We start from the raw sequence: 72,089 nt of genomic DNA, 5'->3' as shown, positions 1-72,089 counted from the left end.
AATGAGGCTTCAAAAACAAAAAAATGCATAGTTGGGACATAAAAATGAGACTCAGAGACATGGACAAGAGTGTGGGGGTTACGGGGTGGGGGAGAGGAGAAGGAGGGGGTTGGGGGAAGGGAGGGGCACAAAGAAAACCAGTTAGAAGGTGACAGAAGACAATTGGACTTTGGGTGATGGGAATGCAGCATAATCAAATGTCAAAATAACCTGGAGATGTTTTCTCTGAACATATGTACCCTGATTTATCAATGTCACCTCATTAAAATTAATTAAAAAATAAAATAAAATTCAGTAAAACAAACAAAAAAAATGCCTGGATTTGCTTGATATAAAAGATGGCCTTGGATGGTTTGCTCAGTGGATAGAGTATCAGCATGCGAACATCCCAGGTTCAATTCTTGGTCAGGACACACATGAAAAACAACCATCGGCTTCCCTTCTCCTCTCTCTCCCCCTTCTGCAGCCAGTGGCTCTATTGGTTTGAGCATTGGCCCTAGCACTGAGGATAGCTCATTTGATCTGAACTTCAGCTTCAGGTGCTGAGGATAGCTTGGTTGATTGAGCATCAGGGGTTGCTGGGTAGATCCCAGTCAGGGCGCATGCAGGAACCTGTCTCTCCTCTCACTTAAAAAAAAAAAAAAGACTCATAAAAGTTCACTTTTTAGAGAAGAGGCATGTGAGGGGAGACACAGACCATGCCATAGCTACTTTGTGGCTATGCCAAGAGAAAGTTACACTTGGACCGATTGGTCAAAGTAGAACCACAATGTTAGAGAACTTTGGCTTCAACAGAGTTAGATGAAGTCCAGACCTTGAGATAATCAAGTCCTCCTGCCTATTTTACAGGTAAAGAGACGGAGACCTGGAGAGGAGAAGTCATATATTCAAAGTCAAATAAGTAGTTAGACAGTAAAAATTTTACCTCGTGATACCCAGCCATGCAGGATCCATGCCCTCTTGCTTTCAGTCTCCCTCTGACTCTGCAAACGATCATTAGATCTCTTGTATTCACACTGGCTCCTAGAGAAGCTAATCACAATCAAATTCCTCTAATCCATTTCTATTTTTCTGGAATCAAAGCTTACTCACCTGCCTTCTCGTGCATCTGTACTAGAATAATGAACCGAAGCTGGAAAATTCTTCCCTTTCAATAGTCTCGTCCACCCACACATCCACAGATCGTCCCCCTACTGGGCTCTTCTCTGCCCACATGCTCCTCCTTTCCATGTGCTCATCTCCTCCATCTTCCATCATTCCGCTGCCACCCAATCTGCAGTGTAATCTGGGCTGGGAAGTCCTGCATGGAGCATTCCTGTGTGGATATGTGCTCTCCTACTGGTAATTGCAACGGAAAGAAAGTATAAAGGAAACTATGATACTTTCACCTTTGATATTGAAATTTCAGCCACAGTTATAGCAGGTACCTTAGAAACACATCAAGGAAGAGCTGATTCTAATAACTTCCCTCAGGCCACATTGGCAAGGAATGCAAAATTTATTTTCTATTCACCCAATTCTGTACGTCTCCTGAAAGGTGACTAAATAACAGAGTAACATTGAGGAGGGCGTGGGAGGAGAAATCATGGTATAAGAAGGCACAGAGATTGTAGAGAACAAGATGGATAAAAAAAACAAAACAGTTGTAAGATCCTCAAGCGAACACAGGAAAGCAGAAGTTTAATCGTGAAGTAGAAACATTGAGAAGAGCTGGTGGGGAACTACATGGCCAGAACGACCAGTGATCCAGGAATTAGAATGCCTAGATTCTCATTCCTTTTCGGCCACAATTTTCCAGTGGAAATTTGTACAGCTTGGGTAATCCATACAGCTCTCTGGCCTCTGGGTGCCATTCTATGAACTAAAGGGTAGAAGTGAATGATCTCTATCATTGTATTATTTTAAATGACCTTATGTCTACAGGAGTCATTGGCAACAGGCCTGTACTAACACTAGGATGTCTGGAAGAGACACAGCTCCTGTGGTGGCTAAGAATTTCAGGAAACTGGCCAAAATAAGGAGAGGATCATTAATAACTAATAGCAAGCAGGGCAAGATGTTAGATGACAGGGACAAGAAGAGAACAGGTGTGAAAAGGGTATGTTGGTTGCATATCTCAGCCTCTTTCAGAATTGATCAACATCATTGCCCAAGAAAGTTGAAAAGGTCACCTTGAGCCTGTGTAGCAGGGTGATGAGGCACACAGGGGTAGGATTCACCCAAGAGCTCAATCGCAGTGATTAGGGTCCATCTGAACTAGACCGATGACCTCAGTCTTGAAGATCTGTCATTTCCTATTATTAGCTTTAATAACAGTGATCAGAATTTTCCTTTAGATGGCCCCACTTCTTTTCCTCCTGAAGAATTTTGAGCCCAGTAGTAAATAGAAAAGGAGTATTTACTTGGGAAGTGTTCGAAAGCTACAAGGCCATGGAGTATAGTGGGAAGTGGCAGAGTCAGAAAGGTGCAATACTGATAACAGGAATGCAGACCTCTTATCCCAAACCTGGAGGCCACGTTTAACTCCCGCTTGCTGAGTTGGTTAAAAAACATCAGTGAAATCCACAAAGTATCTGGGAAGTTTTTTCCCCCAATCTAGCTACAGTTATGACTGCATCAGAGCGGAAGAATGAGAGAATCTCTCTCTCTCTCTCTCTCTCTCTCTTTTAACTATAACAGAGAAAATCAAGTCAAGATGCATATTTTTCTTTGAAGCCTTAATATTCATCATGAATTGAGCTTTATGACTGAAGGTCAAGAGTTCCTGAGAATAAAAAAAAAAACAGAAAAACATTCTTCTGAATCTAACTTGTTGAGTGATAAGAAACGATGTCCTAATCCCATTTGTGAATTCAATGGGCTGATTCTTCCCTGTCAGTGGCCAGACCTTAGTGCGTTCTGATGGTTCCAAAGCTGCAATCATTCTGTTACCCTCCTACTTGCTTATTCCTCTTATTTCCTGTCGAACATTTGGTTCAGGAGCTTTGACTCCTGTATTTAGAGAAGAGTGTGTTGTAAGTCTACAAGGCATCCAGCTGTATTTTACGGTTATAACATATTTAATTACTGGGAAAACACCACTCAGAATAAAGGAGGACAGATGGAGTCCTTTGTATCCCACCATCTTCTTGGTCAGAGAGACACCGGTGAGGAGCCCAGAGAAGCTAGTCAGTCTGAGTGGATCTTGGTGCTTTGTCCTGCGATGCTCATCATGCTCCGGAGGCATCAGTGCCTAGTAGCCATCCCCTGGCTGCTATGTTTGACAGTATCTCAGACACACATTCTGAATGTGGGCTCTCCCTGGAGAAGCTTCTGTGCTTCTTCCTGTCACTGTGAAGCATCCATGCACAGCCAGCCTACAGGCAGACCCAGTGTTCTCGGGGAATGGCTGTCAGTCACCAGTAATCCTATAGCCAGCAAGATTAGACAATGAACCAGCATGCAGATGGGCTTGAGCAGAAGTGGGAGAGGACTCCGACTATAAAGAGTGCAGCCAGCGTAGCCCACATGAGATTCTGATGTGTTTTGAGGAGTTTCAGATGGAAATGACTTATAGAATGTTGTCCTTCCAGGATTTTTCTACTTTTCATGCTCTATGTTTTCTGAAACATAACCTGCGAGGGCTGATCAGGCCATCACATTGAGAAAATATCTAGTGGCTCTTAAGGAAGTCAATCATTCATTCATTCACTTATCTCCCACCTAAACTTTAATGAGCTACTGCTACATGCATAGCACAGACTGTAAAGTTGAGTTAGGAACAGTGTCTTCTGAAAGGTCAAATTTAATGTCCTTGACTGCAAAAACAAAGAAAAAAACTAAAACAAAAAAATATTTTAGTAGGTAAGCCTGCTGAAAATAATTATTGTTCAGGGTCAGAGTAGCTGCCCTGAACCCATCACTCTGAATTCTATTTTCCCTACTCCTCCTTTACCTACAAATTCTTATCTCCTTAAACAATGGAAGACCTAGATTAAACAATTATTTCTTAAAATATGCTATTTTCCTGAATGTTCTTCTAACACACTATCTTAAATATCCCAGTGTACCCATGGGTATATGTCATAATATTATTAGCCCCATTTATAGATAATATATCTGAAAGTAACTGAGCTTAAATGATAATAGCAAATCCCCAGCTAAAGCCTTGGGTCTTCCACCTCAGAGTCCAGCCCTGGAGTCCTCTTCCCATACCTCGATGTGACTGTAGATCTTGCCAGCTGTCTCTTTGTCTCTGCTGGATGAGTAGATCATGCACTTGGTTGGCCAAGGGCCCCTAAGAAGCAGCCTGGGCTGATGGCTGTATTCCCTGTCACAGGACTGCATGCGCCATAAGAGGGGAGTTAAAATCTCTTAAGAAAGTTTCTAACATCTTCTAACAGAGAACATGAATCAAACATGGTTGGCAGTTTCTTTGCAGGAATTGTCTTTTGGTAAACTCAGTGTCTTGAACTTATCAGGTGACAATAGGAAGGGACACAAAAGTGTCTCAAACAACTCCTTGTGAAACATGTGTCCTAAAAACTGTCCAGAAGATAAACTCTCTCTTGGTTATCATGTCTGCTTTTCTTGTCTCCGTCACCGTTGATTAGAGATAGAGGGCATTTATGACAGCCTAACCTTTTGGTCTCCTAGGATTTGTGTTTGACATTTGACTGAAGGGTAAAAAAAAAAAAAAAAAAAAAAATGGATTCATATATTTCTACAGCTGTGAACTTTTCACCAGATTTTAGTGGTCCCCGGCAGGATAGCGAAGTAGGTAAGATTTACTTCCTGGTTCTCCATCTGCATTTTGCTGACCTTGCCCCTTCCAGTCTTTCTCCTCTCTTTTGCAACTTCTTTTCTCAGCTCAATGGCAGGAAGCTCACATGTCATCACCCTCCCTCCATCCTCCAGCCCCAATAGATGCATCACTAAGCCTTTATAAGTAAAATACTGTGAAACATAGGAGTGAAGTATTTGTATAGGATATTTTAAAAGGGCTCCCTACCTAAGAATGTATCCATAGAGGTGAGTACTACCTGGATGGAAAGAATAAATCTTGGGGCTAAAGGAGTGCTGGGGCATTTTCTCCTGCCTTCTCCTCCATCTCCCACCTCGTCCTTAAATCTTCCACAGGCTTAAGTATATGGTTGGTCATGCCCTCCAATCCCAAGTGTGATGTGGAAATATCTATAGCTATATATTTCATTATTGCCTCTGGGTTGTCCCATGGTCTGAGGGGAAGGTTCAGCTCGCATAAGACCTCGAAAGAAAGACTTCCTAACCTCATATTGTTGAATTGTTTTTCTGATGCCAAAATTTCTAAAAAAAAAATGGGAAACTTGGAGAAGAAGTAAGAAAATGTTGAAAGGAATGGGGAATAACATTCCCAAGGGAAGATTTAAAAGATCTATTCTAAATAAGGGTTCTCAAAGGGTCCAATAATGTGCTTTAAACACATAAAGGTGTATTATTCAGAGAGCAGTGACCATCTGCCCCAACTTCTCCCTCAGCTAAAATTTTATAGCAGATATTGTCTGTATGTTCTTTCAGCCATTCCTTATACCCTGCTTCATGGCATGTCTTCTCTTGTTGTCGGAAAAGCCATGTAATTTTGTCATGAGCCTCTCTTTCTTCTCCCCAATAAAGACCATCTCTCCTCACAAGCAGAAACCAGTTTCTACTTATCCTTCCATGTCTTTTAGTTCTGAGCACTAGGCTTCACCCATAGTAGAAATTAAAAACAAAACAAAACAATAAATAGGACTTTTTGATTGGTGACTGACACTGAGAGGGGAAAACAATAAATTCTTCTACACTGTATCCAAGTGAGACATAAGAACATGCAATTTTGGCCCTGGTCAGTTGGCTCGGTGGTAGAGCATCAGCCTGGCATGTAGATGTCCTGGGTTCGATTCCCTGTCAGGGCACACAGGAAATGTGACCATCTGCTTCTCTACCTCTTCTCTCTTTCCCTCTTCTCCTCCTGCAGCTATGGCTCAATTGATTTGAGCATGTTGGCCCCAGGCACTGAAGATGTCTCTGTGGAGCCTCTGCTTCAGGTGTTAAAATAGCTCAGTTGTGAGCGTAGCCTCAGATGGGCAGAGAATGAGCCCCATACTGGGGGTTGCTGGGTGGATCCCAGTCAGGGTGCATGTGGGAGTCTGTGTCTCTCTTCTCCTCCCCTCAGCTTGGAAAAGAAGAAAAAAAAAACATACAGTTTTGACTGGGATGAGCTTGGAAAGCAGAATGATTAGAGAGAAAATGGGTACTCTTAAGGAGTGGAATACTTTGGTACTCTATAAACCTAAACACAGGTGAAGTTAGTACTTCCCAGTTTTATTAGCTTAGCTAAATATTTAACTTTTAAACCTCAATTTTATTACCCAGAAAATGGAGATAATATTGCCTACTATAAAAAAATTTTTCAGTCTGACCAGGTAATGGCACAATAGATGGAGCATCGACCTAGGACACTGAGGTCTCAGGTTCAAATCCCCAAGGTTGTTCACTTGTGTATGGGCTCACCAGGTTGAGCACAAGGTCACCGGCTTGAGCATGGGATCATAGACATGTACCCCATGGTTACTGGCTTGAATCCAAATGTTTCTGACTTGAAGCCCAAAATCACTGACTTAAGCCCAATGTTGCTGGCTTGAGCAAGGGACACTAGCTCGGCTGGAGCCCCCCAGTCAAGGCACATATGAGAAAGCAATCAATGAACAACTAAAGTGCTATAAGTATGAGTTGATGCTTCTCATCTTTCTCCCATCCTGTCTGTCACTGTCTCACTTACTAAAAAAAAAAAAAAGAAGAAAAAGAAAAAATTGCTCAGTGATTAATAAGATTAATGTGTGTAAAGGATCAGCCCACACTAGCCACATACACACATTTTTTATGAATTATGAAATCAACAATTTGAATTTCAGTCATGATTCTGTCCCTTACAAATGGTGAGACTTCAAGCATGTTACTTTACTAATTAAGCCTGTTTCCTGATAATAACACCTACTTTATAGAACTATTGCTCATGTTAAATGAGTTGATATATATAGAATGCTTATCCCAGTCTTTGGCAAACATTAGGTATTTAATAAATATGAAATACCATTATTTCTTTTCATAGAAATTTCTCTGGGGCAAGGCTGTAAAAAGAAGAAAACAATTTTGTCTCTCTCTTCATCTCTTTGTATATCTTTCTTACTAAGAACAAGAGAAGAAACGATCCTGCCTTTCAAAGTCCTTTGCAGATTGAAGTGAAGTAAATTCTCAGTTCCCATAAAAGTGCCTTGAAGTAGAAAATCAAAGAGACTTCAGGGAATCCTGATGCACAGGCAGAAGTAGCTAAGAGTAAAATCTAGGTCTGGCTGCTCTAGCATAGACTGTTACAGAAATTACAACCTGGTTAGGGATCATCTGTCATTCCCACTGGGACAGTCTCCACTCTGGGTCATCGTGAGTTTTACATGACATTTTCTGCTTACATTCCAGACTGTGGAATTAAGAGCCTTGGTTTGAGTGTATTTTTCATTGGACTGGCATAATATCTTGAAAAAAAAATAGGTACTAAATTATTATTTCATTAAAGTGTAAGGATGATATGGTCTGTGAGACAAGTTGATCTTCCATCAGAACAGAGGCACAAGGCCAGACAGGAGAGATAAGGCAAGTGTACAGAGAGAAATGTAAAGAGAAAGACAAAAAATAATACAGAAAAAAATAAATAAAATCATAGATAAAGATAGAAGTTGGAATAGGGATTGATAAAGAGAGAGACAAACAGGGAAAGTAGAGAGACAAAAAGGCAAAACTGCTTATATTTGAAGTTACGCGGTCCCTTCTGGAAATTTTATTTGTCTTCTTTTTTAGTTGCTGAAATGTCTTTAAGCAATAGCTTACCTGGGACCTAGTCCCAATATCACCTGTATATACCCTTCTGAGAAAAAAAAAAAAAAAAAAAAAGGAACTCTCTGGTTATTGCAGAGTCTTTGCCTGAAGCCCATTAGAGTTACAATTACACTATAATCTTCTCAAAAGATGCAGCGTGCCATTGTGATAGCCTCCAAGGTCACAGTCCTCATGATAAACAAATCTCTTTATGACAATGGCTGAAATGCAATCTCTCTCTTTCTGTCTCTCTTAAAGGTCCATTGCTTCATTAATGAACCTGTAATTCCATGCACACCTGTTTACCTGAATTATAGTTGTTTATATCTCTTCAGTAGACCTATACATTTCTATGCCAGTCTCAGGAATCTTCTTGCTTGTCTCAGGATAATAAGGTTGAAATGGCCCACCATTATTTTACCATTCCCCCTGCTGAGACCCACAATTCCCTCTCTGGGTCATTAACCACAGGGCTCTGTTGCCTTCAGGATTAAGCAAATGTTTTTGAAACATACAGTCAATCAAGGCAGCCTCCAAGTCCCCAAGAATCAGAGTAGTACTCCCTGAGTAAGGTCACATTGAATCAAGGTTCTGTTTTAACTCTTCAAGCTGCTTTAATTTGAGGTCAGTAAAGATAAAGGGTGTGTTTTGTGATTTGGAGGCCAGATACTGGAGATGGCATTCTTAGAAGATCATGTCCATTATCGCTTAGGGTGGGGGGAGGGGGAACTGACCAGGAAGAGCCCCTCAGGTCACATGAAACTGTGACATAAGCAATAAGCAAATATTTATTTTGTTAAGCCCATATTATTTGGGGGTTTATCTATTGCTGCAGTTAACATGAATTACTCTGATCAATATTCCTATCCATCCTTCAGGATTAAAATCCAGTATAACCTGTCTCAGGAGACCTTTCTCTAAATCTGTAACCATCCAAACATTTATTTTGCATGCATCTAACATTAGAGCTGACTCATTCTACTTTATATCTGACTGTTTGAAGAATGATAATTTAGCTTCATAATTAAATTTTAGCTCCTGGAAAATTTTCTTTAAAAGTCTACATTATCTGAGTCTATTAGGTGGATGACAAAGACAGGAAAGATGGAAGGGAAAAAGGAAGAAAGGGAAGGAAGGAAGGAAGGAAGGAAGGAAGGAAGGAAGGAAGGAAGGAAGGAAGGAAGGAAGGAAGGAATTATTTGACATTGGGCACCAATTCACTGACATTGATTAATTGAGCAGCCCAACATAAATGATTCCTGTTGGCTTAGCAAAATGCATGGAAAATACTAGAAAGCAGAGAAGAAAATACCTAAGCGCAGGCAGTAAAATGGGAAATTTAGAAGAAACAAATTTTGCAATTTGCCAGATATTTTGGTAATCTCTTTTGAGGGAGAATAGGTTGAGTTGATATTTATTGAATGTATACTATGTCAAGTGGTGCAATAGGATCTTTGACAGCATTAATCCTCACAAAAGTACAATAAATTAGGTTTTATTGTACAATTAGCATGGGTGAGAAATGTATGGGTGAGAAAATACAATTGTAATGTTCCAGAGACTTATCCAAAGTCACACAGCTAGTATATGGCAAAACCTGTTTGTGGGACCAAACCTGGTTCTCATTTAATCATTTATTCAGCAAATATTTAGTGGACACCTGCTAGGTGCCAGGCACTCTTTTAGGCACAAAGAACCAAAAAGGCAAAATTCTTGCTCGTATAAAGTTTGCTTCTAGGAAAAAAGAGACATAAAATAAATGAATGCATTTTAAAAATATTGTGACAGATTGATTACTGCTATGATAAAAATAAAGTTTAGCCTGACCAGGCGGTGGCACAGTGGATAGAGAGTCAGACTGGGATGCAGAGGACCCAGGTTCAAGACCCCGAGGTCACCAGCTTGAGCGCGGGCTCATCTGGTGTGAGCAAAGCTCACCAGCTTGGACTCAATGTCACTGGCTTGAGCGAGGGGTTACTTGGTCTGCTGAAGGCCCACGGTCAAGGCACATATGAGAAAGCAATCAATGAACAACTAAGATGTTGCAACGAAAAACTGATGATTGATGCTTCTCATCTCTCTCCGTTCCTGTCTGTCTGTCCCTATCTATCCCTCTCTCTGACTCTCGCTCTGTCTCTGAAAAAAATAAAAATAAATAAAATAAAGTTTAGAAGGGCATAAGGAATGGTGGCTACAATTATAAAAATGTTTGTCAGGGAAGACCTGAGAAAATGAAATGTGAGTAACTTGCTTAAGTAAATGAAGGAATGAATTGTGTAGATACCAGAAAGGACAAAAATGAAGTGAGAGTCTGGTGCAACTTCAGAATAATGAAGAGGTAGGTATTGTTGGAATGAATTGGAAAAGGGAGAGATGAGAGAAAGAGGAGGTGAGGTCATAGAGATAATGTGGGTTTTGACTGTATCAAGCCCTGTAGGATTTTACTGAGTTCTGAAGTCATTAGTGGATCTTAAACAGATAATAGCATGCCTGACTCAAATATTGGGAGAATCACTTAGGCTCTGGTGTTGAGATTAAATTTCACAGAGGAAAGGCCAGAAGCAGAACACCAGTTAGGAGTCTATGATAGTAATCCGGGTAAGAATAATGAGTGCTTGGACAATGCTGGCTGCTGACTTCTGTGCATGGTTTGAGTGATGTTGGAGCTTATAAGATTTGCTGCTGGATTTGTTATAATACATGAAAAAAAAAGTAAGTATACAGATGGCTACAAGATTTTTGAACTGAACGGTTGGAAGGTTGGAGTTTCTATGTATTTGAGATGTAAAGAATGAAGAAAGAGCAGATTTGGGTGAGAAGATTAAGTCTTTGTGTTTGGGTATCAGAGATTTGATATGCCTTTTTGATATCTAAATAGAGCAATTAAGTAGGCAATTGATAAATGATTCTGGATATCAGGGGGAAGTTTAGAATAAAGATATAAATTTGGGCTTTTCAGCAGATATATGGTACTTAAAACCACGAGCCTGATTAAGGATATGGATGTAAACAAAGAGTAGATGTTGAACTTGAATATAGAGAATAATTATGGTGACAAATTAAGCCCTAGGTGCTTCCAACCTTAGAGTTTGTGGAAATAAGGAGGGAGGCTGAGAAGAAGAGATCAAAAAGGTAAAACAATAATCAGAAAATCATACTCTTCCCAAAGCCAAGTGAGGAACGTCTATCAAGGAAAAGAAAATGATCAACTGACCCAAATGCAACTAAGAGTCAAATAAGAGGTGAGAATTAACCATTAGATTTGTAACATGGACGTCATGTTGGCATTTACAAGAGAAGTGTTAATGGAGTGGGGGCAATGGAAGCTTGACTGGCATTGATGTAGGACTAGGATGGCGATCCTTTTTATAAAAACCACCCACTTTTGCAGTGCTGGTCAACCTGGTCCCTCCCGCCCACTAGTGGGCATTCCAGCTTTCATGGTGGGCCAATAGCAGTGCCATTTGGTTGCTCCGCTACGCCCACCATGAAAGCTGGAACACCCACTAGTGGGAGGGAGGGACCAGGTTGACTAGCACTGCAAAAATGGGTAGTTTTTATAAAAAGGATCGCCATCACAGATGTTGGAGATGATATAAGGAGAAAAATCATAGAGTAGGTATAAGTGACTATTTTAAGGAGTTTTACTTCGAAAGGGAGCAAAGAAAAAGGGGAAAATTTAGAGGGGGCATGTGATCTCAAGATGTTATTTTTAAGAGGAGAGAAATACCATGTTTATGTCCTGATGAACTTGATCTAAAAGAGAAGGGTAGAAATTGATTATTAAAGGAAAGAGCAAAGAATTGATTATGTTCTCAAGTAAGTTAGACATGATAGGGTCTCGCACACAACTTAGCCCTTGAGATGGGGCTCCAAACTGCTCATCCAGACTAACAGGGTGTAGACGCAGGAGGAAGATTGTTGTTGTGGTGGGAGCTTGGAAAGTCCTATACTGAGTAATTCAGCTTCTCAAAGAAGTAGGAAGCAAAACAACCAGCTGAGTATGAGGATAGGGTGGATATTGGAGGTCTAAGAAGAGAGAAGGTGGTAAGAAGAAAGCATGTGTACATACACAGATTAGATAAAAATTTGGACATTACTAAGGAAAGGAAATTTGCCGGGCTGGTTCTTCTTTAACAAGTGTGCATTATTTGTGTCATATAAGTTTTAAAAAACAACAATAACAGGTTCTTTTACCCTCAACCCAAGGTACTGTGTCACCCGGAAACTCAGAAATCATATAGTATTGGGAGAAATCCATGGTGACCAGTAGTCCCAGTTTTCCCTTGACTGAAGGCCTCCTGGGATGCCATGAGACTTTCAGTACTAAAGCCAGTCAAACTTAGATGGCAATCACAACAGAAAAAAAAACTTTCTGAAGTTGGAAACAGGGAGGCAGTCAGACAGACTCCCGCATGCGCCTGACCGGGATCCACCTGGCATGCCCACCAGGGGGTGATACTCCACCCATCTGGGGTGCCGCTCTGTTGCAACCAGAGCCATTCTAGCGCCTGAGGCAGAGGCCATAGAGCCATCCTCAGCACCTGGGGCCAACTTTGCTCCAATGAAGCCTTGGCTGTGGGAGGAAAAGAGAGAGACAGAGAAGAAGGAGAGGGGGAGGGGTGGAGAAGCAGATGGATGCCTCTCCTGTGTGCCCTGGCCGGGAATCAAACCTGAGACTCCTGCACCCCAGACCAACGCTCTACCACTGAGCCAACTGGCCAGGGCTCACAACAGAAATTATTTACTCCCTCCTTCCCAATCAGTGGACAAATAACAAAATAGAATGTCTTGGAATCCTGGGAAGAAAGGCATGATAGAAGTAGAAGACATCATTATCATTCAGGAAACATACATTTCTTGCTGCAAAGATCCAGGGATGAAATCAACACATTTGGTTGATAATCCCCTTCACATGTGCCTGCTAGTTTGGCTTTCATTTTCATCTGCAGGGAGTCTTTAGCAGCTGTTGCTGGCATGTCTTTGCACTCTGTTTCCAAATGTGTAAGAACCACACAAGGGCAGAAATATACTGAGAATGAGGTTGAAGGGGCTTAAGTAAAAAGAGCTCACCCACATTGTTGCCTAGAAATTGACACTTTCCCTTCCCCTCTGTCTTAGTCTCTTGCTCTCCTGGTTTCTCTCCCTTGTGTACTAGGCAGAGCTACTGGAATGAGCACTAACTTGCCTGCTTGGTATGCACACCAGGCACCCAGTTAAGACAGGAGCCTCTCACTTCATTGTTCATTAGTGCTCTCTGCTAAATCATTTTTAATGTTATCTATGGAGTTTAATGGCACAGTTACTGGAAATATTACAAAGACAAGAGGGGAAAGAAAGTCATTCCTCTTACGTTCTCTAGACTTGTCATAAGCCCCCTCATCCCAACACCTGAAACCTTTAGCTAGAAAGCCTTGTTCGTTTTAGTTCCATTTACTGTAATTATATATGCTTTACTTCTGTCCTGAAGGAACTGAGTTGCCCATATCGCCATCTGAAGAAGGCTCCCAGCTGCTTCTCAAACATACATATATGGCGCTCCAGCCTTGGCTGAAGAAAGCCTATGGGATGCCTAGATGCTAAACTTTGCCATGTGTAGAAGAAACCAACAGCAAATAAGAAATACTGACGCCAGAGCCCTATCCCAGACTATTTAATAAAAATCTCTGGTGTGGATCCCAGATATTACTGTGTTTATTCCAACAGATGTTTCTAACATGCAGTTGGATCCAGTCTTTTCCCATATCTTAGCATATTACTTAATTCCATTAACTAATTAATTAATTTATAATTAATGCCTTGACTATCCTCTATGAGTCCAGCGTTATGCTATGCCCATGGAGGATAGAAAAGAAGGGGACTATGCAGTTACAACCCCCAGGAGAGATAACCCAGTGAAGGAAACAAGATGAACAAACAGGTAAAGTGAAGTGCCCTACAAAAGATGAAGTTTGGCCCTGGCCGGTTGGCTCAGCGGTAGAGCGTCGGCCTAGCGTGCGGAGGACCCCGGTTCGATTCCTGGCCAGGGCACACAGGAGAAGCACCCATTTGCTTCTCCACCCCTCCACCGCACCTTCCTCTCTGTCTCTCTCTTCCCCTCCCGCAGCCAAGGCTCCATTGGAGCAAAAATGGCCCGGGCGCTGGGGATGGCTCTGTGGCCTCTGCCTCAGGCGCTAGAGTGGCTCTGGTCGCAACATGGCGACGCCCAGGGTGGGCAGAGCATCGCCCCCTGGTGGGCAGAGCGTCGCCCCATGGTGGGTGTGCCGGGTGGATCCCGGTCGGGCGCTTGCGGGAGTCTGTCTGACTGTCTCTCCCTGTTTCCAGCTTCAGAAAAATGCAAAAGAAAATGCAAAAAAAAAAAAAAAAAAAAAAAAAGATGAAATTCGTGTTAGTGAAACCAACCAGGAAATACTTTATGTAAGAGGTTAATGTTTATCAATGTAAAAACTTAAATGTAACAGCCGAGGGACCCCAGATCCTGACTGTACCATACCTAGTTCTGTAAACCTATGCAAGTCATTTTCTTCTTTAAACATTTTCCCCCCCTTACACAATGTTCTCCAAAGTTCATAAAGATCAACTTAGATAATGTACAGGAACAAGTTTTTGTAAACATTTAAGAGTTACCAGATGTTTTCATTGTTAGTGATTGTATAGCTATAACAGGACAATATTTCATATCATCTATCCCCAACTCAGCTTTCCAAACTTATATTCAAGTTTCTGGCTTCAAAACCTAGGCTCTTTCATTTATTTGTGTATTCATCTATAGCTGGACTGCCTAATCTATCCTACGTTCCTAAAACCTGCCATATTGATTCTCATAATCACATCTTTGCTGCTGCTGTTTCTTTCTAAGATTGTCTCTTGCCTCCAATTCTCTAATTCTTACTCTGTGCTCCCAACTCAAGTTACGGATCAGCTTGAGCACCAAGTGGTTTCTAACTATGCTGACTCACACTGCTTTCTCTCTCCTGGAAACTTGCAGCCAAAAGTATATTGTATAATAATACTGCCTCAGTTGTTTCATTTTTCACACATTAGTATTTTATTTTCCAAACTGGTTTGTAAATCCTTGCAGAATAAGTACTGTGGGTTACATTGCTTTGTTTAATTACAGGCTTGTGACAAATTGACTTGTGTCAATACATTTTTTTTACTTTTTTTTTTTATTGAATTTATTAGGGTGACATTGGTTAACAAAATCATATAGGTTTCAGGTGTAGAATTCTAAAGTACATCATCTGTATATTGTTTTGTGTTTTTCCCACCTCAAGTCTCTTTTCATCACCATTTGTACCCTCTTTCCTCTCTTCTATCTCCTCCACCCCCATTTCTCTCTGGTAATCATCATACTGTTGTCTAGGTCTATGAATTTTCTTTTTCTCTCAATCCCTTCACCTTTTTCACCCAACTGTTTAACTCTCTTTCTCTGACAGCTGTCAGTCTGTTTTCTATGAGTTTGTTTCTATTTTGTTTGTTAGTTTATTTTGTTCATTAGATTCCACATATGAGTGAAATCATATGGTACTTGTCTTTCTCTGACTGGCTTATTTCACTTAGCATAATGATCTCCAGGTCCACCCATGCTGTCACAAAAGGTAAGATTTCCTTCTTTTTTTTACTAATGAGTAGTATTCTATTGTATATATGTACCACAGCTTTTTTATCCACGCCCCCACTGATGGACACTTGGGCTGCTTCTGAACCTTGGCTATTGTAAATTCTGCTACATTTAACACAAGGGTACATATATTCATTTGAATTAGTGTTTCAGGTTTCTTCAGATATATTCCCAGCTGTGGAATCTCTAGGTCATAAGGCAGCTGTATTTTTTAATTGGATTTATTGGGTGACATTCATTAATAAAATTATGTTGGTTTCAGGTATACATTGTACCATGTACCCAGTACCCCAAATCAAGTCTTCTCCCATCACCCATTTACCCTCTTCTACCTCCCCCATCCTGCCTTCCTTCTGTAATCACCATATTGTTTCCCATCTTGAGGTTTGGTTCTTTTTCAGAGAAAGACAAATACTGTATGATTTTATTTATATGTGGAATGTAATGAACAAAAAAATACTAACATTTTTAATGTTTTGAGGTAACTCTGTGCTGCTTTCCGCAGTGACCTCACTGGTCTTCATTGCTACCAACAGCGCAGAATGGTTCCCTTTTCTCCACATCAATACCAACACTTGCTGTTTGTTAACTTATTGATGATAACCATTCCAATAGGTGTGGAGTGATAGCTCATTGCATATCTCTTTTGATTAGTGATTGAGCATCTTTTCATATTTCTGTTGGCCATCTGTATTTCTTCTTTTGTAGAAGTGTCTCTTCAGGTCCTCTGCCCATTTCTTAATTGGGTTGTTTGTTTATTTTGGTATTGTCTGAGTTCTTTATTAATTTTGGGTGTTAACCCCTTATCAGATATATCAGTGGCTAATATGTTCTCCCTTTCAGTGGGTTGTCTTTTCATTTTGTTGATGGTTTCCTTTGCTATACAAAACATTTTAGTTTGATGCGGTCCCATTTGTTTATTTTTTTCTTTTGTTTCCCCAGCCAGAGGCGATATATCAGAAAAAGATATTATTACAAAATATGTCTGAGATCTTACCATATATGTTTTCTTCTCGTATTTTTATGGTTTTGACTCTAACATTTACATCTTTAATCCTTTTTGGGTTTATTTCTATGTTTGGTATAAGAAGGTGGTCTAGTTTTATTTTTTGCACATATCTGCCCAATTTTTCCAACACCATTTATTGAGTAGACTATCCTTACCCCATTGTATGTTTTTGCCTCCTTTGTCAAATATTAACTGACTATAAGTGGGTTTATTTCTGGGTTTATTCTCTTTCATTGATCTATATGTTTATTTTTATGCCAGTAACACAGTAGTTTTGATTTTTTTTTTTAATTTTTTTTAATTTTTTATTTATTTATTTATTCATTTTAGGGGGGGGGGAGAAAGATAGAGAAAGAAGGGGGAGGAGCAGGAAGCATCAACTCCCATATGTGCCTTGACCAGGCAAGCCAGGGTCTTGAACCAGCAACCTCAGTGTTTCCAGGTTGACGCTTTATCCACTGCGCCACCAGAGGTCAGGCAACACAGTAGTTTTGATTACTATGAATTTGTACTATAGTTTCATATCATGTAGCTTGATTCCTCCAACTTTGTCCTACTTTGTCAGTATTGCTGTGACTCTACAGGGTCTTCATAGTTTCATATGAAATTCTGAAATATTTGTTCTAGTTTGCTTTAGGTAACATGACATTTTAATAATGTTAATTCATTCTATCCATTAACACAGAATATGCTTCTACTGATTTGTTTCTTCTTTAATTTCTTTCTTCAGTGTCTTATAATTTTTGGAGTTCAGGCCTTTTCAATCCTTGGTTAAATTTATTCTTAAGTATTTTATTTATTTTTTGAAGCAATTATAAATAGGATGGGTTTTATTTATTTTCTCTTTCTGATAGTTCATTATTGATATATAAAAATGCAACTGACTTGTGGTGGTGCAGTGGATAAAGCATTGACCTGGAGTGCGGAGGTTGCCAGTTCAAATGCTGGGCTTGCTCAGTCAAAGGCACATAAAAGAAGCAACTACTATGAAATTATATTTTCTGCTCTTCCCTTCCCCCTTCCTCTCTTTCCCCACACCACCAAAAAAAAAAAAAAAAAAAAAAAAAAGAAAAGAAAAGAAAAAGAAAAAGAAATTCAGCTGACTAAGAAATTCAGCTGACTTCTGGGTATTTATTTTGTATCCTGCTACTTTACTGAATTTATTTATCAGTTTTAGAAGTTCTTTGGTGGAATCATCAGGGTTCTTTATATCCAGTATCATGTCATCTGCAAATAGTGGCTGTTTTACTTCTTTCCAATTTGCATATCTTTGTTTCTTCTTCTTGTGTAATTTCAGAGGCTAAGACTTCCAGTATTATGTTAAATAAGTATGGTAAAAAGCAAACATCCCTATCTTGTTTCCAATCTTAAGAAAAACGCTTGTAGTTTTTGCCCATTGAATATCATGATGGCTGTGGGGTTTTCATATAGAACCTTTATTACATTGAGGTTTGTTCCCTCTGTTCCCACTTTGCTGACCATTTTAATCATAAATGAGTGCTGATTTTATCCAGTGCTTTTTCTGCATCTATTGATATGATCATGTGATTTTTATCTTTTATTTTATTTATGTGGTGTATACATTAATTAACTTGCAAATATTGTACCAACATTGCATCCCCAGAATAAGTCCTACTTGATCATGGTGTATGATCTTTGTAATGTGTCATTGAATTCTTTTTGCTAATATTTTGTGGATGATTTTAGCATCTGTGTTTATCAGGGATATTGGTCTCTAATTTTATTTTTATTTTTTGTATTGTCTTGATCTTGTTTTGAAATTAGAATAATGCTGGTCTCGTGAAATGAGCTTGGAAGTTTTCCCTCCTCTTAAAACTTTTTGTAATAGTTTAAGAAAGATAGATGTTAGTTAGTTCTTCTTCAAATGTTTGATAAAATTCACGTGTGAAGCCATTTGGTCCAGGACTTTTGTTTGTTGGATATTTTTTTATTATTACTTCAATTTAACTAGCTGCAACCTGTCCATACAGATTCTGGAATTCTTTCTGATTTAGTTTTGAAAAAATTGTTTTTTAGAAATTTATCTATTTCTTCAAAATTGTCCAATTTGTTGGCATATCTGTAATATTTTCTTAAAATACTTTGTATTTCTTTGGTGTCAATGATTACTTCTCCTCTTTCATTTCTAAATTATTTGGGTCCTCTCTCTTTTTTTCCTCATGAGTCTGGTTAAAGGTTTGTCTATTTCAGTTATCTTTTCAGAGAACCAGCTTGTGGTTTTATTGATATTTTGTATTATTTTTTTGTTTTGGACTCCTTTATTTATTTCTGCTCTGATCTTTATTATTTCTACTCACTTTGGGGCTTTGCTGTTCTTTCTAGTTCTTTTAAGAATAAGGTTCTGTACACAAATAATGTACAGAAGTACAGTTGCCCTGCATACTGATCAAAATGTATGTTGTTTTTGTTTTTGTTTGTTTGTTTTTCTCAAGGGATATCTAATTGCTTCACCACCACTTTTTGAGAGCATTATCTTTTTCCTATTTGTTATACCCTGAAAACTTACTCAAAATTAAATTGATCAGTTTGTCAGTCTTTTTAACTTTGGTAGATATATATATATATATATTGGTTTAAATTTGTATTTGCCTGATATCAAAGATTTTGAACATTTTCTCATGTACTGATGGCCATTATTAAACTTCCTTTGTGAAGTGTTTGTTCAAATATTTTGCCTGTTTTTAAAACTATGTGTGTGTGTTTTTACTAAGTTGTAAGGGTTTTTTATTTATTCTGCATACAATTCCTTTGTCCAATATATAAGCTATAAATATATTTTCTCATTGTGAGGTTTATATTTTAATTGCATCAATAGTGTCTCCCAAGGTCAGAAGTTTAAAATTTTGATGAAGTCCAAATTATTTTTATGTATGTTTCAAGATTTCTGTGACCAGTCTACAAAGTATGCCTATCTCAAAGTTATATTTTTCTTGCCATTTTTTCTAGAAGTATTATAGTTTTAGTATTTATATTTAAGTTCATTTTGAATTTGTTTTTGAGTATGGTGTGAGGTAAGGGTTGAGATTTTTTGTTTTTGTTTGTTTGTTTTTCTCAAGGGATATCTAATTGCTTCACCACCACTTTCTGAGAGCATTATCCTTTTCCTATTTGTTATACCCTGCAAACTTACTCAAAATTAAATTGATCATTTATCTTTAGAGACTTCATTCCATTTTATTGGTCTGTGTCTCTGTATTTACATTAATATCTCCCTGTCTCAATTACTGCAGATTTACAATGAGTCTTAAAATCACATACTGTCCGTCCTGAAACTATTTTTTTAATGGCTTGAATATTCTCTGGTTTTTAAAAAGCCACATAAATATTCAAGTTAGCTTATAAAATGCTATTTTAAAAGTCTGATGGAAACTTTGAATACAATTGAATTAAATTTATAGATCAATTTGGGGAGAGTTGACATCAGAACGATATTGAGTCTTTTAGTCTATAAATATAGTAAGTTTTTTCATTTATTAGGTCCTTATAAATTTTTTTCAGGGTAGAATTCTTGCACATTTTTATTAAATATATCTTTTATGTCATGTTTTCCTTGCTATTCCAAATATTATAGCTTTTTCAATTTTTTTTCATTGTTCATTGTCAGTATCTAAAATTAATATTGACTTTTTTATATAGACCTGGAATCCTGAAAACTTGGTAAACATGCTTATTAATTCTAATGATGTCTTTATAAATCCTAAGAGTTTTCTATGATCATGTCATTTGTGAATAAAGGCTGCTTCACTTTCTTTTTTCAATAAGTATCTCATTTATTCAAATTTCTTGCTTTATTGCATGAATACTTCCACTACAATGTTGAATAAAAATGGTGAAAGCATTTTTATCTTGCTCCTGATCTTAGGGAGAAAGTATTCAGTCTTACACCATTAAGTATGTTGTGGATTATAGTTTTTATATATATATATATAGATATCTTTATCAGGTTAGGAAAGTTTTCTTCTATATTTGCTGAGAGGCTTTTTAAAAAAATGTGTTATGAATTGGTGTTGATGTCTCTTTCTGAATCTATTGAGGTATGCATATGGGTTTTCTCTTTTATTCTGTTATTTTGGGGAATTACATTGTTTTTCAAATGTTAAACCAAGTTTATATTCCTGGCATAAAACTCATATTATAGATTTTATTCATTTGTGTATGTTGAGGGGTTTGCTGTTATTTTGTTAAGGAAATGTATACCTATGTTTATGAGGGATGTTATTGGTCTGTAGTTTCATCCTGTGATGTATTTGTCTGGCTTTTATGTGAGGATAATGTTAGCCATGTATACAACTCACAAAAATTATGGGATAATTAAAAATGAATATGAAGCAATAAAATATCCCCTAATTTTTGTGAGCAGTGTATTTGAGTTGAGAAATATTTCAAGTTAGTTTGTGTTGGATTGGCATTATTTCTACCTAACATATTTTATTATTTTTTCACTTTTTAATATTTTTTATGGAATTTATTGGGGTGGGAATATATCTGAAGAAACCCAAAACACTGATTTGAAAGAATATATGCACTCTTATGTTCACTGTAGCATAATTTACAACAGCTAAGCCTTGGAAGCAGCCCAAGTGCCCATCAGCAGATGACTGTACATTTACACAACAGAATAATACTTAGCTATGGCACATTTGTACAATGGAATACTACTCAGCGATAAAATAAAGAAAACTTACCATATATTTTGTATATAATTCACTAATTTGGGCCTGGATTGTTCCCTGTAGAAGGGTTAATAACGATCAATTCAATTTCTTTAATAAATATAGGGTTGTTCAGGTGTTTACTTTTTTGTATCAATTATGGAAAAACAAATCTTCAAGAACATTTTCCACTTTATCTAAATTAATGTATAAAGTTTTTCTAATATTTTCTGATTTTTTCCCATGGTGAAGTGTTCAGGATTTATTACTGAACACTTTTTATAATTTTTTTAATGTTTGCTGAATCCACAATAATCTGTTCTTATTTATTTCTAATATTGGAAACCTGCTTTCCTAAAATGTTTTTTATGGTCATTTTAGCAAGACATTTAATAATTTTATTAGTATTTTGAAAGAACCAGCTTTTGGCTTTACTAGTCATTTTTTATTATTTGTTCTCTATTTCATTTCATCTATCATTTTCCCCATTCTTTTACTGACTTTAAGATTAATATTTTATTATTTTTTCATTTCTACAGATTATTGATTTTAGACATTTCTTTTCTAATATAAACATTGAATATCAATATATTTTCCCTCTAAGCACTAATTTTGTTGTTCTCTCAAATTGTTATATAATTTAATTATTTTTAAGTTCAAAATATTTTCTAATTGCCCCTAGGATTTCTTTTTTAATACATGAGATATTTAGCAGCCTGTTGTTTATTTTCCAAATGTTGGAGGATTTTTTCAGAAGTATTTTTTTTTATTTCCAGTTAAATTTATGTGGTCAGAACATATACCGTGAATAATTCCAATCTGTTTAAATTTATAAAAATTGGCCCTGGCCAGCTGGATCAGTGGTAGAATGTTGATGTGTGGAAGTCCAGGGTTCAATTCCTGGTCAGGGCACATAGGAGAAGCAACCATCTGTTTCTTCTCCCCTCCCCCTTCCTCTTTTCCCCTTCTCTCTCCTCTCTCCCTCCCTCTCTCTCTCTCTCTCTCTCTCTCATCCCCCTGCAGCATAGCTCAATTGATTCAAGTGCCTCAGCCCTGGGTGCTGAGGATGGCTCCGTGGAGAATCATCTAAGATGCTAAAAATAACTGAGTTGTAAGCATGACCCCAGATGAGCAGAGCATGGGCCCCAGACAGGGTTGCCTGGCGGATCCATGTCAATAGGCATGCAGAGTCTGTCTTTCTTTCTCCGCTTCTCTCACTTAATTTTTTTTCCTTTTTTTTTTAAAGATCCAAATCTTTTTTTTTTTTTTTGTACTTTTCTGAAGTTGGAAACGGGGAGGCAGTCAGACAGACTTCTGCATGTGTCTGACTGGCATCCACCCGGCATGCCCACCAGGGGGCTATGCTCCGCCCATCTGGGGTGCCATTCTGTTGCAACCAGAGCCATTCTATCACCTGAGGCAGAGGCCATAGAGCCATCTTCAGTGCCCAGGCCAACTTTGCTCCAATGGAGCCCTGGCTGCAGGAGGGGAAGAGAGAGACAGAGAGGAAGGAGACCGGGAGGGGTGGAGAAGCAGATGGGTGTCTCTCCTGTGTGCCTTGGCTGGGAATTGAACCCGGGACTCCTGCACACCAGGCGGACGCTCTACCACTGAGCCAACCGGCCATGGCTTCTCACTTAAATTAAAAAAAAATTTAAGACTGTTATTTTTGTCCCATACATGGATTAGCTTGCTTAATGTTTATGCATACTTTAAAATAATATATATGCTTTCATTTTGTGTTTATAAGTATAAATTAGGTTAATATAGTTGCTAATATGTTCAAATTTTTTCTATCCTTACTGATTTCCTTTTTGATATGGCCTATCAATTACAGAGTACAGAAAATTTTAATTATGATTGTGCATATCAAGTTTTTCAACTATATTTAGAATTATTACTTCCCCTTTATGCCATTGAAAAATATCTCCTTTTGTCTACAATAAAATTTCTTGGCCTCAAATCTGCTTTATCTTTTATTCATATAGCCACTGCAGTTTCTTACTATTCTGGTTTGCATGTCAAATGTTCTTTTTCTGTAATTTCATATTATATTTAAAGGAAGTTTTTGTAGGCAGAATTGAGTGAGGTTTTGCTTTTCTAGCCAATATGAGTATCTCTGTCCTTTACTTGAAGTATTTTATTTAATATACTTACTGCTTTAAGTCTGCCATATTGTAATTTGTTTTCTATATAGTCTTTTTTTCTTTTTTCCTTCTTTCTTGTCTTCTTTAGATTTTTAAAATATAATTTAGTATTCCATTTTATCTCCTTTATTGTTTTTTTTCTTTTAAAAATCAGTGGATGCCGTTGGCTTTACAATATGTATCTTTTTCTTATCACAATCTATGTTTAAACAATATATCACTTTGTGTGTGTGTGTATGTGTGTGTGTGAGAGAGAGAGAGAGAAAGAGAGAAAGAGAAAGAGAGAGAGGGACAGATAGAAAGGGAGAGAGATGAGAAGCATCAACTCATACTTATAGCACCTTAGTTGTTCATTGATTGCTTTTTCATATGTGCCTTGACCGGGGGCTACAGCAGAGCCAGTGACCCCTTGCTCAAGCCAGCGACCTTTGAACTCAAGTCAATGACCTTGAGGTCATGTCTATGTTCCCATGCTCAAGCCAGTGAATGTGCGCTCAAACTGGTGGATGCACACTCAAGCTGGTGAGCCCATGCTCCAACCTGGAACCTCAGGGATTTGAACCTGGGTCTTCAGTGTTCTTGGCTGACACTTTATCCATTGCTCCACCACCTGGTCAGGCAATATAGCACTTCTTGTACAAAATAAGAAATTTATTATAAAGTACCTTGATCTTCCCATCTCTCCTTTGTGCTATTGTTATATGTTTTATTTTTCCATGTTTTATAAGCCCACATGCACAATTATATTTTTAATTTAAAAGCTTTTTAAAACCAAATTTACTCATACATTTACCATTTCAAGTGCTCCTCATTCGTCAGTGTAAATTAAAGTTTTTCTTGTTATTTTTTGAAGACTATGCCCATTGATTTTAAATTTCTAGCTTGAGAAGTTAACTTTTTGAGCTCTTACGTATGTTTATGTTGCTGTTCCTTCAGCACTTTACAGATATTTATTCATCATCTTTTGGTTTATCTTACTTCTGATGGGAAGTGTGCTACTTTTTGTTCATTGTATTTTTCTGTATGTAATGTATCTCTTTTTCCCTTAGATGTGTTTTAGATTTTTCTTTATTTTTGATTTTTGTAATTTAATTATAATGCCCTGTAGGGTAGTTTCTTTGTGTTTATCCTGCTTAGTTTTGTTGGGTTTCTTATGCTTGCAGATCTATAGTTTTCCTCAATTTTGGGAAAAAAATGGGAACTTATCTATTCTAATATACTTCTTTCTTTTGTTTCTTCTGAAATTTCAATGACACGCTTTAGACTAATTTTTTCATAATATTTGCTCTTTATTTCTCATTCATTTTTTGCTTTCTTTAAAAAATTTTTTATATATTGATTTTAGTGGGAGAGAAAAAGAGAGAGAGAGAGAGGAGCATTGATCTGTTACTATATGTGGCCTGACCAGGAATCAAACTGACACTCTTTACACTTCAGGATGATTCTCTAACCAACTGAGCTATCCAGCCAGGGCTCGTTTTTGCTTTCTATGCTTCATTTTGGTCACCATCTATTGTTACATTTTCGAGTTTATTAATTTTTTGCTTTATAATGTATAATCTGCAGTTATTCATATTCAGTATTTTTTTAAATTATAGATACTGTATTATCTATCTCTGGACAATCATTTAATTCAGTTTTATGTCTTCTATTTACCTCCTCATTTTGTTATTATTTCTTTTTAAGTTCTTGAAAATAATTGTAATACCTGTTTGCTCTTTCTGTTATTTTTGGATCTGCTTTCATTGATTAATTTTTCCCTGCACTATAGATCACATTTTTCTGTTCTCTCCCTCTTTTTGTATATTTGGTTATTTTTATTAGCTATTAGGCATTATATATATTACATTTCAAAAAATTTTTTCCATTGATTTGAGAGAGAGAGAGAGAGAGAGAGAGAGAGGAGGGAGAAAGAGAAGCATCAACTTGTTGTTTTACTTAATTGTTCATGTAGTTGTGTATTCATTGATTGTTTCCCTTATGTGCCCTGATCAGGGTTTGAATCCACAACCTCTGCTGAGCCACCTGGCCAGGGCAATATTTCATTTTGAATATTGAATTTTGTTGTCTTCCTTTAAAGAGTTCTGAGCTTTATTAGGCATGCAGCTACATGGAATCCTCTTGGTTCTTTTTAAAGGAAGTCTTTGGGTTTTGTTAAGAAGGGTCTAGGGTAGGGGTAGCTTTAACTATCTAGTTTATTGCCCCTATAAAGTGTGCTCCTTCTGAATTCTAATTTGTCTGACTAGAACTAGAACATATCCTAGAATTCTCTCTGGGATTTATTCAGTTTCTAGCTTATCATTTTTATTTTTTCCATAACATTTATTCTTTGCTGAGCCTTCCAATATTTTACCCATGGCTGGAAATGAGAGTTATTTAACTTGATTTTTTAATTCCTTCACACTTCTGTGATCTGGCTGTGACTATCACTTGTCTTTTGGAAATCTTCTTTGTTACTTCCTCCCCAATTGTGCCAGGAAATGAGACAGGGTACACGGTTTATCAAAAGACAGAGAGAGGGAGGGAGAGAGGGAGACATGGTAAGGGAGAAATGAGACACACTTGACAAGAGTGCTTAATTAATACTTAATTCCAAGAAATAGAAAATAGAAACCCGTGTCTTTTAGGACTCCAGAACAATGTATGAATGTGGGGGCTAGAAGAAGACCAGTCCTAGGTTAAATATCATAAAGTTTGGTAAAAGTTGTCTTAGCGCTGCTGTCAACTCCTGGGCTTTTCTGAACCCAGTTTTCCCACTACTTAGGGACATAGTATTATTTGACTCTGCTCAGCTTTCTAGCTCAAATTCTATTATCTAGTAAATGTGAAGTTTCTTATGAGATGCTAATGACTTATACAACCCAATATGCTATTTTACTAAAATGTTTAGGAAATCTAAAACCTTAATTTGAAAGAACAATTCACTAGTTATAGGAGTTTAGGCTTCATCCAAAGGGATAGAAAACAAATATGGAGGGAGCTGTTCTCTCCCAGCCTTCCTTATATAGACTGTAATATGGGCTACTCTTCCTACATCGAGCTAGAACTGGGAAAGGAGGGACAAAAATAACCATACAGGAAGAACACCCACTATTTCATCTCTTCAGTAACCCCACAGTCATTGCAAAGCATGACCTAGCTTTGCAATATCCTCCACTTCTTTCTCCCCCACCCATTAGCTGGTGTCAGTGAATTATGGAGAAAGGCAGAAGCCCTCCAGCCTCTAGGGAAGAAATGACTTTAATCTCATCAGAGCTCCGGAGAAGGGACTATTAAAAAAAGTTAATGGAACAAACTTCTGAATAGATGGGTCAGATCAGGACAACCCAAAGTCATTTTTTTTATTTAAAAAGGAAAAAAGAAAAAGAAAGCTGGTGATACAGACCCTGTGGCTATGTTGGCCTCCACATCTCCGATCAAATTAATCCAAAATGCAATAGGGTCTTGATAATTTAATGAAGGACTCCAGAGGTGCTGTGGTGAATTTGGTCATAAAGGTGAAATGAAGAAGATGTAGAGTTCACTATAAGGAGAATTCCCCACATTGTTATCTGAATTATAATTGGAGGAAAGCGAGGGATTAATCTATTTTAAAATGTTACAAATGGAATATAGGCTGTTGGAATTTGAAAAGACCCCAGTTAGAAAGTTTTCCTTAATGTGAAAATATACAAAAGAATAAAATTGAACTATGGTTTGACAAATAAAATAACCAGTCTGAGTAAAAAGTGAGAGAGGTATAAAAGATAGATATTCAAGTTCAGTGAGCAATGAAAATATGTCACAAAGTGAATTTACTCCATCATTCCAGAAGAAACAGTAAAATTATCAGACTGTAATAATTTATACTTGCCAAACTCTCTGGAATATTTGTAGATTTCATTTCTATCAGCAGAGATAAAAGAGCATATGAGGTTTTTGTTTGTTTTGGGGGGGGGGTGTTTGTTTTTGGCCATGCTTATTCTGAAAAAGATGCACAATTTGGAGAACAAAAATCTACTATAGAACTAATTTTCTTGTATAATGATACCAAATGTATAGATCTTCAAGTATACCTTGGAAACAGTGATATATATATAGCCACATGTCCCTAGATGTCATCACTAAGATAGTTAATTGGAGAGGACTACTCTATCTTTGCCACCACTATGAGCTCCATCTGTAAAAAATTCCATCTTTAGAAACCCTCAGACCCTTCTTGAAGGATTGGTATCAAAAGCTCTTCTGTGAGTGAATAACATGTTCTCATTTCAAGGACATGAAAGCTACTAAGATATGGGCTTCTTACACTTAGAAATTACTGGGCTAACATCAAATATTACAAAGTATTACCTTGCATCCCAAGTCAGAATTACCTAAATGAGGTAGAAAAAGGAGATGAAATGCCATATACTGAGTACCACCTAGTCAGTATCAGGAACTCTGTGTACTTCGTCTGTCAAAGATATTTTTGTTTTATGGTAACTAGAGTTGATAATACTATAATTGTATAATTGCAATTTGTGAAGAGAATAGAGCTTAAGTGTCCTCACACACACACACAAAATAAGTAAATATGTGATGAATCTGTTAGCTCTATTGGGGATCCTTATGTAATGTGTGTGTGTGTGTGTGTGTGTGTGTGTGTGTGTGTGTGTGTGTGTGTGTATAAATATCCAATCATCATAATATACACTTTAAATGCATTACAATTTTATTTGTCAATTATCCCTCAATAAAGCTGAAAGAAAAGGAAGACATTTTTGTTTGGAATACTTGGCATTAGTTTTCCCTTTCCAATAGTATCAGTTTTTCTTAAGTGGAGTATCTTTTTGTCATTGAAGATTGTTCTGGGAAGAACTGTAATCAGAGATGCTTCTCACTCCTGAAAAAGAAGTGGCCTCATAAGCCCTAGCCTGGTAGCTCAGTTGATTAGGGCATTGTCCTGACCTGCCAAGGTTGCAGGTTTGATCCTCAGTCAGGGCACATACAAGAAGCAATCACAAAATGCACAAATAAGTGGAACAACAAATGGACATATCTCTCTCCCTCTCTCTCTCTTTCTCTTTAAATTAATTTTTTAAAAAGTGGCTCCATGACATAACCTAGGCCGATGTGGTCTTTCTCCTCTGATATTTCATACAAGATCAGAGAATCAAAGACCCTGACAGTGTTGAAGTTACACTTCATTTGATTGAGCCTGATCGGACTAGAGTTTCTTTTGGAAGTTCTTTGTTATCTTTTCTGCTTCTGAACCAAGTTTGCTTTGGTTTAACCCCATTGCCATACCCAATTCATCAGGCTTTCGTGGATATTGTAAAACTTCAATGTCCTTCCAATAAAATACTTTTGCTTAATTTACACCAAATTGACTTTTTTTCCTTAAAATCAAAAAGTTCTTTACAATATACCACCTTACTATAACACACAGTTCTTTTTTTGTTTTGTTTTGTATTTTTTTTTTTGTAACTAACCCTTGCCTATGTACACTGTGTGCTAAGCACTATATGCCAGAGTGACTACCTGCAGCCATTGATTGCACTGAGCAGGCACAGTACAAGGCAGAATTGCAGACCCACTCCCTCCTCTACTTTATGTGACTCTCTAAAAAAACTAGGGAGAAGATGTTATTATAAAAGAGAACTGAGTTTCAGATAGGTTAAAGAGATTTATTCAAGTTGTTCCCAATTAAACCATATTTATTCTTAACCATCTGAGGCTATTTGGGGTGTATATATCTTCTCCCCATTAGATTCAGTTTACATACAATTCTAAAATGTTATGATTATAACCATTTCACAGAGGACAAAACATGGCAAAGAAAGGGTAAGTGCCATGCCCGCAGTCGCACAGCTGATAACGGATAGAGTGAAGACTCAGATCTGACCCTGAGTTTTAAATTTTTCACCTATACCCTACTGATTCCTAGCTGTAAATTTCACAACTATTTTCCAGAGATCATCAATGTTCCAAATGCTGATCCAAGATTTTTCATGGCTGAAATTGAAGAATGGCAGTCTTGCCAATTTAAAGAAAGCAATCACTTAAAGGAGAGTATGTTTTCAATTTTAAATTTTTCTTCCATAAATTTTTCTTACATCTTCAGTGGTTTCTACTGCTTGTCTGTGAGGAAGACAACAAAACAAATGAACAAGCAGCAAATAAACATTAATGGAAAAACTAAGAAATGACAGATTGAGTCTCCTTCAAGAGCTTGGCTTTTGCATGCTCATGTTATGATTTTATATTGCATACCTATAATATAGTCATTTTCGGCCGGTAAAATTGTTCCTAGTTCAAATGCCGGAATTAAACATACCCATATTTCATAGTATTATCAAAGAACACTCTGAGTTTTCTAGCTGTCTGCCAACTCACAAAGTCTAAGAAAAATTGCCCCAAATAAGCCTGAGATCATGGCAGCAAAACACTTTGGGTGGCATTGGTAATATCGCCTTTAGGAAACTCAGCCCTTTATCTACAACCAAAGCCATCAGATTTTGAGGCTAAGGACTTTGGCACTTCCTGGATTCTACAAGAATAATGTCATTTGTCAGCCTAACTGCAAGACCTAGAATCAGTTTAAGGGGCTTGAAATCTCATTTTAACTCTTGGCTTGGACACCAAGTGCAATGCCTTAGGCTTTGAGAAAGGCTAGTGTATGGTGTATTTATTGGCTGTGACTATAAACCTGGTTAATTTGATCGGAATTTACAGAAAAGGGAAAAAGCAAACCCAGATTTTGCTCTTGGCCATAGATGCACCAGGTTAATAAGACACAGGATAGTGGCCTGGCCTTGAGTCTGAAGAGTGGCCCAGACAGACCGTCGAGGGTTTGTGGATTAATATAATGAGTGGAAATTGGATCCCTGAAGCTTCTCCCCAGCTTCTCCTACAGCAAGATCAGCTACTACTTGCCATGTTACTGTTTTCCCTCAAGTTACCTCTCTTCCAACATTTATGCAGCTTCTGAAACTTCCTGTTCTGCATAAATCCAGATCAAATTAAAGTTATTTGCAAGTATTTTGTTATGACCAGCAGTAACAGAAGGGATAAGAGACACACCAGTGACCCAAACATAGGTAATCCTGAACATATTGCAAAAAAAATTCCCCCAAAACAAAAAACTCTTCTCTAAAAGATGAACTATTTACTACCTTCCCATCCTGAATATAAAACATTTGCCATGTTTAGTTGTGCTGGTGTGTTTTTTAGCATCTGGAATGCGTATAATGTAAATATTGTATCAGTCTGTTGATTTCATGTGCTAATTTAATTCAACTTTGCATTGGTATCACCTTTCCAAGGTCTGTACAAGTAATGTCACTAACTGAAGTCTCCCGGAATGTGACAGACTGGATCTTATCAATTTAGGTGAAGTATATGTTTAAATAAATATATGGATAGTGAAAAAAAGCTCCAGGGAGGAGCCAGGTATCATGTGCCTTCTGTGAATCACTCCCTTAAAGAGACAGAGCTGCTTCTTACCTTTCCTGGCATGAAGCTGTATAGACTTCCATCTGGTTTCCAGGCTTATACCACCCACAAAGATTGAAAAAAACTACTTTTGTGACATCTAAGGATGGCAGGGGAGCTCTTCCAGCCCTCATTGCCGATTTTTATTACCTCTTGTCACCCGGTAGTGCATGAGGCTCATTTTGTTTACTTACATCAACCATTTATATTGAGGTATAATCTTGGATCCTAAAAAGAAGATCACTTTATGTCCCAAGTGAGTGATTCACACTCAACACTGTGTTGACACATTCTTTGGAATGTAAAACTTTTAGTTGCGGTGATTTTGGCTCCATCAGCATAATTTTCCTGCACATGGTACAGGTAAATCATGGTTAAGTATTGAATCATTTATCAACCAGTGCTGTGTGAGCCAGATCTCATAAAACCTCAGGAATAGATTGTGCGAACAAAGCAACTAGCAATCAAATATGACTATCAAAAATTTCCTTCCACAATCTGTTCCTCATTTAGAAAGAAAATAAAAAATTATTAAACTCTATGCCCCTTATTCATAACAATGTAAAAAACTATTACAATTTTATTTAGATTAAAAATCTTATTTGAGGGCTTTATAATAAAAGGAGAAGTTTGGAGTATCTGGCTCTTCTAGGAACAGGTTGTAGTCCTCTGTTGAGATCAATGCATTTCAGAAAGTATACACTCATCTTATGTTCGCCATGCTTGAACTTAAATCCACAGGGGTTAGCACATTGAGAAAGTTTATGATTAGATAATGGGGTTTAGTGACAACAAAGGAAGTCAAACTTTAAACATTCTAGTAGGGAAAAATAGGGCCTGGGTAAAGATGTTTCAAAGACAAATTTCTCTGCAATCAAACCTCATTTACTTCTCAAATGGTACTACCAATTGCTTTGCTGGGAAATGATATCAAATCAAGAAAGCATTTTCTAATGGTCTTCAATTCGACTTATTCATTGCTTGGTTCTGTATATTTACAAACAGAGGTACACGGAGAGAGTAGTTCGAGAACAAAAGAGATAACGGATTCCTACCACTAGGAGCCTCTGTCCGTACTTGAATACCACATATTGATTATGAAAAGACCATAAACTTGACTCTACAGAGGTCGTAGAAAACGATGAAGAAAGATGACCTTAGGTGAAAATAAAACAGAGCTTGAATATGTAAATGTTCTGATATGACTTTACAAGATAAGATTAAGAAACTTTTAACACCTGTTACTCTGAACTTTTCTCTTAGATTTGGCAAACTGAATGTCATTGTATCGCCAAAGTAAACAGTTACTCCTTCCATTCAGGATATTGAGGTCACTGTTATTTTTAAAAATGTATTGGGGTGACATTGGCTAATAGGATCATATATGTTTCAAGTATACATTTCTATGATACATGGTCTGTATACTGCATTGTGTGTCCACCACCCCAACTCACCATATATTTGGCTCCCTTTACCCTCTCCTACCCCCAACCCCTTTCCCTCTGGTAACAACCATACTGTTGTCTGTGTCTATGAGTTTTAGTTTAGATTTTGTTTGGTAATGCCTATCAGTAGATGAGTGGATAAAAAAAGCTATGGTACGGCCTGACCTGTAGTGGCACAGTGGATAAAGCGTTGGCCTAGAACGCTGAGGTTGCCAGTTCGAAACCCTGCACTTGTCTGGTCAAAGCACATATGGGAGTTGATGCTTCCTGTTCCTCCCTCTTCTCTCTCTCTCTCTCTCCCTCTCTCTCTCTCTCACTCTCTCTCCTCTCTAAAAAATAAAAAAATAAAATTTTTTTTAAAGCTATGGTACATTTACACAATGAAATACTACACAGACATAAAAAAAAAAGGAAATAGTACCTTTTGCACAGCAAGACCATTATGTCTTCAGATCCAATAAAATAGGCCAGTCAGAGGAAGACAAGTACCATATGATCTCACTTACATGTGGAATCTAATGAACAAAATGAACTAACAAGCAAAATAGAGACAGACAAATACATAGGCTGATGGCTGTTGAGGGAGGGGTTAAGTGAGGGAGGTAGAGGGATAGAGCAAAAAGGACAAAAAAAAAAACCCTTATGGCAATAGTGTAGTGATAGCCATAAGACAGGGAGTTGGTGGAGGAGGACGTGGGGGGGCAGTAAATGGTGATGGTTAAATACTTAATTAACTGGGAGGAGGAACACACAATATGATGTACACAGATAGAGAATTTGGGCACCTGAAATCTGTGTAATTATGTTAACTAGTGTTACCTCAATAAACTTAATTATTAAAAATAGTAAAATAAAATAAAGTGAAAATAAAATAAAAAGAGTGCTTTGGTGTCCTGGCAACAGAAACCCTATTAACAGTGACATAGAGAGTCTATTTTCATCACTGAGAAAATAGTTCAGAGTTGTATGTTCTTCCCATTTAACAGAGGCTTCATGATGTCTGAGCTGTAAACCAGCAACTCTGTGAGGACTTGGACTGTCACAGTCCTTATTTAAGACAGGAGATCAGGGGAGGTGACACTGCAAGCGATATACAAAGCAAAAATATATGCCAGATCCAGTATTGGAAGCTCCATTAAATTTGGATTTCTGATAAATAATGACTAAATTGTTAGGATAAGTATTTCCTAAACAATATTTGAGACATACTTATATTAAAAATTTGCAATTTTTTTTTCTGAAATTTAAACATAACTAGGCATCTTGTATTTTGTCTGTTTAATCTTATGCCAGGAATTCCTAGCCCATTGCTGGTATAACGTCACTGCTAGACTCTGTTATACTGTAACCATTAGTTGCAAAGAAGGCTGGGAAAGTATTTGATTTTTTTCATCATTTGCAGCTGGCAAAAGACAAAGGGAGCAGGGAATAATCCTAGGTTGGTCAATTAACATTCCCTACCTTAGTAGGTGTTCAATACATCTCTATTTCTTCTTCTATTCTCTTCTCAAGGGCTTGATTATATCTTTACATAGAAGAAGGTACATAACCAGCCTCATAACACTAAAGTGTTTTATAACTTCTGTCAGCATATAAAATCCAAATTTTTTTTTTTTTTTTAGTTTTGCAAAAGGGATTTGAAGCTCAATTGGAAAATCCAGGGGTTGACTACATAGAAATAGGGTGATTTTTAGCCATTCAATGATATCTCTGCTAACAGGCTTGCCTGCCCCATAGGAAAAATTTTTCCCCATATTTGAAAGTAGGGTTGGACAAAGATGAAGTGAGGGAGGCATGTAGGCAGCAAATGCTAAGGAGATACTCCAGCTCAGTGGTTCCCAACCCCCAGGCCACGGACCGGTACCAGTCCGTAGGCCATTTGGTACTGGTCCGCAGAGAAAGAATAAATAACTTATATTATTTCCATTTTATTTATATTTAAGTCTGAACAATGTTTTATTTTTTTAAATGACCAAATTCCCTCTGTTACATCCATCTAAGATTCACTCTTGACACTCGTCTCGGTCACGTGATACATTATCCATCCCACCCTAAAGGCCAGTCTGTGAAAATATTTTCTGACATTAAACCGGTCCATGGCCCAAAAAAGGTTGGGGACCACTGCTCTAGCTCACTCATTTTTGTGCAATCTCCCTAAATTATGCACCCTAGTCTTCTCATTTGCCTCACTCTCATTCTAGGCCTATGCAAAATGTAACTATTCCTTTGTTTAAGAAAAAGGATAAACCCCTGATTATTGCTAATTTCTAACTCCCAAATATAGTCACAGAATAAGAGTCATCAACTATGTTGGGTTTTTCTGTAGAGAAAGCTTTGGGTGACTTATGTTACCTAGTTTAGCGTAGTGAAGCTAGGTTTTCTATGTATGCCAAGGGTATTGCTCATCCTATTCTCTTTCCAGCACACAGGGATATATATATGGCTTTTACTACTCAGGAGATAACTCTGTGTAGGACCTATCCAAACACTATGACCTGTTTGCAACACTTCTTCAATTATAGACAGCTCTTTCTACCAGATAAGAGCCTCAAGGTTCTGATATGATTTGACTCTATTTTCTTTATATGCCATAAAGCACTGAAAAATTATTACTTCTTTAAAAGAATTCCATTGTATGTCCTTTCTCTTTTCTCAACTTCACTTTCCTTTTTTATAACTATTACCAGCAAGGTGGTGGCAGGATTAAAAAACAACATATCCGCCCCCCACCCTCACCCTAAATCAGGGAAGATATTTGGAGGTCATAGAACAACTATTTGGGGTAATATCACTCACCATAGGTAATTTAGATCTCAGAGGCACTCTTAGCTAAGGTAGGGACCGTATGAAATGGTAATAAGTCTAAGAAAGAAACAGTATGCTACTTTAGCAAAATACAGATGGTGTTTATTATCTTACAAAGAGCAAAACTATTTTAATAAAAAGAATATATGCATCTAATGCGAGACTAGACTTAGAAGAAATTATAGAAGAAAATTTATATTTATGGTGCTAAGAGTGTCTGCCTTTAAGTTATTCTGGAGACATTTAGCTATTGCTATTTTTGGTGGAAGACCAAATTTAGGTTGAAATAAACACTGTCTTCCTCACTTATCCCATCAGAACAAAACTCACTACTTTTTTTCATATCAGGAAGAGACTCGAATTAAAACAACCCCAGCTCCCACCACTATATAATATATAGATAAGGCTTCCAACCATAGACTATTAGTAAAGCCTTCCAGGAAGGTCTTTTAGAACAAGGCGAGAAGGTGCAGTTGGCAGTTAGAAAAGAAGGTGTATTCACCTGGGACAGTTCCCAAAGACTTGGATTATGTGGTTCCTTATGTGACAGGTGAGAATCTGTTAGCAGAATCTAGTTACAGGTGGCATCTTCTGAGTCAACTTCATTTGAACACTTACTTGAAACTTTCATAAATATATCCGATTAAGTCCTATTGGAGCCCAGCATGAATTTAATTGTTAGATGATATGTAATATGATACGCCCAAAAGGGACAGATTCTGCTAGTCCTGGTCATGATACCCACCCTTCTGACACAATGACAGCCAGACAGCTTCCCAGTGTGATAAACTCTGGACTGCTCTCCTTGCTTCACACCCTGGTTTACACCTTCCCCGAAGAACAAGAGGAAGAAGGGAGGAGGTTGGCTCCATGCATTATCCTGCTAATTGAGTCATGGATGGAAGGAGAGAGACTTTATAGTGATAGTCTTATGGAGAAAATACTCAGAAAGTCATCAGATTCAAAGCAGAAAAAAGAATGTAATGTTAGATGGAAGGTCGACTTTGATTAACAGGCAGCAAACCAAGAGCTGAGGAAAAGCAAACCTACACCCTGTCATTTGAGATAAAATATTTTTGCCTTCTCTATTTTCAACATCTTCTTTTTCTGTATCCTCGGCAAGTAAAATAATGTTTGGATAAGAAATAGATTTACAAACAAACCATCTTCCTATTTGGATACATGGTCACACAAAGGAAAGGTTTTGTTCTTTTACAAAAAATCTTGCACGGAAAATGCATACAAATGATGGCAGCTGTCATGATCACAACTTAGAGAAAATGCAGATGGTATAAAATAATATTCACAAATGGCTAATAGAATTTTAATAGCTACAAGAAAGAAGAGAAAATGAATGCACTGAATCTGCTTCGGATGTGAAGAGAATGAAATGGTCCCAGGAAGAGTCTAAAGGCAGAGCAACTCTTGATTTTCTCTATGTTTAGAAGTGGCATTCCCTGGTGCATTGATTTATGTGAGGATTAGGCAGCAATCATAATCTCTAGACTAGCCTGCAAGGCATGTGCATAAAGTATGATATTTGCAATATGCAAATGTCATGTATGATGAATGAAATGCTCAGTATGTCTCGAGGACATACAGATGCTAACCAGCCACTGCTTCCATGCTGCAAATTGTAAAGGAACTTAGAACAAAGGTATTTTTCTAGAGCTAATTGATTTTTTTTAAATAACATGGTCTTTGAGTCTAAATACCAGTCACTAAAGCATAAGTCAGTCTACCCATGTTAGCTTTGGGGGACTTGCGATATTTCTTAATGATAGTAACTGTTAGAAATGGGTGTTGAACAAAGGAAAGCTAGGTCAGACTACACATACAGCACATATAAGGCAGAGTGACAAGATCAAGTGAAGATTGGGTTAAAAAATTGATACCATAAGTTAAGTGCAACAGTATAAATTAAAAACAACAACAAAACTATTCTACAGGGCAGAGAGTGAACGTGTCACAAGTGTTCAGCCAAAGTCTACAATGACTCCTTTTGGTTCTTAAGGAGGAACAAAGACAGTAGAAGATAGAGGTCCCATAAAGACAACAAGATCAACATCCAGATGGTTAGATGTTAACAAGCACTGAAAGAAGACAGGTTTAAGAGCAACAGTCCATTCTTGAGGCAGAGCTTATATCACCATGGAAAGAAGATGGAATCTAGTCAACACACACCTGGGAATTCAAAGTAAGACCAGGAGCAACACTGGCTCAGGGTGGGACTGAAGGCAGCCTATTGCTCTAGGAATTATGTCTCTTCCTGTGCTAGAAAGGGTCCAGGGCCTTTGGAATCTAAGAGTGGCTGGTTCTAACTCTATAAAATAGACATAGTCTACAGATTTTGATTGATCATTCACATAGCACCTATGCCTAACATCTTATAGAGGCTCAAAATAGTTTGCTGATGCAATCTGAGTCTCCTGTGTGTGAGGGTATCTTTCTTATCATCAGTTGTTGCCTTTACCTTTTCTGTTCCTACTTGGACTAGAACTAGATGTTCAGTTCTGGAAGACTGTCTCAAACTGAATGTGGGAGTCATGGTGAATGGGGAAGGTTCTGAAGCTGCTTGGAGATAACTGGGGGACTTTCTGTAGAGCAACAGGAAAATCCCACAGGGGCTCATGGGCCTGGAGAGCCGGTACGTGTGGCAGCTGTGAGGGGTCTAGAGCTGCACTGTCTGATCCAACAACATGGCTCTTACAATGTGGTGAGTCCAAGTTGAGATGCACTGTAAGTATGCATAAACACCAGATTTCAGAGGCTTAGCATAGATGATGATAATAATAATATATAATACCTTATTATTTTGATTGCATATTAGGATGGTAATATTTTAGAGATATTGGGTTAAATATAGTATTAAAATTAATTTCACTTTTCATTCTTCTTAACACAGTCACTAGAAAAGTTAGAAATACATATGTGGCTGGCATTCCCTTTTTCTTGGGCACTGCAGTTCTAAAGGGACAACCTGGATTCAGCGATCTCTGTTGCTGCTCATCTGAGTGTGTTCTGTGGGCTCACAGCAACCTCAGTCATGACTGGTGTTGAGGAGATAAATGAAGAACTTGAGAGAAAGACTCTAGAAACAGTTATATCAATTTGAAATGGTCATGACATCAAAGTGTCTGATATTTTGTTTTCCATAAGTATCAAATTATGAAAAATTGGGAGAAATTTTTTTTTTTTTTTTACCATAGGTAGTTTGAGGAACCCTGAGGATTTATCATGAGACTGGGGATAGGCATCAGTGGGTTGGCGAAAGCTGTCGGGCCCTTGATCTGAGGGACCTGAGAAGCAGCTGTCAGAGGGTGGCTAGCTATGCTTTAGGGGCTGCTTGCCTCTGAAGCCACACCACAGAGGAAGTAGGTAACAGTCACCCATCATTTTCAGAGATTGCCAGTTCTGAAACCCTGTATGAAGTGCTAAGATTATTGCAGGACAAAGGAAGCTTAGGAGACATGGTTAGTGAGGGTGAGGAGTGTCAAACCTAGGGAATATACAATCCAGATGGCCCTGAATAAGTGAACATGTGCTTTTCAAGGTAGAATCGCAACACTTCACTCTTCACAGGCCTCATGCGAATGTATTTACTTACCCACTCATCTATTCAATAAACACTTATTGAGTAGTTAGTATGTGGCAGGAGATCTTCTAGATGCTGGAACTATAGGAATGAGTAAAAATTTGTGGCTACCCACAAAGTTTACACAATGCAGTATAGCAAAGAAACATACAGCTTGTTCCTGGGCGTCTGGACCCAGAGAAACAACAAGCAGGCTATGGCTACCATTGGCCCAAGGACTAAAGTAATGCTGCTGGATCTCAGGAGAAAGACAGGTAATGCTGCCCTCATAGGTAGCTTCTCTAGAATGGGACAGCTAGAAATTTGAGAAAAGGCCAATGGTTTTAGATTCAGATAGAACTAGGTTTGAATCATTGCTTTTCTGCTTACAGGCCTGTGGCCTTGGACCTCAGTTCCGACCACTCTAAAATGGAACTACATAGACCTACTAAAGAGATATTACACATATGAAATGACAGAACACCAGGCATATTGTAAGTGCTCAGTAATGGTAAGAGAATGTGTAAAGTTTAAATTCAACATCAACTTTACATTCAGTTATTACCTGGGGACAAGCTTTCTCTCAGTTTCTTATAAGGCTGAAAATTTAGGTAGGGTGAAGCAGGCCCTGCTCTAAAGATTGGAGAATCACCAGGTCAGAATGCAAGATAAGCCATTGTCTAGAGAGGGGGCTCACACCACTTTCCGGGAGACTGAACAGAAACCTATCACAGCTGGGTATCAGGTAGATCAAAGGATGAGTTTCAGTTATTCAGGGCACTGAGTTGGGATCTGTGAGAAATTATGAGTATCTAAGGCCTGGTCACTAGCATGCCATAGAACTACATGTGAGTTGAAAAGACTAGTGTGCATTACAAACCACAATAACAGGTAGAAAAGGTGCACATGTGCTCTGAGAACTAAAGAGGTCAGGTCAATATAAGATTTTATTGTTATTAATAAGTTCTATCTATCTAGAAAGGCTTGGGCTGGGAAAAATGGACACCATTCAAATTCAAAGAACTTGTCTCACATAGAGCCAAACAAATGGGAAGTCGCTCCTCTTAGAAGCTGACGTCTGATTAGTTGTGGAAACCTCTGCTCCAGCTCTGGGAGCCAATCCAGGTCCAAGAGCGTGGACAGCTGCCAGCCCTGGCAGAGGGGCCCGCTGACTCAATGCGGCATCAGTCATTCAGGGGCACCGGCAAAAGGCGGGAGTAATGAGTTTCCTTTGCATCAATAGTTCCTGCTTAAACAAAAACAAAATGAAGTGTCTTGGCATTTTTCTTCCAGCACTGTGCAGTTAGCTGGGGGTGGGCACAAGGGGGGACAGTCAATGTCATTGACAATGTCTTTAGAAAGCACACAATCATGGATCACCACATTCTTATGCAAATGTGGTGTCAGTCTTCAGAGGGCTAATTGATGTGTATTCTGTGTTTGTGTGTGTACAATCAGTTGTGCTTGAGGTAGCACTGTAACCAAGAGAGGGTTTTTTTGTTGTTTCTTTAGCACAATTACTGTTATTAACTGGACTCATGGAAATTAAGATGAGGAAACTATATTATAGGACCGCACTCTGAGCCAGAGAGCTAAAATGGCATGCCTCTGCAGCTGCTCGCTAGCATCCTCAGTATTAACTGATACCGCTCTCTTGAATAGCAGTGATACAGACCAAACAAAGGGTTTTTTAAATCCTCCCAAACGGTTCATTTAATCACCACAAATCTGATTAACTTAGTGTTTTTTCTAAGTTAACTGAATTTACGTAACAGTGAGGGAATTGTGTGTGTGTGTGTATGTGTGTATATCTAGATTCCTCCTGGATATTGTGAGTGTGAAAGTGTGTGTAGATATAGATATAGATTATATAGATATATATATAGACATAGATATAGACAGATAGATATAGATGATATAGATATAGATGATATAGATATAGATGTATAGATATAGATATAGATATGTAATAGATATATAGATATGCATGAACTTTGGCAGAAACAAGTTGAGATGCTGCAGACATTGGGCTTTGTTATTTGGATATTGAAAACCACATTCAAGAGAGAAAAGAACAGAGTCTAAATTTTTTTAATGAAAAAGAATCAAATATATGCATGGTTGCAAAAGGTTTTCTGGGAAAACAATATAGAAAGCAGTTTTCTTTTGTAATAAGCTTGGGGTGGCCGATCTGAATATAATGCAGACCACGTGGGACAGGACAACTGTTCACCATGTCAACAGATCTGGGGAAGAAGGGTGATGCTAATCAAGGGCTGAATTTTTAGATTGTATTTTATTTACTTATTTATTTCAGAAGGTCTATTGTGGGATCCACATTTTTAATTAGCTCCTCAGGTGATTCTGATGCACACCAAAGACAGAAAATCTGTCTCTCTCTTCCTCCCTTATCAAACACACACACACACACACACACACACACACACACACACACACACAAATCTATCACTATAAAAAACATAATTGCATTAGAAAATAATTATGAGACAATGATTAACCACAAGTCTACTATCTTAACCCAACTACCTATCGCCTTTTGGGATACTAACTTCCAACATTTTCCTCCCTCTATGTGCAAAGATTGCTGTTATTTTGTGAGCAGAGTTATTAACCATGTGATTACTACTGGCTGGATTTTATGAAGGAGTTCTAGGGACTTGTTTGTGAGGTTCTCCCTTCCTAAATACATCTGCCAATCAGAAGCATTTATTTCCTCCCTTGACACAGCAGCTGAATTACCTTCCTCTGGGATTTAAGCTCGGGTTCCTAACTATCTCTGTATTAATTCAGGCATCCTCCTGGGCAGTGCCATACCTTCGTTGGAAAGGCTTGAACTTAAAGTAGCAACATCGAGGAGCAGGTGAATATCTTAACCTGAATTTATCCATATTTTCCACTGTGATTTCTATGTTTATGTGTACTGGGGGATATCAAAGCCCTGTGTGGAATCCCTCGCCTTCCACAAGTTCATGAATCTCTCCCTTTCACTTACACTGCAGGGATATTAAACACATTATTCTGTTTTGATTGAACGCCAGTAAAATTAAACTCCATCTTTCCATCTGCGGCATCACGCAGGGCCCACTGGCTTGTGGAAAAGGTGGAGCGTGGCAATGGAGGGGGGACCCCTTCAGGATACTGGTGAACATGCCGCTTTTTTCTAGACAAGATGAATTTCTCCCTTCCACACACAAATCTCAACATCTGCTCTGTCTTTACCTCCCAGACACCCTGACAGGTGTAGCCGCCTTTAAAACCTTGCTGGAAAGCAGCATATGGACTGTCAGCAGTGAATAGAGGATAAAAGCATACAGGGTGGGGGAGGGGCTCTGCTTCTGCTCTTTAATTCGGTTTTAATTTTTCCAGGCTTCCTGGGTGTCCCTCTTTCACGGCCCCATTGACATGCACGGCACAGAATTAAGATTTTCACTCTTGCCTCTTCCAGCTGTTTCTCACCAGTTTAGTCCCTCCCCTCCCCCCGGCAGAGAGAAGAAAGTTAAATGATGTTAATCTGCCAAATATTTCTGATCATTAGGAAACCATACAAATTAACATAACCATCCGAGGAAATTAATTGCCAAAGAAGACAAGGTTCGAGCAGCGTGCTGAGGATAAGGGGAGAGGGGTGCAGCAGGCGGGAGCTTTGTACCTCCTGTGTGGTTTTGAGAGTGGGCTTGCAGCTGGAGGTGCCCAGGAAGCTAAGTGCAGGTCTGCTTCCCCACAATAGCAAGTGGCGCCAATGCTCAACATTAGGGAGGGATACCCTTGATTTCTTCTTTTTTCTCCTCCTGTCCCTTTGGGGGATATTTTTGGTTATTTTTTAATTCCAGCTCAAAATAGAGGTTGGAGGGGGGGGCGGGAAGAAGTTTTTGCAAGCCTCCTGCAGGAAATACCATTAATAATTAATAACCAATAATAATCAAATCCATGGGAGACTCGTTACGAGTAGCATCTTGACAGACCTGCCGATGGATGCTGGTAGCTTTACTTCTTCATCAGCTTGCAGGATTGGGTCAGCAGGGATTTAGCACACATTAAACGGTGACAAAAAGAGGATAAATAGCAGGTTTGCTCATGGAAGAGGCTTATTCATCCCTATAGGGTTTTTTTCATTTTAGGTTTATGGCTTGGTGGGGAATTTCCCTTTAATTGGGATTGTAATATAAGGATAGAACCTGTCAGCATGTACAAGAGAGATGGGAGGGTAATTCTTCCTAACGTATTTGTTGTTATTATTGCAACGCTAGTTCCTTTAGGAGGCCCTGCATAAAAAGAAGCTGACAATCAAACTGATCAGAGAGGGAGAGTTTGCCACCCACAGGATCTATCCGGAGTTCATGGCTTCTTGGAAGTCAGACTTCCAGTGTTCAGTCAAGTGTTCACACCTGGTTATTCAGAGCGCTTGGCACATGCATTGTTTTGTTTAATCTTCACAACCACCCTGTAGGATAAGTGTTAATAAGTCCATTGTCTAGATGAGAGAACTGAGGAACAGAGAGGTTAAATAATATCCTCAAGATCTCACAGCTAATAAGCAGCAGTGTTGGGAGTCCATCCCAGGAGGCAGGCTGCAAGGTCCGCTCTGACTGCCTCTCTCCTCTGGCTTCATGTAGATGTGGGAAAGGACCATCTCCACAGCCAGGGAAACACGGGTGCGAGGGATGCCTGGCCTTCCCAGGCAGGAAGTGCCCATCATTCTACCCTGTGTTCTGTAAAATATACAAAAATACCAGGGGTCACTGTTTAACATCCTCACAGAGAATGAAGGTGCGGTCACAGCAGGAAAATAAAATTGTACTCAGATGCCTCAGCCAACGAGAAATTAATGCAGGGACTGTGAGGGCAAAACTAAAGAAGCAAGTCCAGATTCCAGGAACTCAGAAACAAGCAACAGCAACTGTGACCACTAACACCCAATCTGAGGGCAAATCCAGCCCTCAACTCACTGAAAGCCCTAAAACACTTGTTTAACATCTAAGCAGAATTCCACTAAGGCAGTCTGTATAAATATTTAAAGGACCTCTTCAGTTTGGAATGTTGTTATTTTGATTTGGAAAATATTTGGAAGGAACAAAGAATATTAAAAATAATATAACAAGCCCAATAAACCCAACATTCAAATTTATCAAATGTGAATTTATTAACATATTTGCTCCACATCTTTTTTTATTTTCAAAGAAATTTAAAGTCATAATGTAACTAAGGACCTAACTTCATCAGTCTCAGTCACCTTCCCTCGCACCGGGGGCAGTCACTATATTGACATTGGTTGTACATCAATGGCCTGCTTCCCATACTTTTAAAACCTATTGATGTATCTATAAACATGTGTATTATTATGCTGTGCATTTTGAAATGTGTGCAAAGTGTATTTGTATGTACAGTTTGTATATAAACTGTATGTATTTGTAAGCAACTTGCTTTTTTAACTTACCATATTTTAAGTTAACTCATATCATTATGGATACATTGAGTTTATTTTATTATCTGAATGGCATTTCAGTGTATGACTACACTACAGTTTATCCCTCCTTTGTTGATAATATTTAAATTGTTTATAATATTTCTGTGAAAAACCATGCTGCAATAAGCATTCTTGTATCTCTCTGCATGAGCACATTATGCAAGAAATTCTCTAGGAGTAGAGTCACTAGATTATAAAGTATCCTATGTTTGATTTTATTACATTGTGCCAAATTGTCTTCAAAGTGCCAATTTTTATACTTACTAGCACGGAATGATAGTTCCCATTTCCCCACATTATAGTTTTAATTTACACCTTCTGGTTCTAATTTATAATTCTTTTATTACAAATGAGGTTAGACTTCTTTTCATATGTTTACTGGCTATCATGTTTCCACATTTATGAATTTCCGGCTCCAATATATTTTTTCCATTCTCTATTGGGTGATCTTTATCTCACTCTTCAAAGGCTTATTATTTTGTCCACTGATCTTCATGTGTATTACAAATACTTATCTTTTCATTTCCTTTATGATATTTTTAGTTGTAAAGATTTTCATTCTAATGTGGTCAAAGTTGTTCGTCTTTTCCTTTATGGTTTGTTATATGTGTATGTGGGTACCCTGTCTAGGAAGTTCCTTCTCTATTGCAAGTTTGAAAAGATATTTACAATTTTTCTACATTCTTTCCTGAATATAAAGTTTGCTATTTACATTTAGGTTTAAAGTTGATTTTTTAAATCGTGTGTGATAGAAATATGAAATATCTTTTTGTTATATATGTGTGTATATATATATATTCAATGACCATAGCATTGTTTGTTGATTACACTATGCTTTCTCCACTAATTTAAAATGTCACTCTTTAATATGCTTTATTTATATAGGCAAGAGTCTGCTTCTAAGAATATTGTTTCATGGGTCTTTTTTACTATCCCAAATTCAGTACCTTACTGTATTTTTTAATATTTTATTTATTCATTTTCAGAGAGGGGAGAGAAAGAAAGAGAGGGAGAAAAAAAGAGGAAGAGAAAGAGGGGGAGGAACAGAAAGCATCAACTCCCATATGTGCCTTAACCAGGCGAGCCCAGGGTTTCGAACCAGTGACCTCAATGTTCCAGATCGACACTTTATCCACTGCACCATCACAGGTCAGGCTAGTACCTTACTGTCTTAATATATTTTTCAATAAGCACTGATAAATATGTACAGTGATCCCTCATTTAATAATCTTCTTAGATAGTTTGGCCTTTGCTATGCCATATCAGATGTAGAATGTTTATCAACTTTCATAAATACCTATACTATAATATTTGATATAATTGCTTTATTTTTTTTTTAAATAAATTTTTATTAATGGTAATGGGATGACATTAATAAATCAGGGTACATATATTCAAAGAAAACATGTCTAGGTTATTTTGTCATTAAATTATGTTGCATACCCCTCGCCCAAAGTCAGATTGTCCTTCGCCACCCTCTATCTAGTTCTCTGTGCCCCTCCCCCTCCCCCTAACTCTCCCCCTGTCCTCCCTCCCCCCACCCCTGGTAACCACCACACTCTTGTCCATGTCTCTTAGTCTCATTTTTATGTTCCACCAATGTATGGAATCATGTAGTTCTTGTTTTTTTCTGATTTACTTATTTCACTACTTATAATGTTATCAAGATCCCACCATTTTGCTGTAAATGATCTGATGTCATCGTTTCTTATGGCTGAGTAGTATTCCATAGTGTATATGTGCCACATCTTCTTTATCCAGTCTTCTATTGAAGGGCTTTTTGGTTGTTTCCATGTCTTGGCCACTGTGAACAGTGCTGCAATGAACATGGGGCTACATGTGTCTTCACGTATCAATGTTTCTGAGGTTTTGGGGTATATACCCAGTAGAGGGATTGCTGGGTCATAAGGTAGTTCTATTTTCAGTTTTTTGAGGAACCACCATACTTTCCTCCATAATGGTTGTACTACTTTACAGTCCCACCAACAGTGAATGAGGGTTCCTTTTTCTCCACAGCCTCTCCAACATTTGCTATTACCCATCTTGTTGATAATAGCTAATCTAACAGGGGTGAGGTGGTATCTCATTGTAGTTTTGATTTGCATTTCCCTAATAACTAATGAAGCTGAGCATCTTTTCATATATCTGTTGGCCATTTGTATCTCTTCCTGGGAGAAGTGTCTATTCATGTCTTCTTCCCATTTTTTTATTGGATTGTTTGTTTGTTTGTTGTTGAGTTTTATGAGTTCTTTGTAAATTTTGGAAATTAGGCCCTTATCTGAGCTGTTGTTTGAAAATATCATTTCCCATTTAGTTGGCTGTCTGTTTATTTTTATATCAGTTTCTCTTGCTGAGCAAAAACTTTTTATTCTGATGTAGTCCCATTCATTTATCTTTGCCTTCACTTCTCTTGCCATTGGAGTCAAGTTCATAAAATGTTCTTTAAAACCCAGGTCCATGAGTTTAGTACCTATGTCTTCTTCTATGTACTTTATTGTTTCAGGTCTTATATTTAGGTCTTTGATCCATTTTGAATTAATTTTAGTACACGGGGACAGGCTGTAGTCGAGTTTCATTCTTTTGCATGTGGCTTTCTTTTCTCCATTGTGTGTTGTTGGCCCCTTTATCAAAGATTATTTGACCATATATATGTGGTTTTATTTCTGGGCTTTCTATTCTGTTCCATTGGTCTGAGTGTCTATTTTTCTGCCAATACCATGCTGTTTTGATTATCGTGGCCCTATAATATAGTTTAAAGTCAGGTATTGTAATGCCCCCAGCTTCATTCTTTTTCCTTAGGATTGTTTTGGCTATTCGGGGTTTTTTATAGTTCCATATAAATCTGATGATTTTTTGTTCCATTTCTTTAAAAAATCTCATAGGGATTTTGATGGGAATTGCATTAAATTTGTATATTGCTTTGGGTAATATGGCCATTTTGATTATATTTATTCTTCCTATCCAAGAACAAGGAATATTTTTCCATCTCATTGTATCTTTTTCGATTTCCCTTAACAATGCTTTGTAATTTTCATTATATAGGTCCTTTACATTTTTTGTTATGTTTATTCCTAGGTATTTTATTTTTTTTGTTGCAATCGTGAAGGGGATTATTTTTTTGAGTTCGTTTTCTAATATTTCATTGTTGGCATAGAGAAAGGCTATGGACTTCTGTATGTTAATTTTGTATCCTGCGACCTTACTGTATTGGTTTATTGTTTCTAATAATCTTTTTGTGGAGTCCTTCGGGTTTTCGATGTATAGGATCATATCATCAGCAAAAAGTGATACCTTTACTTCTTCTTTTCCGATATGGATGCCTTTTATTTCTTTGTCTTGTCTGATTGCTCTGGCCAGAACTTCTAGCACCACGTTAAATAAGAGTGGAGAGAGTGGACAACCCTGTCTTGTTCCTGATTTAAGGTAGAAAGTCCTCAGTTTTATGCCGTTTAAAATGATGTTGGCTGATGGTTTATCATATATGGCCTTTATCATGTTGAGATATTTTCCTTCTATACCCATTTTGTTGAGAGTCTTAAACATAAAATTGTGTTGTATTTTATCAAAAGCCTTTTCTGCATCTATTGATAAGATCATGTGGTTTTTGTTCTTTGTTTTGTTGATATGGTGTATTACGTTAACCGTTTTGCGTATGTTGAACCATCCTTGAGATTCTGGGATGAATCCCACTTGATCATGATGTATTATTTTTTTAATATGTTGTTGTATTCGGTTTGCCAGTATTTTGTTTAGAATTTTAGCATCTGTATTCATTAGAGATATTGGTCTGTAGTTTTCTTTCTTTGTGCCATCCTTGCCAGGTTTTGGTATGAGGGTTATGTTGGCCTCATAAAATGTGTTTGGAAGTATTGCTTCTTCTTCAATTTTTTGGAAGACTTTGAGTAGAATAGGAACCAAGTCTTCTTTGAATGTTTGATATAATTGCTTTAAATTTTTATTTTTACTTGGAGAAAAATTTTACTTTCATGTAATTGAGTATTTCCATTCACAAATATAGCATATCTCCTAATTTATTTATGTTTATTTTATTCTATTATTAATTTTCTCTGTTATAAGTCTATATTAGCCATATTTTGAAATGTTTATTTTTAGATCACATTGTTTGGCTGTCATCATAAAAAGTCTCTTTTACAATTTTTACTTTCCATTTGTTTTTTTTTTTAATTTATTTTTTAGTTAGTTTACAATATTATATTAGTTTCAGGTGTACAACGTAGTGGTTAGACATTTAATACCTCATGAAGTGACCACCCTGATAAGTCTAGTACTCCTCTGTCATCATACATAGTTATTACAATAATATTTCCTATCCTGTATTTCATATCCCTGTGACTGTTTTTATCATTGGCAATGTGTACTTATTTGCTTCTTGATGATATTTAAGAACACTTTTTTTTCTTCATTTTTTCTAATTAATTGAGATATAATTGACAACAACAAATGTATTCAAGCGTGTAGTTCAGTAAGTTTTGACAAATACTATATATACATACAAAACATGATGGTGTTGAGTACATAAAACATTTTCATCACCCCAGTGGATTCCTTTAGCCTCTTCCTGGTTAATCTCCTCTACTTTGGCCCCAAGAGACCTGTCATTCTTTTACTATAAGGGTTTGTTTTCTTTAGAATGTCATAGGAATAAAATCATATATGTATATCACCCTGTCATATGCAAATCAGCTTTGTACTTTCCATTTCCAATCAGTGGCAAGAGCTGACATTTCTACCTTGTTTCTTAACGTAGGGAAGGAAGCATGCAGTATTTTACCATTAAGTGCCAAATTAGCTCTAAGATTTTAGTAATAACCTTTATTAGTTTATGAAAGTTTCATGTATTCATATTTTGATGTAAATTTTTATAATAAATGCATATTGGATTGTGACAAATTCTTTGTCTGCATCTAGTGAGAGGATCAGATGGTTTTTCTCCTTTATTGTGTTAATAAGACTAATTTCACTTATTGCTTTTTGAATGTTAAAAATCTTAATATTCAAAGGATTAAATTAATTGACAGGAGGCATTATCCTTTATATGTATTGTTGGATTCAATTTGATAAATTTTATTGAGTCTTTTGTATCTATCTTCATCAGAGACATTTGTCTGTAATTTCTTTCACGCAATGTTTTTGTCTGATTTTGTAACAAGGTGGTGTTGGCCTCATAAAAAAATGAGTTGAGATACAATCCTTTCTTCACTTAGAAGAAAAGGTCTACTACTGGTATTGTTTCTTCCTTAAATGCTTGATATAATTTATTACTCATCCATTAGGGTAGTAGTATTTTTGTGAAAGTTGTTAAATTGAAATGTCAATTAAAAAAAAAAACATGTCTATGGTTAATTTGATATTCTATTTTTTCTTGAATCAGTCTTGGTAATTTTCCTCTTCAAGGAATTTGTACTTTTGATCAAGTTTGTTTAATTTATTAGCATAAAGTTGTTCATAATATTTTCTTAATATTTGCAGCATCTGTAATAATAGCTCTTCTTTAGTTCCTGATATTGGTGATTTGTGTAATATTCTTTTTTTAATCAATCGATTAAAAGTTTATTAATTTTATGATTATCAAAAACACTGCATTTGGTTTCATAATTTTTTAATTTTCATTTTATCTTTCACTTCTGCTCTGATCTTTATTATTTAATATATTATATATACTTTGGGTTTAACTCACTATTCCTTATAAGTTTAAGTCATAAATTTCAAGGGTTCTTCTTTATAGTATGCACCTATAAAGCTGTAAATTTCCCTCAAGCTCTACTTTCGCTGTGTTCTACAGGTTTTTAAATGTGTTTTTATTTTCATTTAGTTCAAATTCTTTGACCTATTGGCTATTTAGACCTGTGTTGTTTAATTTGCAAATACTTGAAGATTGTCTTGCTTTTTAAAATTCATAGCTAATTTAATTCTGCTCTGATCAGAGAACAAACTTGGTATATCAACATTTTAAAATTGATTGACACTTCTTGTATGGCTTAGTATATGGTATATCTTGAAGGATGACTAGAAAAAATGTGTACTCTACAGTTGCTAATTGGAGTATTCTATACATGTCAATTAAGTCGATTTGGTTGATAGTATTGTTTGCAACTTCTATATTACATTTGACCTTTTTTTTAAATTACTAGTTTTACCAATTCTTCAACTATAATTATGGGTTTGTTTATCTTTTCTCTCATTTCTGTCCATTTGGTTTCATGTATTTTGAGGTTCTCTCATTCATGCATGCATATTTAGAATTGCTGTATCTTCTGATAAACTAATCTTGTAATCATTAGTTAATGCCCATTTTATTTTTGGTAACATTCCTTATTTCTAAGGTGAACTTGTCTGATATTAATAGTCATTTAAATCTTCTTTAGAAGAATGTCTTCATGGTATACTCTTTCTTTCTGGAACTTTGAGTTTATCTATATATCTGTATTTAAAGTCAATCTTTTACAAGCAGCACATAGTTGTTTCTTGATTTTTTAATCCAATCTAACAATCTCTGCCTTTTATCATGACTTGAGACTATTTACATTTCATGTAAGTATTGATGTGAATGGTCATTATGTCTATTATCTTACTATTTGTTTTCTATTGGATTCATATCTTTTTGTTTATCTTTTTATTGATCATTTTCTTTTAAATGGATACTATTTTAAATTCTATTTGCCTTTATTACTGGTTTATTATCTATAGCTTTTGTTTTGTTTTAGTGGCTATATTTAATGGCTATTAGGGTTATAGTTACTGTCTTTAATATAGCATAGTCTACTTTCAAAAATATTATATCATCTCATATATAATGTATAAATATTACAACTGAATACTTTCATTTCTTCCTTCTATGCTTTGTGGCATTGTCATATATTTTACTAGTGTATATGTTTTAAACTACACAACACATTATTATTGTTTTTGCTTTAAAAAATAAATTGCTTTTTATTCCCGGCCAGGGCACACAGGAGAAGCGCCCATTTGCTTCTCCACCCCTCCGCCAAGCTTTCTTCTCTGTCTCTCTCTTCCCCTCCCGCAGCCAAGGCTCCATTGGAGCAAACATGGCCCGGGCGCTGGGGATGGCTCCTTGGCCTCTGCCCCAAGCGCTAGAGTAGCTCTGGTCGCAACATGGCGACGCCCAGGATGGGCAGAGCATCGCCCCCTGGTGGGCAGAGTGTCTCCCCATGGTGGACGTGCCGGGTGGATCCCGGTCGGGCGCATGCGGGAGTCTGTCTGACTGTCTCTCCATTTCCAGCTTCAGAAAAATAAAAAATAAAAATAAATAAAAATAAAAAAAATAAATTGCTTTTTAAAAAAATTAACCTTTCTAAAAGTTTTGAATACCCTTAGATTTATAGAAAATTTACAATGATAATATAAAGAGAATTCCCATATAACACTTTACCCAATTTCCCTTAACGTTAACTCCTTACAGAATCATTGAAACATTTGTCAAAACAAAGAACTAGCATTACCATTAACAAAATGTAGATGTTATTTGGAACACAGAAATTTTTTACTTTTATATTTTTTAGCTAATATTTTGAAATAATTAAAAATTTATATGCAGTTATAAGATAAGAGAGATCCCATGTACACTTTATCCAGTTTCCCCTAAAGATAATGTCTTGTGAAATTATAATGCAATATTATAGTCAAGATATTGACAATGATCTCTCAAGAAACAGGACATTTCCACTGTTACAAGGATCCTACATATTGCACTTCTATATACATATCACCCTCCCCATCATTAGTATCTCCAGTTTCTTTTTTATTTTTTTAATTTAATTTATTATGTTTACATAGATTCTAGTGTTGCTCCTAACACATCCCCTCGCCCCCATATTCCCCTCAAAATCTCCCTTGTCCCCCTCCCACCAATGGCCTCCCCTCTTCCCTTCAGGTTTATCCCATCCTATCATCCCCTTTCCCTCTGTCTTCTTTTCCTCTGGTCCCTTTGATCTCTCTATCTCAATTCTGTTCCTCAGTTCACATTGTTCCTTACATTCCTCAAATGAGTGAGGTCATATGATATTTAACTTTCTCTGCCTGGCTTATTTTACTTAACATAATAGTTTCCAGGTCCATCCATGTTGTTGCAAAAGGTAATAGTTCCTTCTTTTTCATGGCCCCATAGTATTCCATTGTATATATGTACCTCTGCTTTTTAATCCACTTGTCCACTGACGGACACTTGGGCTGTTTCCAGATCTTCGCTATAGTGAACAATGCTGCCATAAACATGAGGGATGCAATTTTTTTTCAGTCAGTGATATGGTGTCCTTGGGATATATTTCTAAAAGTGGGATAGCTGAGTCAATAGGCAGTTCCATTTTTATTTTTTTGAAGAATCTCCATACTGTTTTCCACAGTGACTGCCCCAGTCTGCATTCCCACCAGCAGTGCAGGAGGGTTTTCTTTTCTCCACATCCTCGCCAGCACCTATCATGTGTTGTTTTGTTAATGAGTGCCATTCTGACTGGTGTGAGGTGGTATCTCATTGTGGTTTTAATTTGCATTTCTCTAAATATTAGTGATGTTGAACATTTTTTTCATCTGTCTATTGGCCATCTGTATGTCCTTTTTGGAGAAGTGTCTATTCATTTCTTTTGCCCATTTTTTTGATTGGATTATTTATCTTCCTGGTGTTGAGTTTCACAAGTTCTTTATAAATTTTGGTTATTAACCCCTTATCAGACAGATTGTCGAATATGTTCTCCCATTGTGTGGTTTGTCTTTTTTTTTAATTATTTTTATTTATTTATTCGTTTTAGAGAAGAGAGACAGAGAGAGAGTGAGAGAGAAGGGGGGAGGACCAGGAAGCATCAACTCCCATATGTGTCTTGACCAGGCAAGCCCAGGGTTTTGAACCAGTGACCTCAGCATTCCAGGTTGACACTTTATCCACTGTGCCATCACAGGTCAGGCTGGTTTGTCTTTTTATTCTGTTCATATTGTCTTTAGCTGTACAAAAGCTTTTTAGTTTGATATAGTCTCATTTGTTTCTCCTGTCTTTTATTTCTCTTGCCCATGGAGATAAATCAACAAATATATTGCTGCGAGAGATGTCGGAGAGCTTACTGCTTATGTTTTCTTCTAAGATGCTTATGGTTTCATGACTTACATTTAAGTCTTTTATCATTTTGAGTTTATTTTTGTGAATGGTGTATGTTGGTGGTCTAGTTTTATGTTTTTGCAGGTAGATGTCCAACTTTCCCAACACCATTTGTTAAAGAGACTGTCTTTATTCCATTATATGCTCTTCCCTCCTTTGTCAAATATCAATTGTCCATTAAGGTGTGGGTTTATTTCTGGCTTCTCTGTTCTAATCCATTGATCTATATGCCTGTCCTTATGTTCTGATCCATTGACCTATATGCCTGTCCTTAACCAAGCTGTTTTGAGTACAATGGCCTTGTAGTATAACTTGATATCAAGAAGTGTGATACTTCCCACTTCTCACTTTATTCTTTTTTTTCAAGATTGCTGAGGCTATTCATGTTCTTTTTTGGTTCCATATAAATTTTTGGAATATGTGTTCTATATCTTTGAAATATGTCATTGGTATTTTAATTGGTATTGCATTGAATTTATAGATTGCTTTGTGTAATATAGACATTTTAATGATGTTTATTCTTCCTGTTCATGAACACGGTATATGCTTCCACTTGTTTGTATCTTCCTTGATTTCTTTTATCAATGTTTGATAATTTTGGTTAAATTTACTCCTATGTATTTTATTTTTTTGGTTGCAATAGTGAAGGGATTGTTTCCTTAATTTCTCCTTCTGACAGTTCATTGTTGGTGTATAAAAATGCCTCTGATTTCTGAGTATTAATTTTATACCCTGCCACCTTGCTGAATTCATTTATCAGGTCCAGCAGTTTTTTGACTGAGACTTTAGGGTTTTCTATATACAGTATTATATCATCTGCAAATAATGATAGTGTTACTTCTTCTTTTCCAATTTGGATGCCTTTTATTTCTTCTTCTTATCTGATTGCTGTGGCTAGGACTTCCAGAACTATGTTGAATAAGAGTGGTGAAAGGGGGCACCCCTGCCTTGTTCCTGATCTTAAGGGGATTGCTTTTAATTTTTGCCCATTGATTATGATGTTGGTTTTGAGTTTGTCATAAATGGCCTTTATCATGTTGAGGTATGTTCTCTGTATTCCCACTTTGCTGACAGTTTTGATCATAAATGGGTGCTGGAGTTTATCAAATGCTTTTTCTGCATCTATTGAAATTATCATTAGGTTTTCTCCTTCCTTTTGTTTATGTGATAAATCACATTGATTGATTTATGAATACAGTACCATCCTTGCCTCCCCAGAATAAATCCCACTTTATCATGATGTATGATTTTTTTCATGTATTGCTGGATTCAGTTTGCTAATATTTTGTTGAGGATTTTAGCATCTAAATTCATCAGCTATATTGGCCTATAATTTTCTTTCTTTGTGTTGTCTTTGCCTGGTTTTAGAATCAGAATTATGCTCGTTTCATAAAAGGAGCTTGTAAGTCCTCCTTCCTCTTGAATTTTTTAAAATAGCTTGAGAAAGATAGGAGTTAGTTCTTTTCTGAATATTTGGTAGAATTCCCCAGTGAAGTCATCTGGCCCAGGGCTTTTGTTTGTTGGGAGTTTTTTGATAACTGTTTCTATCTCATTTGGTGTAATTGGTCTGTTTAGGTTTTCTGATTCTTCCAGATTGACTTTTAAAAGATTATATGTTTCAAGGAATTTGTCCATTTCACCTAGGTCATCTAATTTTTTGGCATACAGTTCTTCATAGTATTTTCTTACAATATTTTGTATTTCTGTTGTGTCAGTTGTTATTTCTCCACTCTCATTTCTAATTTTATTTATTTGAATCCTCTCTCTTTTTTTTTCCTGGTGAGTCTGGTTAAAGGTCAATCGATCTTGTTTACCTTTCCAAAAAACCAGCTCTTGACTTCATTGATCCTCTGTATTGTTTCTTTAGCCTTTATGTCATTTATTTCTGCTCTAATCTTAATTATTTCCTTCCTTCTACTACCTCTGGGCTTTACTTGCTGTTCTTTTTCTAGTTCTTTTAGATGCAGGGTTAAGTTGTTTATTTGAGCTTTTTTTAGCTTCTTAAGATATGCCTGTAGTGCTATGAACTTCCCTCTGAGGACTGCTTTTGCTGTGTCCCATAAATTTTGAGTTGTTGTATGCTCATTATCATTTGTTTCTAGGAATTTTTTTATTTCTTCTTTGATCTCATTGTTAATCCATTTGTTATTTAATAATATGCTATAAAGTTCCCATGTGTTTGAGAATTTTTGAGTTTTTCTGTTGTGGTTGATTTCTAGTTTCATGCCATTGTGATAAGAGAAAATGCTTGATATGATTTCAATCTCTTTAAATTTGTTAAGACTGTTTTTGTGCCGTAACATGTGGTCTATCCAAAGGAATGTACCATGAGCATTTGAATAGAATGTATATTCTGATGCTTTAGGGTGAAAGGTTCTAAATATATCTATTAAATCGAATTGATCTCATGTGTCCTTTAAGTCTGATGTTTCTTTGTTAATTTTCTTCTTGAGGATCTATCTACTGATCTTAGTGGGGTATTGAAATCCCCTACTATTATAGTACTGCTGTTGACCTCACCCTTTATATCCATCAAAGTCTGCTTTATACATTTAGGTGCTCCTATATTATGTGCATAGATACAGTGGTACCTTGAGATATGAGCAGACCAACATACAAATTTTTTAAGATACGAACTCTGACTGTTCCGTATCTTTGTTCAAGATCCGAGAGAAATTTCAAGATACAAGTCATGATTCAGGAAGCTGCTGCTAGTTGGTATGTTGGTGCACAGGTCCTATATCAGCAGCACATCACCAGCAGCTTGGTCTTTTTCACATGTTACTCACAGAATCAAGTTGAATCTTGTGCTCTGTACTCGTTCTTGCATCATTTTTGCTAACTTTTTTGTGTGCTATCATAGGGCCGAAGAAAGTGAATGTAAAGGACAGTAGTGAGAGAAAGAAGAGAATGATGTCAATAGAAGTAAAGCAAGAAATAATAGAAAAATATGAGCGTGGTGTACAAGTGATTGAACTGGCAAGGTTGTACGACCACTATACATCTACAATTTGTACCACCCTTAAACAAAAGGATGCCATCAAAAGCACAAAGCCAGCAAAAGGAACTACAATTCTGTCCCAATTAAGAACAAATATTTATGAAGAAATGGAGAAGCTTCTGCTGGTGTGGGTAAAAGAGAAAGAGCTGGCAGGAGATACAGTGATGGAGACTGTAATATGAGAAGAGTCACTTATTATTTACAGCGAGTTGAAAAAGAAAGAACCATCAACCTCAAAAGAGGCAGCAGAAGATACGTTTAAGGCAAGTCACAACCAGTTTGAAAATTTCAAGAAGAGAGCTGGCATCCACTCAGTGGTGAGGCATGGTGAAGCTACAAGTGCTGATGTTAAGGCATCACATGTTTTGCTGCGCTTATTGCAAAGGAAGGCTATATTTCCCAACAAGTGTTCAACTGTGATGAAACAGGACTGTTTTGGAAAAAAAATGCCCCAGAGGATTTTCATCACTGCAGAGGAGAAGAAGCTGACAAGCCATAAACCCATGAAGGACCATCTAACTTTTGCATTGGTGCAAATGCTAGAGGTGACTGTAAAGTAAAGCCACTGCTAGTGTATCATTCTGAAAATCCTCGAGGCTTCAAGATTCTTAAAGAAAAACTGCAGGTTATGTGGTGCACCAATGCCAGGGCATGGGTTACGTGGCAGTTTTTTATTGAATGGGTAAATCTCATCTTTGGTCCTGCAGTGAAGAAATATCTTCAAGAAAATAAACTCCTGATGAAAGCATTACTAATCCTTGATAAAGCTCCAGCCCACCTGGTCTTGAAGATAACATTCTCGATGAGTTTAAATTCATGAAAGTCCTCTACCACCCACCCAACACGACTTCACTCTTGCAACCTATGGTTCAGCAGGTCATTTCCAACTTTAAAAAGCTTTACACAAAGCACTTCTTCTACTGCTGCTTTGAGGTGACTGAGAATACAATTCTAACCCTTTGAGAGTTTTGAAAAGATCACTACAACATCGTAATATGTTTATGCACTATTGACTTGGCATGGCAAGAGGTTACAAAAAGAACCTTGAACTCAGCATGGAAAAAGTTATGGCCTGATGTTGTAGCAGACAGGGACTTCGAAGGATTCAAACCAGAGATCGAGACTGGGGTAGAAGCATTGGAGGAGATTGTGTCCCTTGGAAAGTCGATGGGTCTGGAGGTAGATGAGGGTGACCTAAACAAGCTCGTCGAGGAACATGAGGAGGAACTCTCAATTGAGGAGTTGAAGGAGCTATAGATGATGCAACATGAGGAGCTTCTACAAGAAATTAGTAGTGAAGAGGAGGTAGAGTCAGAGGAAGTGATTTCTACAAGTGAAATTAAAGACATGCTGGCAATGTGGGAGAAGCTTCCAAGTGTCATTGAAAAGAAACACCCAGAAAAAGTTTCAACTGGTCATGCTTCAGCGCTTTTTAATGACACTTTTTTGTCACATTTCCGTAACATTTTAAAAGGCAGGCAAAAGCAAACCTCTTTGGATAGATTTTTATTCAAAAGTCCTGCAAGTGAAAATGCAAAAAGTGCAGCCAAAAAGGCAAAAACAGGTGATGATTGAATGAAAAATACATAATGTTAAGCTTAGGTTAAGTTTAAAGTTAAGAAAGAGCATTTTTTTACAATTAAGTTTTTGTGGTTTCCTGTTAAGTAAAGAAAGTGCAGTTTCAGTTTTGTTTAAAGTAAAGAAAATGCAGGTTTGGTTTACATTTAGTGTTAAGAAGGTGCAGTTTTAATTTACATGTCTACAGTGCTTGAATCCCTTCCTCTCTCCCTTCTCCTTTGTCCATTCACCTCCATTAGCCACACTCATCTGTCTCCAAGGTAAAAATACAGTACTAAATAACACTTTTTTAAAATTTCATATGTTTTGTTATGCATTGGTAAAGTATACATGTGTGTTTCTTAATTAAAAACATGTCTTTTTCATAATTTAGGATGGTTTGGGGATATTTCACAGGTCTGGAATGGATTAAATCTATTTCAATTATTTTAAATGGGAGAAATTTGTTTGATATACGAGTTGACTGACTTACAAGCTCAGTTACAGAAAGAATTAACTCATATCTCAAGTTACCTTTGTATTTATAATGATTATATCTTCCTGTTGGATTGCTCTCTTCATCATTATGTGGTGACCTTCTTTATCTTTTATTATAGCCTTTGTTTTAAAGTTAATTTTGTCTGATATAAGTATTGCTATCCCAGCTTTTTTTTTATTTCCATTTGCATAAAATATTTTTTTTTCATCCTTTTACCTTCAATCTATTTGTATGTTTTGTTTTGAGGTGTGTCTCTTGTAGACATCATATGTATGGGTCCTGTTTTCTTATCCACACAGAATAAGATTGGATCATTTAATCCATTTACATTTAAGGTTTTTATTGACATGTATTTGTTTATTGCCATTTTATTCTTTAAAGCCATATTCCTCTTTTACTATATTCTTTTCCCCCTTTGTTCTGTTTACAACAGGCCTCTTAACATTTCTTGCAGCATTGGTTTGGTTGTAATGAATTCCTTGAGGTTTTTTTTTTTGTCTGGGAAGCCTTTTATTTCTTATTCAATTTTACATGATAACCTTGCTGGATAAATTAGTCTTGGTTGTAGGCTCTTGTTCTGCATTACTTTGAATATTTCTTGCCATTCCCTTCTGGCTTCAAGTGTTTCTGTTGAGAAGTCAGATGTCATCCTTATGGGGGCTCCTTTGTAGGTGATAGCCTTTTTTTCTATAGCAGCTTTTAATATTTTCTCTTTATCTCTTAGCTTTGGTATTTTAATTATGATGTGTCTTGGTGTAGATTTCTTTGGGTTTCTCTTTAATAAATTCTCTGTGCTTCTTGAACTTGTGTGACTTTTTCATACATCAATTTAGGGAAGTTTTCAGCTATGATTTGATTGAACAAGGTCTCTATCCCTTGCTCTTTCTCTTCTTCTTCAGGAACCCTTATAATGCAGATGTTGTTTCTCTTTAGGTTGTTACAGAACTCTCTTAGAGTTTCCTCAGATTTTTTCTGCCTCTTTTTGTTTTGCTGCTCCGCTTCCATGTTTTTGTTTATCTTGTCTTCTAAATTGCTGATTCGATCCTCTGCTTCATCTAGCCTGCTTTTAATTGCTTCTAGTGTAGTCTTCATTTCTGATATTGTATTTGTCATTTCTGACTGGTTGTTCTTTATTATTTCAATGTCCTTTTTGGTGCTTGTTATTTCTTTATTTATGTGCTCATTGTGTTCATCCATTGCTGTTCTAAGATCTTTTAGCATTCTAATAATCATTATTTTAAACTTTACATTTGGTAGTTTGCTTATTTCCATCCCACTCAGTTCATTTTTCTGGGGATTTCTTTTGTTGATTCATTTGGATTGCACTTCTCTGTCTTCCCATTTTGTGTTTGTATACCCTCCTCATTTGGGTGTGTTGTTTGTAGAGCTGACTAAGTCTAGGGTTGGTGGTGTCTGCCTCCAATTTTCAGTTGTGTTATTTCTAGGTCTTCTTGGGTTGGCATCAGCTGTTGTTTGTAATCTGCTGTGGGCTACTTATCTGCTATCACTGTTCTTTTTGCTGTTTGTGTCAGAGTTTTCTATGTCTTAGTTGGGTCCGGTGTGAGGAGCCTTCATTAAGTTTCCACTCTAACAAGGGTTGTTAGGTCCTGAACTCGTGCTTTCCATATCTGACCACTGAATATGCCTGTCCTGGACCTCCCTGGCCAGGGCCTGGTGCAGAACAGTGGGGGTCACTGCCTATGACTGGTTCTTATCCACCTTTTGGGAGCTACAGGTTATCCAGATCTTCTGGGCCTCTGCTGGGTCCAGGTGCCATTGTAAATATCTGCTGCACTCCTAGGCTTGCTTTTATCTACTCTTGGCTTTGAAGAAGTTCCTTTAAAAGTTCAAGTTTCCCTAAAATTTGCTTTCTTTTGTCTCTTATTGCTGGCTACTTGTTGGGGTCAGTACAGTAATTCAGTGATTAGGTACAGTATTAGATGTGGCCTACTCCTTAGCCTCAGGTGTCATTTTATCCAGACATTTTATTTACTTATTTTATTTTATTTTTTGTTTTTTTGTTCTTTTTCAGCACTCAGTAGGGTATAGTCACAGGGGTCCAGTGGGTGTGGTCCGTGTGCTCCCGTTGTGTGGTCTACTGGGCCACTGCTGCTGTTGCTTCCTGGGGCTTTTGGGCTCAGGTGCTGCTGGTGCCAGCCAGCCTCCACAGCTGCCACTACCCTGGTCAGGCTCACGCATTCCCCTGTGCCCATTTGGGCTGCTTCCATGGCCACCCCAGCCTCCACTGCCTCCGCGAGCCTGTCTGTGCTATGGGCACTTTTATTCATGGGCTTAGGTGTCTGCCCTGGCTTTCACCCCCATGGGTGTGGTCACGCATGCCCACTCAGACCACTTCCAGGGCTGCCTCGGCCTCCATTGTTGTGGAGGGCTCATCAGTGTCATCAGAGGTCTGCATGTCAGCTCAGACCTCAGCAGCTGCTGCTGGGGGGCTGCTCACGCCTGTTTGGATCACCGCCAAGTTCGCCCCAACTTCTGCTGCCACTGGGGGTGCACCCTACCCTGGGCATGTTTGTGTGCTGGCCTGGATCCTTGCTGTGGCCGTGGTGACTTCTGCCCTTGCTGGTGGGCTCATGCACACCCACACATACCCCCTCTCTCAAGTAGGACGGTGTGTGAGCCCAGACCTCCGCAGAGGCAGCAGCAGTTCCTGGCTCCTTGGGCCAGCTTGCATGTGCTTGCTCAAACTTCCGCAGCTGCCTGTCCCAGGCAAGCACTCAGTAGTGGGGGGGGGGGGGGGTTAAGCTTAGGCCTCTGTACTTTCTATTTGTGTCCCTAACATGGCACCTGGCTCTAAGTGCCTTTGTTCTAGCTGGGTTAGGGGAGATTTTGGTGGACGGGGCATTTTCTTTCTTTTGCTGGTGATGCTGTTCCCAGGAAAAATGTTCACTTTAAATTTGGGGAGTAACTTAGCCTAGGGGTTAGGGTGTCCTTCTCTCAAAGGGCCTCAGAGACTACGTTCTCCCCTGGCAACTCCAGTCCTCCCAGTGATCTTTGTTCCTGGAGCTCTGGGAAAGTTACTGTGAGTGAGGCTCTCCATGCAGTTTCTTTAATATGAAGCCTGGGTCTGAGAGTCCTGCCTCCTTCTCTCAAACCGTGTCTAGGCTTTTTTCTCAGCCAAATATAGTCTGTCATCCCCTTCCAGACTCCAGGGCTCTAGGCTGGGATTCCGGTTTTGAGGAAAAGAACCTACAACTCGCTGGACAGCCCTCCCCGTCACGAAAGTTTCTCCTGGCTACTGCTCACTCTTGGGAGTGGGGCAGCCCTTTCCACTTCTCCGCCTTTTCTATGAGTCTCAGTGTGGGTTCTTTGGTGGTCCTTGGCTGTAGAATCCTCTTAGTTTAGTCCAAAGTTTGTCTTTTGCAATGAGTGTTCTCAGATTTAAGTTGTAATCCACTTTGGTTCTGGGAAGTGGGAGTTGGAGTGTCTGCCTACTCTGTGGCCATCTTGGAACCCTCTCCAGTTTCTTTTCTTTTAGCTCTGGCCACTGCCCATTAATGTGTTCTTCATTTCTATAATTTTATTTCAAGATAGTTAAAAAAATTAAGTCATATAGCATGTAACCTTTTCGGACTGTTTTTTTGTTTGTTTGGTTGTGTGATTGTCTTTTTTGTTTTGTTTTGTTTACGGAACATAATTCTCTGAAGATTTATTCCAATTATTGCATGTTTCAATAGTTTTTTCCTTTTTATTGCTGACTAGCATTCCATGGAACAGATGGATGTACCAATTTGTTTAATCATTCACCTGCTGAATGATATCTGGAATGTTTCCAATCTTAATTATTTATGAATAAAGCTAGTACAAACGTGCAAGTTTTTATGTGGATATAAATTTTTATTCCTCTAGAATAAATGCTCAGGAGTACAATTTCTAGGCATATGGAATTTGCATATTTAGTTTTTAAAGAAAATACCAAATTGTTTTCCAGATCAGGTGTATTACCAGCATATATAAGTGATTGCATTAAGACAATGTTAACAGCAATGACCAAGTTCTCACAGTGCAGGCAATGAAAACTAAATCAAACCTGCTGCCTGGATGACAACTATTTTAGGATGCATCTTGATTCAGAGATGTAAAAGGTGAAACAATTTCTGTCTTAAATTTAATGAAATAAAGATATTGAAATTGTTTAAGACTTTGCTAACTTGAGCAGTCTTCAATTCCAATGGAGACTGCAGCCAAGAAATCCAGAGAAGTCTGAGACTCAGAAGGGCAGCAATAGAATAATTAGAGAAGATTGCTAAGACCAAAGATGTGTCAGTAGAGGCCAAGGCTAAGATCATCTACATACTCGTATTCCCAATTACTATGTATGGAGGCAAAAGTTGAACAGTGGAAAATGCTTATAGAAAAAACTTGATTTACTTGAAACATGCTATTGGAGGAGAGCTATATGGATATACTAGACAACCAGAAGGAGGAACAAGTGGGTCCTAGAGCAAATTAAACCTGAAATATCTCTGGAGGCAAAAAATGACAAAACTAAAATTGTCCTATTTTGGACACATCATGAGGAGGCAGAACTTCTTTAAAAAAATAATACTGGGAAAAATAGAAGGCAGCAGGAGAAGAAAAACATCAAATATGAGATGAATTGAGTCCATAATAGAAGCCATAGGTATGAGTTCACAGAAACTGCATAGGGACATTGAGAATAGGACATTGTGAACATCACTCACTCATGGGATCAGTGAGAATTAGAGCTTACTCAATGGGACATAACACACATTGGAAACATAATAATCATTGATGACCTTAACAAATGTCATTTCTGATGCATGGTAGAGAGGATAACTTTATTTAAATGGTATTAAGGGGGAATGGGAAGAGACATAGCAAAGCCAACTCTTTCAAGGTTGATAGGTTGGCTTTTGCTTATTTATTTTGTTTTTATAAGGAGAAGCAGGAAAATAATGACAGTAGCTAGAAGGAGACAAGAGGTTAAAATATTTTTTTTTACATTGAGAGATTTTTATAGTGTATGTATATGATAATGAGAATACCAGTTGAGAAGGAAAACTTGATCATGCAAAAGGAAGAAGGAGCAATGCCTTTGCTCAGACATGAAGAAATAAGATCCAGTATCCTCTAAGCCTCTGCACAATGCCCATGTTGATAATAATTTATATGTCTAAATCTCCTAGGCTAGGCATTCCTTTCTGGCTGGGGTCACGCTTCATTTGCCTTGTCGTACCCCATTGCAGCAGAATAGCATGGTGTTCATTCGTGTGAGCTATGGATGCAGACCACCTGGAGTTGTACCCCAACTCAGGCACTTGCTAACTGTGTTCTTGAGTAAGCTATATATGATGTTATCTATTAAATGAGGATAACAATATTACTTCATATTGTTCAATATTACTTACCTGTGTGACAAAAGATGAATGTGTGTAAAGTGCTTAGAATAGTCTCTGACATGTTACATGATACATGTTAGCTATCTATAACCAGTACAGAGCCTAGAGCACTGCATGCTAGTCCATGAATAAATGAATATTATTTTAAGGCATCTTTATAGTTTAATTATTTTTTAGTATAGGCAAAGGCCTTTTTTGGTCCCAGCTTTGAACTCTGTTTTCCCTACAGCTCACATTATCTAACCCTCACCCGCAGATTCAGCTCATGTTGGTCTCCCTTGACTAATTCTGACCTTAGAGAAAAGGAGTTTAGGGGCCTTTGACCGGATGTTTAAATGTTTCACTCTGATCTTGTGTCCCATTTATGCAAACTCGGTGGGCATCGGCACCCCTTTTTTTTTTTCCTGTGCTCAAAACTCCCTCTTTCTTAGTCATCCTTGCCTGTCTGATTGTTTCTATGTCTGTTTCTCCTTCTCCTTCTTAAATCCATATAATCTCGGCTTGCCTTTGCTGTGCTTCTGAGTTTGTAAACTGTGCTTAGCTCCACGCCTGAGTCTGAAATGGGCATTAAGCTCCCAGGGCTCCCCTATAATTAATGTTCATAATTAGTGTAAATACGCTGCCGAGATTTGCGGCACAATATGCCACACATGGACCTAATTGGGACCAAAGGGCTACTAGCCCCAATTCTGAGGCCTTTAGCATAAGGGAATTAGGCATCTAAAGGGTTCTAAGAGGGCTAATAAGGCACAGAGGATTAGGTAATTAATGGATCTAATGCTGCCCTGGAAAATGTTGTAAAAGGGATTCTCACCAGTCCTGCTCCTCAGGAAGGCAAATTTTTTGATGCAAGATGATTCTTCATTCCTTTCCAGTTTGTAGGAAGTTTTCCTCGTGGGAAGCATCCAGGGAGAATATGGCTTTGGTTTGCATTTTCTTATATCTGTGGCCTTGGAAAATAATTAAAGCTTTATCAGCAAGGTGCCGTGAAGTGGAGTATTGAAGCAATTATCAGATTAATCCACAATGAGGAAGAAGAAAATCTTTATTTCTTGGCTTAAATTATTCAGCTTGGTTTTATTTTTGTGATCAGTCAGGAAGGCAGCCACGCATAGGGAATAGAGTGTGTAATAAGCATTTATTAAATAATTGCCGGATGAATAAACCTTTTGTGCAAGATATCAAGTGATATTAATAATTTTTAGCAATTCTGGTTTGTACCTAAATGATTGTGGTTTGCACCTGAACTTCACATGCCCTCTCGTCTATTGGCTTGCTGAGTTAACGGACAAGGATAAGAAGGCCACGTTCCATTCCCCAAATGGGCCTTAGTCTATACAACTGAGGACGAGAACATAGCTTTCACTGGATGGTTTCTTTTCTTTTCTTTTTTTTTTTTTTTTGTAATTTTCTGAAGCTGGAAACAGGGAGAGACAGTCAGACAGACTCCCGCATGCGCCCGACCGGGATCCACCTGGCACGCCCACCAGGGGCGATGCTCTGCCCCTCCGGGGTGGGGCGTCGCTCTGCCGTGACCAGAGCCACTCTAGCGCCTGGGGCAGAGACCAAGGAGCCATCCCCAGCGCCCGGGCCATCTTTGCTCCAATGGAGCCTTGGCTGCGGGAGGGGAAGAGAGAGACAGAGAGGAAGGAGGGGGGGGGGTGGATGATTTCTTATAAAACATTTTTCAAATGATTTATAAGACAATGCTGCACCATTACACTTTTCTTAACCTGAAGAGTTTAAACCTGATGCTACAACAGCCTTTGAATTTGATGGGGGGAGGGGGATTATATCAGCCCCAGCCTGCCTCCCGGTAGATGAATTAGTGAGTTGGCTGATTGGCTTGTTTCACTATCTAACAGTGTTGTGAAGGATTGTGTTCAAATCCTTTATGCTTTGGGGCAGGACAATGGTTTCCATGTCCCATACCTTCTGTATTTCCTGACATTGGTGATTCTGAATTGTATTTACTATCACAAGGCCCTCAATTCTTAACCAAAACCTTTAATAGACTAAAAGCTAGAGGTTTCCAAACCAAGAATAAGAAATAGAAAAAAAAAAAGAAAAAAAGGACAAAGTTGATAGACACAGAGTGTCAGAATTTTGAGCTTATCTTTTTTTTTTTTTAATTTTCTATTGTTCTTGGAGAAAAAAAATGATAAAAGATTGAGAAATTGAAGCCTGGGTTGATTTGCTTTGTGATTTTTCATCGTTTCCTTAACCCTGCCTGTTCACAGGAAAAGGGATTCGTTATAACAACACACAGGATATTAGTGAGAATCATGTTAAATGTATGTAAAAGATTTTGACAGTTACTAACCATCTACAAATATAAGGGCAATGTCAGAAATAGGTTTGCCATAAAGCAATCTTGGTGTTCACATTGTTGGGATATCTCATCTCTAGAAACTTAGAAAACTAACTTCATCAAAGAATGGGCTATGACAATATCCATGCCCTAACTTATATGTGAGCCAACAAGAAGGAAGATGGTATTCCATGTTAAAGTGAATTTTTATCTCATACCAGGCAGGCGCCTGGGACTTTGTACTGGATTAGCCCTGCAATGTAGCTAGCAAAAAGGTAACACAAGAAACATTTTACAAAATCAACAAATTACATTTCACAGTAGGTAAAGGATCATCTCGTCTCTCCCCCACACCGCCACCCCCCTGCCCCACCCCGTACCACTTTCCAGAGCACACCCAGGAGGGAAGAGCCCAGGCCTGCACGCTCTCTTCCAGCTGTGCAAGTGCTCGGTTTCTTCCTCATAAAGCACAGCAATGGAGTGACAGATCCAGGGAAACTCTGTTGAGGACCATTTCCTCTCCATACAGCTTAGAACTGCAGTCCACCCAAGTTTGCAAGGTTCCCTGAAGTAACAAAACAGCTTACATGCTTGAGAAGAAAGGACTAGTTATAAGATACCAGTCTGCTTTTCACTAGTTGTGCGGTCTTGATTAAATCACTTAATCTTTCTGAATTTTAATTCCTCATTTTCTCTAAAATGGAAAAATAAAATCTACCTCTTGTTGTTGCTGTGTGTTACCTAGCTCTTTGTTGGTGGCTTTAATACCCGCTGGCTCCCTTCATAGTCCTTGTCCCTGTTTGTTGGCTGAGCAGGGCCAAGTTGGCACAACTACCCCAGCAACTTCCCATTTCTTTCCCTTTCTTCTCTAGATGATAGATTTGACATCCAAAGAAAATATTCCCCAGTTATTCTTATTTTTGTCTCAGTAGACACTAGGCAGAACAATCACAGTTTCCATTATTCTCTGAGAGTTCAATAAAAGTCCAAAGATACCCTATCGTTCACCAAACAAGACAAAGAAGGAAGGAAGGAAGGAAGGAAGGAAGGAAGGAAGGAAGGAAGGAAGGAAGGAAGGAAGGAAGGAAGGAAGGAAGGAAGGAAGGAAGGAAGGAAGGAAGGAAAGAAGAAAGGAAGGAAGGAAGAGGAGGGGAGGGGAGGGGAGGGAAGGGAAGGGGAGAATGGGGAGGGGAGGGGGAGGGGAGGGGAGGAAGGAGAAAAGGAAAGAAAGAAATAGAAAAAAGAAAGAGAAAGGAGAAAAAGAAGAATGAATAAAGGGAAGGAAGAAGGTTGGTTGATTGACTTTCTGGACTCTGCACTTGAAAGCATACTTTTAGTTTGTCTGAAGGAGTTGGGAACTGGGAGAAACTGGGAAGAAAGCATGAATTACAGAGATCTGGAGGGTGGTGGGAGAGGCAGGCAAAAAAAAAATTGAGCTCAGAGTCTGTTCTAGCTGAGCAGACTGTATTAGGCAGTCAACAAACTCTCACTGGGTAAGAAACGTGAATGACATTCAGTCTAATTCCATCTGTATAATTGCACGTTCTATGTTCACATGTGCTATTCTACCTTTGTCCAATATGGTAATTATAGCTGTTTATTGAGCATTTGAAATGTGGCTAGTGTGGTAGAAGAACTAATTTCTTAACTTACTTAATTTAAATTAATTTAAATGTAAATAACCACATAGCTAGTGGTTACAGTATTGAACATTATTAGTCTAATTTGTTGTTGTTACAATCATGAATTTCTGAGTGCTAGAATAGGTAACAATGGTTTTAATCTATACACCCTCTCTTCTGGCACTATCAGAATTACCAACATTATTACTGTTATGCAACTGAATTGAGAGGACTGTGGGAAGTGAGGGAACATATTTGATGTATCCAAATCTAGCCACATGGATAATACACTAAACACACTTTCATTTATAACTGCCCATCAAGGGTACTGACCACGTTTCCTTCAGACATAGTGAATCAGCTTCTGTCTTAAGGATGCCTGTCCAGATTGCATCTGCCAGTTGTCATTTGAGAAGCAGGCAGAGGAAATTTCTGCTAAAGTGGTGGTAAAAAACAATCCCCAAACTTGCTTCTGGTTCTTAACCCTCTGCATCCTTTGTAAGAGGATTCCTTGCACAGAGCCATGCCTTCAGAATCTTTATATTTTTAAAAAATGATCTGTTGAGACACATCAACAACCATTTAACTCTGAGTCTATCATTTCCAGAGTAGAAAAAAAAAACAGTTCAGAATTAAAGTAAGATTGTAAAGACAACAGAGATTTAATTGAGTACACACTTTCTTGTCACAGTAATATTAACTATTGTGTGGTACATACTAAAATAAGTTGAAGCTATATGTATATTAAAGAACTTAAAACCAGCCCTGGCTGGTTAGCTCAGCCAGTTAGAGTGCCATCCTGAAACACCAGGGTTGCAGGGTCGATGCCCGGTCAGGGCATATACAGGAACAGCTCTATGTTCCTGTCTCTCTGTTTCTCTCTCCTTGCCTCTCTCTAAAAAGTAATAAATAAAGAACTAGAAACCTACACTTAGAAAAATAAATACAACAAATTCAGAGTATACAAGGCAGCCTTTACAAATGCCATTCAGTACTGCCGTGTCTGTGTTCAGTCCTGTGTCAAGATTCTGTCCTCACCGTCCTGACCGCACCACCACTGACCAAGGCAGAAACCTCTTTGGGAACCCTTACTTCACCTCCAGGTTGGGTACATAACGAGTATTATTTGCCTGCTGTCAGCTCTAAAAATATCTTCCTATACCAGTGTTCTCCCAACTCTGGTTATATTGGCTTTTTCTGTATAAACAAATATCAGCACTCTAGTTTCTAATAAGAATCCTAAATTCTTTGGGCAGCTCTTGTACACCTGCTTAGTTTTTGCTTATCTCCTTCCCTGGTAGACTGAACTTTCTTTTTTTTTCTCCCATCTGAGAGCTGAGATTTTCCTCCAAACCAAGCCACAATGTTATCATGCATTTGACTCTAAGTTTTCCTACATCCTGGTTACACTTACTGTGAGACTGCCACAGATATAGTGGCAGCAGCAAAACTAAAGTGAGACTTTGCCAGTCTCCTTCCTCACTTCCCCTCACCCCTTTACTGCCACCTCACACACCACACTCCTGCTTAGAATTGGCTCCTTCTCTTCATAGGGCTTACCACCAGCACTTACCATGTCACCCCTAGCTTGCTTGACCCATACTTAACCCCAATGTTAAGTATTTCAGGGACTTGGGGAGCCTACTTCAAGTTGTTCTAATGCTTGACATTGGTGATTTGGTACACTTTGCAGTTGGCTACAAAAACAAACAAACAAAAACAACAACAAAAACCAACGCCTCATCCCAGGGACTGCCCAACACTGAACACTTCAGCACTTGGAATGTCTGTGACATTGAATCAGTAAAGGTCACCTAAAGACAAAATGAATCATCCCTATGCCTTTAAGACACACTTCCCAGCTCATTATGATAAGATGCCTGTTAAATTTTTGTCCCCCTCCACAGAGATTAAGCCTTGTGCGCGTTATCTGCGCTAATGAACCACTTGCTCTTGTATCTCTTCTCTGGATGGTTTGTCACCGGCGCTGTCCTGCCCTGTAAAGCTCCGATGACAGTGAGCTGTTGGCAGAGCATTAGAAAGAGCTCAGATCTTTAAAGCAAGGGATGTAACAGAGAATTTTTTTAGTTTTCCAATCTCCGCACTTTCTGTGCTCTAACATGATTCCATTAAATCATAAAGATTAGAGCTTGTCAGACTCTTAGCAGCATTCCTCTGATTTGCAAAAACGAGTGTGGGATTTGTTATTAATTCTTGTTGTTGCAGCTACAGAGCAAGCACCATTAACTATAGCTAAGCCATTAACCTGATTGGTATTAATCAGAAGTGTCCCATGAGTCATATTGGTTGGAGAGGCCTGGATGTTTTTCAGTAAAGGGGCTTTGTGAAATCAAATGAGAATTGATTGATGATCCCAGAGTTCATGTATTCAATGAAAAAACCAGTCACATTCTGGGTCTCACACTGTAATGAAAGCCGTGTCCTCTCTGCATGCTAAGAAGGCAAGTTGGCTTAAGTGACCCATCACAAAGACAGTCTATGTTTTTTTTAGTTACTTCTTTTCAGTGGGACTGGAAAGAGAAAGGGAGAAAGAGACACAGAGAAAAAGATAGATAGAAAGAGAGAGAGAGAGAGAGAGAGAGAGAGAGAGAGATGCTGAGAGAAAGAGAAATGAACTGACCAAAAAAAGTTTACTAAGTGATAACTTTGGCATCCTGTGCACCCAAAAGGGAAGACTTTGGTCCAGAGATGCTTTAGCTCTTACAGAATATCTCAGTGGCTCCCACAGACCACACACCCCACATGTTTGAGGCAGGTGTCTAGAAGCATAGTCTTCAACTAAGCCACAGAAACAAAGTCAAAGAGTCCACTAGGGGATTAAGCCCATGACCTTGGTGTTGTCGGCACTGTGCTCTAATTAACTGAGCTAACCAGACACAGATGCTACGGACAGCTGAGCTAACTCTCTATAGAAAATGAAAAAACAACAAAAAAAGCTTTTCTCACAGTCTTCAAATTCTATAATTTCCTAGACAACCTTCTCAAACATTTTTGCTGACTGCTTGCTGTCAGCAAACACTGCCATGTCTATGCCATCAAAAGAATTTAGCGTTTGGGCAACTACCCAGATTATTAAGTAGAATTTACATGAAATAGCTTAACAGATGTTTTAAGTTAGAAAAAATAAAATTATCTTAGCAAAACATTTCCCAGTAACTTAATCCCATTTAATCTATCATTCCCGACACTGCTCAAATATAAATGGTAAAGATCCAGAGGGGACCAAAGCAAAATATGGTGAGAAGGTCCCCTTTGACCCTGCCCTCCTACAGTAAATTCTCACTCTCATGAATGCCACAAGACAGAGTTTAGTTGTTGTTGTTGTTGTTTCTGGTTGGTTATATCCTGTTTTATAACAGGACTTGAAGAAACCTATGGAAATACTTTATATAATATATGGAAATCTATACACCAGTATTACAGTGTGAGAATGTAAACAGCCATGGAAACTCAGTGCAGTAACAAACAAGAATAGGAAAATCAAATCAAATCAGAAACAGAGTTATTGTACATAACACAAATAGGGAGGTCCTGCAGAGTTGCCAAAAGCATTTTTAAAATGTAGTTGTTCGGTTGAATTTAAGAATCACAGTATTCATACAATACAAGCACTCATTCCCCAGAAGCTATATAGTATGTAGTGTTCCTGAGACCAACACCTGAAATAAAGGTATGCCGACATTTCTACTAAAGGAAATAGGTACCTTGTCATAGAACAGTTAAGGTCTTCATCCATAACTTCTCTAGGGATGAATAATAATGAATGTCTTGTGGCTATTGCTTTTAGCGTTGATGATACAGGTCAGGTAACATTTATTGTTCATTCTCCTTACTGATACTTGGCATGCACTACTTGGATTGTAGATTGTGCTTTTTTGAGAGGCCTCAGTCTTAACCTTGTATCTAAACTCTGTCTCTCCTTAGAGTTAAAGTTAAATCATATCTCTTTGCATTGCCTGAAAGATAGCACAGCTCTTTGAGCAGGGGAGGATTCTCAAAAATGTTTAATTAACTAAGTTATTGATTGATAAACAAAGATATGAGACAACTGTGCTTCTGTCTGCCCAATTTTTTACTCAACACCTTCTAATTCAATGGCATGATCCCTTATTCACATGGTGGAGGCAGCCATATTCAGACACTGAAACACCAAATTTTTGACCAAATCCAAAAATGATTTAGGAAAGGTACTAATCTAAGCTATGTGAATGAGAGTCTTTCTTTATCTTTGGAAATCTGGAATCGAGACTAGGCTAGTTTAGTTTATCTAACTTAACTCTTCAATGATGAACTATAAGATCAGGCACTCTTGATATTATTAAGAACATCATTATTCTCTGAAGGTATGTAAGCTGGTCAACTCTGTGGGAAATAAAAAACAACAACTCACAAATGCAAGGAAAAGGAAGAAATAAGAGGCAGAGAGAAAAATTTCAATTTCTATTTAGTGCTTCATTTTCTGAATAAAGTCCCTTTGTTCCTTAAAC

This window comes from Saccopteryx leptura, chromosome 2 (genome assembly GCF_036850995.1).
Source record: "Saccopteryx leptura isolate mSacLep1 chromosome 2, mSacLep1_pri_phased_curated, whole genome shotgun sequence".
In the NCBI taxonomy this organism is placed as follows: Eukaryota; Metazoa; Chordata; class Mammalia; order Chiroptera; family Emballonuridae; genus Saccopteryx; species Saccopteryx leptura.
This window is presented reverse-complemented; position numbering follows the sequence as displayed.